General features: G+C 36.9%; 3 protein-coding genes across 6 annotated transcripts in view; 2 read left to right on the plus strand and 1 right to left on the minus strand.

The window, feature by feature from the left end:
• Nucleotides 1-608: 608 nt before the first annotated feature.
• On the plus strand, nucleotides 609-31,722 carry syvn1 (synovial apoptosis inhibitor 1, synoviolin). 2 transcript variants are annotated; one of them, XM_039760691.1, is made up of 16 exons: nucleotides 609-1,195; nucleotides 5,219-5,362; nucleotides 8,644-8,736; nucleotides 8,852-9,004; nucleotides 10,595-10,643; nucleotides 10,906-11,009; nucleotides 12,045-12,171; nucleotides 14,785-14,884; nucleotides 18,377-18,442; nucleotides 18,649-18,765; nucleotides 18,883-19,040; nucleotides 19,235-19,396; nucleotides 22,883-23,026; nucleotides 23,403-23,589; nucleotides 24,053-24,174; nucleotides 31,156-31,722. In XM_039760691.1, the coding sequence occupies exons 2-16, from the start codon at nucleotides 5,231-5,233 to the stop codon at nucleotides 31,308-31,310; spliced, it is 1,869 nt and encodes a 622-aa protein (XP_039616625.1). In that variant the 5' UTR covers nucleotides 609-1,195; nucleotides 5,219-5,230; the 3' UTR covers nucleotides 31,311-31,722. The 2 variants fall into 2 exon arrangements, with proteins under 2 accessions (XP_039616625.1, XP_039616626.1); XM_039760692.1 differs by having other exon boundaries at nucleotides 652-668.
• An 830-nt stretch (nucleotides 31,723-32,552) lies between these two features.
• Nucleotides 32,553-55,775, minus strand: gpr137 (G protein-coupled receptor 137). 2 transcript variants are annotated; one of them, XM_039760694.1, is made up of 9 exons: nucleotides 55,219-55,775; nucleotides 54,954-55,067; nucleotides 51,510-53,082; nucleotides 47,996-48,045; nucleotides 43,655-43,880; nucleotides 37,577-37,726; nucleotides 37,349-37,477; nucleotides 37,144-37,268; nucleotides 32,553-34,204 (listed from the first exon to the last, which is right to left on the minus strand). In XM_039760694.1, the coding sequence occupies exons 3-9, from the start codon at nucleotides 51,924-51,926 to the stop codon at nucleotides 34,042-34,044; spliced, it is 1,260 nt and encodes a 419-aa protein (XP_039616628.1). In that variant the 5' UTR covers nucleotides 51,927-53,082; nucleotides 54,954-55,067; nucleotides 55,219-55,775; the 3' UTR covers nucleotides 32,553-34,041. The 2 variants fall into 2 exon arrangements, with proteins under 2 accessions (XP_039616628.1, XP_039616627.1); XM_039760693.1 differs by lacking the exon at nucleotides 54,954-55,067.
• Nucleotides 55,776-59,535: 3,760 nt separating this feature from the next.
• pld7 (phospholipase D family, member 7) overlaps nucleotides 59,536-68,354 on the plus strand; it is a 20,719-nt gene continuing 11,900 nt past the window's right edge. The window contains exons 1-5 of one of the 2 annotated variants that reach the window (XM_039760696.1): nucleotides 59,536-59,896; nucleotides 61,082-61,237; nucleotides 65,694-66,098; nucleotides 67,809-67,871; nucleotides 68,028-68,200. In XM_039760696.1, the coding sequence (XP_039616630.1) occupies nucleotides 59,816-59,896; nucleotides 61,082-61,237; nucleotides 65,694-66,098; nucleotides 67,809-67,871; nucleotides 68,028-68,200 (878 nt within the window). In that variant the 5' untranslated portion in view covers nucleotides 59,536-59,815. Of the gene's footprint in view, nucleotides 59,897-59,921; nucleotides 60,159-61,081; nucleotides 61,238-65,693; nucleotides 66,099-67,808; nucleotides 67,872-68,027; nucleotides 68,201-68,354 lie in introns of those variants that run through there. The other variant, XM_039760697.1, reaches the window with a different exon arrangement.

Consider the following 68,354-nt stretch of genomic DNA (forward strand, 5'->3'; position numbering starts at 1 on the left):
ATTCAAGGAAGAAATATGGATCTATCTTTGTCAAACCGTTACTTTTTCGGGGAAAAATCTTTTTCGCAGTTCTGCACAACAAGGAATTTTAAAAGTGTTTTTTGCATATTTTTTTGCATATATACTGATTTAAATTACATCTGACAATTTTCGTGTGCTTCAAGAAATAATGAAGCATACCACATATTTTGGCAAGACTCCATCCCGAACATGGTTCTCTCACCTGTGTTCCTAAAATAATAACGAGCTGCCTAGCACCAGTACTTACGCAAAAACATAACTTAAACGCCCTTAAGCAGGCAACACGTACACGTCTATCTTGCGTGGTGTGTGTGTGTGTGTGTGTGTGTGTGTGTGTTTTTTTTTCTTACTCTCCAACTTCACTTTCACTATTCGTTGACTTCGTATCGGTACGCCTTTATTGGACCCAAGTGATGTTCTTGCGCTCTCTGATTGGACAACAGGATAAAACGTTGCCGAATCAATGGTACAGGATTTAAGAAAGAGAACGTGTTATTGGCTTGAAAGTTTCAACCCCTTTGATTGGTGTGTTTTGAGCGACCCCTTCCTGCTACACCAATCACACGTGGACACGGACTTGTGAGTGGCTCTGTTAGAAGACGTGGAGAGAGGGGTGTTGAGCTCTGAAAAGTCAAGTGTTGTTTCAGGTGAATAAAACCTTGTTAGTTCGAGGATGAAGAAGAGTCTGTTTTTAACAATAAATTGCATATCAGGACTTTAATGTTAGGGTGAAATTGCAAATATTTTCTGGATACTAATGATGTGTTAGTTGGTGCCTGCCGACGAGTCTACGTGTCGCACTAAGAGGGGTGCGCTTATTTGGACAAGATCGATATGTACGAGTGTGATGGAGTATTTTCCCCTTTCCATTAACTTATTTTCCACATTTAGTCATTATTTCGAACCAAACTTTTGACTGTCATGATTTAGTAAAGCAAGTACCAGTTTGTCGGCAAAGCCAGTTGGTTGGATCCAAACCGGAAGTGAGGTGTTCCTCTCCAGGATAAACAGCTGGGAAGAAAAAAGCAAGAGTATCTGATCCAGTGAAACCAGTTGGAGCCCGGTTTTTCTTTCTTTCTTCTTTTTTTGTTTATTTTCTTTTTCTTTTTTCACCCGGACGAGTACAGGTCTTATTGACTAGCAAGCAGAGACTGTTTGCTCTGGGCCAACTGTGGTAAGTAACTGACCAGTTTGAATGTCTTTGGGGCGCCAGTGTTGGGTCGAATTGTGGTGCAGTACAGTACACTGACGTCCAGGGGTTGTTTCTTTTGGGTAACCCATGATGGAAAACAAGGACATCACCAGATCCAAGATGCCACGTTTAAGAAAAATGTTGTCAGCTAATGTTCTGTCGTTTGGGCAAATGAATAAAAGTGTGTGAACAGATTCGTGAAAACCGTATGGTGAAAGGGGTGTGTGCTTACGACAGTAATCCCGAGTGAAGATAGACTTCCTTTGGATTATTTGGATTTTTTTCCATATCTGAAAAGTTGCCGTCAATGGCAGTCCTGAAAAATTTATTGTCAGAAAAAGTCTTACCTACACCCCGCTGCATCACACTTGCCCTTGTTTCTACACCAGCTTGTAGCTTCAATCGATCCTGCCTCTTTTTGTCGCTATTAGCGTAAGGGTTATTAATCTAGACGTTTTGACACGTAGATCGTTCCCCAAGATACAAGATGTTAAAAGCCATAAGATGTTAAAAGTCATTAAGTTCTAGAAAGTCTGTTAAGGCAAACTGTTATTTATTCAGGTCGTGTGCATAAAAGTGGTTTGATAAATGTGTCTGGGTTCTGTGCTGTTAATCTGTACTTGATGTAGATTCCTAAATATCTTTTACGAACTTCTCAACTATTAGCTAATCAAATGGACATGACTGAGTGAACAGTCTTTTCTTAGATAGGATCTTTTCTGATCACAATGAATTATGCATTGTTTCCAGAATTGGGAAGATACTGGTTAAAGCTTAATGCGGTGCATATACACTGCTTGACCTATAGGCGATGAACAGTATTTTAAAAGTTTAGAGAGTCTTGAACTGCATTGAAGTGATTTAAAAGAAAAATGTAATGCTAAACAAATTGGATATAATTTATTTTTATTTTGAGTTTATACTTTTAAAATGATGGGCATTTCAAGACTTTTTAATTAACTATGATTGCAGAAGAGACTATTTCAGAATCCTGCAATGTCCTTGGGCAATGAAGACCTTAAATTTCCTCCTCAGTCTGATGGAAAAAAAACATTAGGTGCTGGTTTACTTGCCATTCTTTAACTCTCCTTGTCATTGTTTGGCTGTCTTCTTCTTCTTTTGGTTGCTCCAGTTAGGGTTGTTAAATTGGCTGATATTTTACATGTGTTTATTTTCTGTTAACTTCATAAAATTTACAAGAGATGGTTACATAGTGCTTTTCTAGACACTTGAATTGCTTTACATAGATAACGAAGAGGCACTTCAACCATCATCAATGTGTAGCATTCACCCTAATGAAGAAACAGCAGCCATATTTTATGTCCATACATTCGCTAAATATAAGCTATTAGGTGGCGAAAGGGTGAGGATGATAGTTATCCATTTAGAGGCAGGGGATGATTATGGGGCCAGAATGGACAAGGTCGAGATGGGCAGCCTATTAATTACCACAGAGAGCAGGACCTTGGTTTTACATCTGATCCGAAGGATGGCACCATGCAATTATAAACTGTCTTTCCTTATTGCATAAGTGCTGTACTTATGTTGTCCAAGTTCTCTTTAGTGCCTGAGACCTGAAGATAGATTCTCCTCAGTCTTGTTTGTTAGCTGGATAATTTTGCTGCTTTCAGTATAAGCAGTGCCATAGTAAAGATCACCATTGTTAAGTCCAAGGCTCTGATTTGATTGAGATTGAGTCATTGTGAAACCAGGTCAAGTCCAAGCCCAAATGATTGTGAGACAGTCACAATAAAGTAAGAGAGAGAAAAACAGTCCTGTTAGAGACCAAGCTTTAATTAAAATGTAACTAGTTTCAGTCCCATCTACTACTGGTATACCAGTAATATTATGTATTGAGGCAGATAAAAAAAAATAAGCCAGATAGGTAAAACTTTGTAGAACACCCTACCCGTTTTAACATTTTAGGCATTGTCTTGTTCAAATGAAATGCGGAAGCTGCATAAACTCCACTTTATCAAAGAATTAAGCTTACTTTTCAAAGTTTTCCCATGGATTTAGTGTGTATGTGAATACCACAGCCCTAAAATGGCAGTTTTCTTCAGCGTCCTCTACTGTAATATAGAAGTCATTGAAGATTCATGGGGAAAATTGCAGTCTTGATCCTGTTGTTGGGGTCTCGATGTATTCTCAAATATTACAAAACTCTTTCAAATGGAATTGACAATGCTAGGACAGACGGCACTTTAAGAGCAAGAGCATGCACAGTGGATGTTTGTTTTCTTAAACCAGAAGACAATGGTGCCCAGCTCTGTAGGACAGCTTTGAATATCTTCAAAGTACCGTATTTCATTTCCTGATGACACTTGCCTAAGTGGGACTGCTGTGCTTCTTCTTATGAGCTTCAAGCAGAACATGAAGTCAACTTTCTGTGTTTCTGATGGAAGAAAGAAAATATGCAAATACATATTTAAGACACACATTGATTATTAATAACTTTTTAAGTAGTGGGTAAGTAAACTCAAATGTGAATACAAGTTACTTTTCAATAAAACACAAACTGTCAGTGACTTCTGAACTTCTGCAATTAATCTCTTTATCAGAAGAGCACTTGCAGTTGGTCGTCACATTCACGTTGACTGTTCCAGCTCATTCCAAACTGAGGGTCCAGTTTGCCAGTGTGCCATTACTATGTGGTCCATCAAGTTTGTGGTCCTCTACCATGGGCGGTGCAATTAAGATGACAGAGTTTTTGCTAGAAAAATGACCAGCTATCCCTAAAAGGTCTTCGATGAATCCATTTGAATTAATTGTATTCCAGTCAAACCCTGTTGGAACAACCATGCAGATTGTGACTCTCTTATCTCTACCCGTTAATTTTGTTGCCTGTGCAAAGGCTCAAAGTGCAGAACTGCCAACTTGAACCACTCTCTTAATATGGACAACATTCTTAAAATTTAACAGAGCACATCTCTAACACAGCAGTCTGATTCAGTTCTCTGACCATGTGTATTTGTTAAAATTCTTTAATTCCATTGTTTTATGTTAGGAGTAACAACATTGCCTGAAACTGATCGTTAAAATTGTCCTGCTGTGGAGCAGAGTTGCATGTTTTGACACTTTTTAGAGCCACAGTGCACTTACAGTGAAAAATAGTTTCATTACCTAGGATTTGAATTGCATTAACTGTTATACTTGTGTTATTTCGCAGCAATAGCTTTTGGAAGGCTTTCATGATTTTATACATGTGTTCAGAATTTGTCTGCAGAGTTCCTGCTATGTAGCTATAGTGGCTCGCTCCAAGAATAGTGTGATCTTATATATGAACTTGTTTAAAACCTCTTGTATTCATTAATCTTGAATTTCAAATTAACCAGCATTGCATGTTGTTGTAGGAATACAAATCACCATAGTGACATTTTGTACTAGAGTTCAATTACTCTCAACGTTTTGTTCCTTAATAAATTTTAAAAAGCAATTCTTTTTCAGTAGGATGTAATTTGTGTGATTGGCAATAATTGACCTGCTTCTTGGCAAGTACTGTATGTTTTAATCTTTTTATCTCCCACCCATTTATTATAACAAGAAATTAAAAATGAGGGCAACAGATATTTGAATGTAAATAATCCTAGCTAGGTTTATTAAAAATATTTGGCAGTATTCAACAGTTGTTTAACTCCAGAATCCATTAACATTTGTATGTTTTGTCTTTTACTTTATTAGCCTAATGGGGCTTGTATTTTAAATGTGTTTTAACCTAGACATCCCAATTGCATTCCCTAAGATTTGAACAGACTGGCAATACAGCATGTATCATTTAACATTCTAAAAAAAATAGAGTGGTTTGTTTTAAGTTGATCAATCCCCATGCAAGGTCCTATGTGGTGCCCAAGTGCGGTTAATGTAGTTGAGTTGTTAGAACAATAAACCAACAAGTAGTCAGTTCTTTTAGGAAAAGGTTGTTGTAGTAAGTCGGTGAATCATGATAAGCTGTCTTGCTTCCTTACTCCCTCTCTCTCTCTTTGGGTTTCTTCCTTATCTTTGCAGAGTTGGCGTGCAATGGTTCGAACCATGGTCGTCACAGCCACCAGCCTGGCTCTCACCACTGCTGTGGTGGCACATGCCTACTACCTAAAGCATCAGTTTTACCCTACTGTTGTATACCTTACAAAGTCTAGTCCTAGCATGGCGGTAAGTGTTAAAAATATAAGTAAATATGGTTTAAGCGATTTGATTGTATGGTTAAAGTGTGCAATGTTATAGTAGTTAACACCTCTGGATAATGTTTAAGCCTTGTGCATCTTTTAAAGTTATGACATTGTCCAAATTAACAGATTTAGTGTATTGTGCTTATATTTAAATGTGCTTGTGATTTAAATTAACAATTAATCTTGATGTACTTATCATTTTAGCTGACAATGAAACAAATAAGTCTATTAGCATTTAAAAATATTTTAAAAACTTTGGTTCGATTAAGAAATGTACAGGCCATAACCTACATGAAGCACACACAAAAAAATGGTCTTTTTAGTCAAGCCAGTTTTAGTATTAGCGACTTCATATAGGATTTCATTCTGTGTAGTTTAATTTGTGTGTGTGTGTGTGGCATGGAGTAATGGTAGCAACTGTCCTTCTCTTTAGTTCAGCATAGGGTGTGTAGAACATATTTGTCTGTACTGCTGTCTGTCCCCTACATATAGTAAATGGCTTTAGCTTAGATAGCACAGTACTTAACTACTTAATACTTTTAAGATAACATCAAGTTGAGTTTCGAAAGTCCCTGAAGTCCTACCACACTACTTGTATCTTACTCCAAAGTATCTATGGTTCTCTGTGTAAAGAAATACTTCCTAATGTTTGCACAGAATTTACACTTAAGTTTCCAACTGTGCCCACGTGTTCTTGTTGAACTCATTTTAAAATAACAGTCTCGATCCGCTGTACTAATTCCCTTCATAATTTTAAACAATTCAATCATGTTTCCTCTTAATCTTTTATTGCTTAAACTCAAAAGGCTCCGATCTTTTAATCTTTCCTCATAATTCATCTCCTGTAGCCCTGGAATCTGCCTAGTTGCTCTTCTCTGGACCTTTTCTAGTGCTGCTCTTTCCTTTTTGTAGCCTGGAGACCACAACTGTATGCATTACTCCAGATGAGGCCTCACCAGTGAGTTATAAAGCTTGTAGTCTACACATCATGCTATGTATGCTGTCCATGTCCCTCTGCAATGATTCAATGTATTCTTTATTATCTGCCAATCCACCTAGCTTTGTATCATCTGCAGACCTAACCAGCTTGTTACTTATATTTCTATGCCACATCATTTATTTATATATGTTAAAAATAGCAGTGGCCCTAGCACTGACCCCAGTGGAGAAGCACTCTTAACATCTACCAATTCTGATAATGTTCCTCGCACCATAAATCTCTGCTTCATCTGTCTAAGCCAATTTTGCATCCATGTACAAACAACACTCTGAACCCCCACTTATTTTAGTTTGATGCCCAACTTCTCACGTGGCATCTTATCAAATGCTTTCTGAAAGTCTAGGTAAATAATATCATATGCTCAACTTTGATCATATATTTCTGTTGCTTCCTTATCAAATTACAGCATGTTAGTAAAACATGACCTCCCTCTTCTGAACCCATGCTTGACTGTTCAAGGAAACTCCTGTTCTTACCATGTGTTTTATTCTTAATTCCTTCCATTAATTTACCTGTGATACATATTACGCTAACTGGTGCTTATTTGCTTGGATCTGGCCAGTCACCCCTTTTATATAATGAGGTCATATTTGCCATCTTACAGTCTCATAATTTCCCCTATGTACAGTGACCTTATAAAAATATGCATCAAGGTTTTATATGTGTACTCACTAACCTCCTTAATAACTTTAGGGTAAATATTATCTGGTTCGTGTGATTTCAGCCTATTTATTCTAAGCAATTTCTAATTCACTCACAACCTCCTTAGTAGTCCTTTTTATCGGTGGTAGGTTATTCATTTCCTCACACTTGAAGGAGGAGGAGGTTGAGAGCATGAATATATATTCTTTAATTGCCTTTTAGCCTCCCAAATCTCCTCCTTAATGGTTGCCTTCTTGTTCTCATATGCTGTACTACTCACATTAGAGTTATTAGACTTGTATGCCCTATACAGCTGTTTTTTTCCTTTGCAGCTTCTTTTTCAACTCTTTATTAATGCACTACGTAGCTTTTTTAAATTTCCTACTAATTCTAAATTTAGGTATGTGCCTGTCTTATATGTAAAACATTTTTAAACCTGTTCCACTGCTCCTTGACTTTCTTCATACTTAAAAGCTTATCCCCAGTCTATCTTCGTCTTCACAAAATTTGCCCTACCAAAGTTAAACTCGACAGTTTTAGTCATCTGCACTTTTCCAAATCACTGAGAACTGTATTCTATTATGGTCACTTGACCCTAGTGGTTCAGTCCCCTCTACACCCTCAATTCTATCCTGATTACTATAAAATACTAAATTCAGACAGGCTTCACCACATGTTGATGCTTTAACATGCTGCGTTAAAAAACAATCACTGATTACGTCTAAAAACTCCTGATCTTTTCCTCCATTAAACAGAAGTGTATTGTGTTTCAAAAATTACTTAAAAACATACTCTTTCCAATTAGAAAATATTTCACATTTTTTTTAATTCTGCTACTTTCTAACCCCCCAGAAGAAGTGATACGTTGACAAGTGAGTGAATATAAATGAGTGGTCTGTGGTTTAGTGCATGTGCATTTCCTTCCTATTTTTACTCCGCTGTAATTTCATTTGAAGTATTTGCATTTGTCTTGAACAGGTGCACAGGTTTGAATTCAAAGGCTGTATTTTCCCTAATTCAACATTCTGAAACCCATATAATCCAATTCAGCATCATAGGGTACTGTGGCTTGGTACAAGGTAGGACAGTCCTACCATATAGCCAGTTATGAATTGCCAGTCAACCTTATAATCATGTGTAAGCATATGTTCAAGGATGTGAGAGGAAAGTCCACACAGACATGAGTACATTGTGTAAAGTATACTGCCGACTAAGCAGCATAGGATTCAGATTTGGAAACTAGATCTGTGCAGCAGCAGTGGTAACCACAGCACTACCATGCTCCCTTTTTCAGTAACATTTACCACAGAAATTGATATGATGGATGTATAGCCTAATTTTGTAATACCTGATGAATAACAATTCACTATAAATTTTGAGTACCACCTTTTCAAATAAAGGCAGTTAAACTAATTTTATTTAGATTGCAGATGATAGACCCTTTTTTAATGTATATTGTCTCAACTCTGGGTTTTATGTTTACTACTGAAAATATGCTGTTTCAAGTATTGCACTTTTTTATATACATTTGATACTGAGCTTTAGGAAGGGACACTTGTTCATTTAAAGTTAGCTGCCAAAAGTTTAATACAATTTGCACTTTTTGACTTCTCTTTTTGCAGGTTTTATACATCCAAGCATTTGTACTGGTATTTCTTCTAGGAAAGTTTATGCGAAAAGTATTTTTTGGACAGCTGCGTGCTGCTGAGTTAGAGGTAAGAAGCCAGTGTCTGATCGTCACTGGTCATTTCTGCATTTTTAAATCTACTCTGTGATGTACTGAGCCCTCATGAAATCATTAACTTATTTATTCCATTTTTCTCTCAACAGCATCTTATTGAGCGTTCTTGGTATGCTGTGACTGAGACCTGTCTGGCCTTCACTGTCTTCAGGGATGACTTCTCTCCACGATTTGTTGCACTGTTTACGCTCCTTCTCTTCCTAAAATGTTTTCACTGGCTAGCTGAAGATCGTGTTGATTTTGTGAGTTTTATTCAGTGTACAAAGAGACATTTATTTTGCTCAGCCTGTTAAGTATCCACTAGTTTCTACACAATGGTGGGGTGTCTGGAATATTACATATGAACAATTGTACATTTATTTTGATAAAGTTGTTAGTATTTAGTTATGTTTGTGACAATGCAGCACCAGCTCTTTAAATTTCTCTATAAATTTTAGATGGTGGTAGAGCAGCTCATTATCCCAAAATGACCAATAATAAATCCTTTAGAATCCCCAAATGATAAATCATAAAGTTAAAAATGAAATATACTAAATAAACAAAAATTGATAATGCCTGTTATTTCAGTTCAAAAACTAGTAGTAAACACAAACAACAATTTACAGTGTATTTTAACAGTGCTTTAGATTGCCTGGGTTCCCATAAAGTATGCCTTTGATAGAGTAACATTTTGATAAACTAAAATGGAACTGTGTTAGTTTAGTTTATCCATCAGAGGACATCTGCAGCTTCAAATGGTCTAAATCGGTGGTTTCCAAACTTGGTCCTGGGAAACTCCTCGGACTGCAGGTTTTTGTTCCAACAGTTATCTGCTTCTAATTGGACTCCTAGCCCAATTAAGTGAGCTCTTAATTTCCAGTTTCTGTGTTTTGGGGTCAATAAAGAAATTACAAAAGTAAGTGTGTTAATACATTTTAATACAAATAAAGCAATTATGTGGATGATGTGTATTTTTTATTCTTATTTATATTCACCCTGATTTCCATTCTTCCTCTTCAATATTGACTGACTAGCAGGTCTAACTAACGCTGATGCATTTGCAGTCTCCTCATTTAGTGTTGTTCACCCAGGTGTCTGCTTTGGTTGGTTTTAGTCACTATTAGGACAGAGTAAGGGTAGCAGACTACACATAATAAGGGAAAAATAATAGCAAAAAAGAGTTAAGCATTTAAAGCTATAGCAAAATATAGAAATACTGTTTTTCTAAATGTCTTATAATGTAAAAGTCATACTGCTGTATTTTTCTGAATGCAGAATAAGAGAAGAGAACAACAGACAAGTTAACTAAATGAGATCAGTTATTATCATTTATTGTGAATCTGGTTGGAACAAAAACCGCAGCCATAGTGGGTCCCCAGGACCGAGTTTGGGAACCAGTGGTCTAAATGCACCAAATAATCTGGCAATATTAGACCATTTATTGATTTTTATGTGGCTGAACGCGGGCCTCCTGCTGCAAAAAAGAGTATTTTGATTGTTGAAGGGGTGATGATATGCTTTGAATGCAAGAGTGTGTTAAGAAGCATCTATTCAGACAAAACTACTGTCCCCTTACATTGCAATTATTTAAACTGGGGTAATCACACCTAGTTTAAGCTGTTTGGTGGAGATTAGGCTGTTTATTTATATTAAACCAATCTGAAACCCTCCTGTGTTCTGTTTCATTTTTGGCTTTTCATAAGGAAGTTTACATTTTTACTACATTCTTAATTATCATAGCACTGGAGAGTGGCAACATGTTGATTTAGTAAATCTTCTTCCTCTACATCTTTTCCCCCTTGAATGTGGGATTGATGATCTATTAAATATATTTTCTGTAATTTACCTTTTAGATGGAGAGGAGTCCTAATATTTCCTGGCTGTTTCATTTCCGTGTCCTGTGTAAGTATGAATTTTGCACAGATACTAGAATTTGTTGTTTCTTGATGATCTTGAATCAAGAGTCAGTCAATAGGCGGAAACCTTGTTCTTGAAAAAAATTATCCTTATTGTTTAAAGCAGCTGTTTAGCATAGGTACTGGTAGTTCAGGAAGTAATTTGCTTAAGGTCTATACTTAGCAGTCCCTTCAGATTTAAGAACCATAATAAGTGTTATGGTTGTGTACACCGCCTGTGTTTCATTTTTATTGTTCCTTTCTTGTAGCTTTAATGATATTGCTGGGCACACTTGATTTCCTGTTCGTTAACCATGCCTGCCACAGCATCATCACCCGTGGGGCATCAGTACAGTTGGTGTTTGGTTTTGAGGTAAATATAGCTACTAACCACATTTAAACTCTTTTGTGTAATATTTCAGTTGTGCCTTTTATAGGTTGTATTGGATGCAACAATTAAAAGTGAAATTAGGAATCTGTAAATGAAAGTTGAAAAACAGTAATGCAAATGATAGCCCTATTGTTTTAGCTGTTAAACTGTCAAAGAGGTAAATAAAATTAAGAAGTATTAAGTATATGAAGAAGACAATGACAAATAGTTTTAAATGATATTTTTATTAAGTTTTCTTCTGCAAGATTTCTAAACCGTACTAGTGACTGCCATGAATGATGATAAAGTAAAATAAATATATTTATTTGATAGGCGATCCTTCGTAGTTTTTAGTCGGCAACATGCCTTTGTCCGGAGTGCACCGTGACTTTGCTGTCAAAGCGTTTTTCAAAAACAAGAATCCATCATCACTATGCAACGCACATTCCATACACACTTCAGCATTTTTGTGTGATCTTACTTGGAAGATGTAAAACTATTAATTATAAAGTCAAGAGCTGTTGAGTCCACATCTTTAATGTATTCAGTTTCATTCTTTATATTATGTGGGAATAACAGCACTGGAGATTGCTCATAGAAGAGTTGCTAAATTAATTGCAGTTACTATACTGAGAAAAATTAGCTGTGAGGAGAGATTAAAGTAGTGATGTAAATGCTTAAAATTATGAGGGGAGTAATACAGCTAGTGCCAGCTGTTAAGTTATAATTGTAATTTGTTCTTCAACAAGAAGCAAACTAATGGAAGGAATTTAAGGGTAATAATCACAATGTTAGAGGCTAATTTCTTATAGAATATTGGAGATGTATTAAATTATTTAGCATGTTTAGAGCAATAGCTTGAGAACCTTAAGTTCTTGGATATAAAATAAATGTAAAGTAAATAAAAAGTGACTGGACTGAATGGCCATTTCCTATCTGCATGTTTAATATAATATCTTTAACATGAGCATACTCTGTTATTTGTATATTCCTTATTTTTTTTTTTTTTCCTCTCCAATTCCTTCTTAATTCCAACAGTATGCAATCCTAATGACCATGGTTTTGACAACGTTCATTAAGTACATCCTACACTCCATAGATCTTCAAAATGAAAACCCTTGGGACAATAAAGCTGTTTATATGCTGTACACTGAACTTTTCACAGGTAATATGCAGGCTTTCTTGGTTAGTTTCACCTTTCCAAGATGACAGAGCCTCCAAATTTTTTTTACTCATTTCTTCATGTTTTTCTTTTGAGAGGCCGCTTTAAGTTTTTATATTTGTTTGCTGATCTTTATTTACACTTAATGCAGACTTCTTCTTTGCACAAAGCGCAATGGCACCTTCTGAATATTTCAACGAAACTGCTGTGATTAAATGCCAGGCTGAATGTTTAAAACTGGGTAGCTGTCAGGACAAAATGATTTTTAATATAATGTAATTTACTATTTTCCTCTATTATTGTGCATTTTTCATTCAGGAATGGTCTGAAGAACACACTCCTACCCCTTATTGTGTCTTTCTTTTTCCCAAGTTAATTGATAGGGTGAATGAGCACCATTAAACCACAGAAATACCTGCCAAAATTTATTGCTTATCTTTGTTAGTAGTAGGTAGGTGAAAACTTCCACAAGTAAAAGGCAACACTAAGCACGTGTGTGTGTGTATGTGTGTGTGTAATTTTTTTTGAAGGTTGTATGTACTTGTGCATGCCTTGTTATTGGTGTTATAGCCATGGTTGGGCCAAGCCACATTTTTGCATTGCATTTGATACTGCAAGGATTGTCTCTGGCTTTATGTGTCCCTAAATTTAAATATGTATTTGTATTTATATGTCTATATTTTAAGTAACATAAACCTATGATTATTTGCTTATTTCTTTTAAAAAAATTGAAGAAATGCTATTTAATGAGTGTGAAATGAAAACATAGTATAGGCAGATGCCCCACTCCTATTATATTCCCAATAAAGTTCAAAACTTAAAATGGTGTACAAAATGGCCTTATTCTGTTTAAATTCTTTTGAAAAGGATATATATAATATATAAATATAAAAAAATATAATATATACATACATACACACACACACACACACACACACATACTGTATACATACTGCCCATTCCTCTTTGCAGCACCTCTCAAGCTCCATCAGGTTGGATGGGAAGCGTCGGTGCACAGCCAATTTAAGATCTCTCCAGAGATGCTCAATCGGATTCAAGTCTGGGCTCTGGCTGTGCCACTCAAGGACATTCACAGAGTTGTCCTGAAGCCACTCCTTTGATATCTTGGCTGTGTGCTTAAGGTGGTTGTCCTGCTGAAAGATGAACTGTCGCCCCAGTCTGAGGTCAAGAGTGCTCTGGAGCAGGTTTTCATCCAGGATGTCTCTGTACGTTGCTGCAGTCATCTTTCCCTTTATTCTGACTAGTCTCCCAGTTCCTGCCGCTGAAAAACATCCCCACAGTATGATGCTGCCACCACCATGCTTCACTGTAGGGATGGTATTGGCCTGGTGATGAGCGGTGCCTGGTTTCCTCCAAACGTGACGCCTGGCATTCACACCACAGAGTTCAATCTTGGCCTCATCACACCATGTTTCTCATGGTCCGAGAGTCCTTCAGGTGCCTTTTGGCAAACTCCAGGCGGGCTGCCATGTGCCTTTTACTTAGGAGTGGCTTCCGTCTGGCCACTCTACCATACAGGCCTGATTGGTGGATTTCTGCAGAGATGGTTGTCCTTCTGGAAGGTTCTCCTCTCTCCACAGAGGACCTCTGGAGCTCTGACTGAGTGACCATCGGGTTCTTGGTCACCTCCTTGACTAAGGCCCTTCTCCCCCGATTGCTCAGTTTAAATGGCTGGCCAGCTCTAGGAAGAGTCCTGTTGGTTTCGAACTTCTTCCACTTACGGATGATGGAAGCCACTGTGCTCATTAGGACCTTCAAAGCAGCAGAACTTTTTCTGTAACCTTCCCCAGATTTGTGCCTCTAGACAATTCTGTCTCGGAGGTCTACAGACAATTTCTTTGACTTCATGCTTGGTTTGTACTCTGACATGAACTGTCAACTGTGGGACCTTATATAGACAGGTGTGTGCCTTTCCAAATCATGTCCAATCAACTGAATTACCACAGGTGGACTCCAATTAAGCTGCAGAAACATCTCAAGGATGATCAGGGGAAACCGGATGCACCTGAGCTCAATTTTGAGCCTCATGGCAAAGGCTGTGAATACTTATGTACATGCGCTTTCTCAGTGTTTTTATTTTTAATAAATTTGCAAAAACCTCAAGTAAATTTTTTTCACGTTGTCATTATGGGGTGTTGTGTGTAGAATTCTGAGGAAAAAAATTAATTTAATCCATTTTGGAATAAGGCTATAACATAACAAAATGTATATATAAGAGAGAGATGGGAGAAAATGAGTTGCATATCTTAAAACAGTTTTTTATTTTTAAGCTTTCAACAACTTTCCAGGTGTCATCATCAGAAGAAAATGATTAGATGTACTTGAATCAAAGGCTATATACAGGTATAGCTGGTGAAGGGTGGATTAGTAAGGTGGAGTTCATTTGCATTTGTACCATAAGCCAGTATTCCATTTTAGAAAGCATTTTGTTTGTTTCGTGAAATAATAAATAAGCAATGGATATGAAACCAGTTGAATCTGCCTTAAACCACTGAAGTCTCTTGTGAAATGTGTCTTTGAATTATACAAATGACCTATGAACAGATCTGGTAAGACATGAAGGATGATAATATTTATTTATTTATTATTCTACAGGTTTCATCAAAGTGCTACTCTACATGGCTTTCATGACCATTATGATAAAGGTTCACACGTTCCCATTGTTTGCTATCCGCCCTATGTACCTGGCAATGAGGTAAGCTGTCTGTTAACTGAAAACCCCTTGAACATGGGAATAAATGCCAGTGCTAAAGTATGCATTGGCTTGATTGCTAGTTTAGACCTATGAGATTGTAGTTAAAGGTTTAGCAAAAGAGGACAAAAAATGAAGTGCACCAGTGTGCCATTTAGCCTCTAGATATCTGTATAAGACAAGACAATATGTATAGTTACTGTCAACATAGCTGGTTACTTTTTACTCTGGTAAATGTTCTGCTGTCTTAATGGCAGTAGCTTTATTAATGTGTAGCATCACTTTTGACAGCTATTTAGTGTTGAGATTTTTTTTTTTATTTATCATCAGTATCAGTAAGTAGTCCATCATCCATTAAAGGATAACTTTTTTTTTTCTTTCCCCCTCAAAGTCATGTTATGCTGGTATTTTCCCTAGATACTTGCTTTGTTAAGTGAAGCTGTATTTTATAACATTAATCTTTTATTAAGTAATTTAATTTTGAAAATGTAATTTTAAAAGCACCTCTCTGAACTATTCCAAACATGAAACAAAAGTCTTTAAAACTTAGTGAGAATGTTCCTGTGTGTTAGTTCTTCAGATTGTCGACTGATTTCACAGGTGCTTTTTCAAATTGTTTGACTGGCTACCATTACAGCAAAGAAGTTCAGTTGTCCTTATTGCTGTCCTTATTCATGATTCCCATTTCATTCACAGTGGTGTGGTGTGATTGCATGAAAGTTACAAACCATATTAATGTTTTTTGTACTTTTGCTATATTTTCTTTAAGAGCTGAAGAATTAATTTTGTTATTGATCTTGTTTAGTTAAAGCCATGGTGAAATCACATTGTTTTCAAAAGGTATACTCTTACTGTGTTGCTGTCTAGTATCTCGGGATAGAACATCCATTTAAAGCTGTACCAACAATTGCTTCAGAATATCAGTATTAATAAAGGGTGTGGGGAAGAAAAACTATCATTAACCCTGGTTTATTTTCCTTATTCTTCTGGGGTTTTTTTTCTGTTATACTTTTGTTTTTTGAAACTTTTATGTGACATTGGGATTAGATTGCCCTCGGTTCCATGAATATTGTGTATTGTGCAGAAATTGTAAAATGATCTTGAAGAGTATCAGCATTTGGTTTGGGGTGTCCGGAGGAAGCACTGAATTGCCGAAGAGTGGCAAGCTGAAGAGGCCCCCACAGGTGCTTCTTAGCACACCATGGAGGGACGACACTGTGGCTAAAAGTGTTCCAAGAGAGCACCTCCAGAAGGGGATGGAGGAGATTTTTAATGATGCCATCCAATTTTGGCTCCATCCTCTTTTCCAAAATAGCTTCCAATGTGTTGCGCTGATCATTAATGACTTTAGAAAATGCAGACAGTTGTGACTTAGACCTTTTCGAAATGTCGCATGGTCTTTTGTCTGTGAGGCACTGTAGCAGTTCACCTACTTTATTAATCTTGAGAGAAAATTCAGCTGAATACAGCACCAGAAACGTATACAATAAGGATACATGCAGCACAAATAATGTAGCCAATCAATCAACTGATAAATAAATGGATATTGTGCAGATATTTCAACATTAACTTAACAAGTACATCAGGATGAAGCATTTAATTTCCTGATAGCGGGTGGTTGGGAAAGACCCCATCCAACGAGAACATAGTAAACTATTGTGGAATGTGCCTGTGACTAAAAGTGCTCCAAGAGAGTGCTTCTTGCAGGGGATTTTTCATGATGGCATCCAATATTTGCCACCATCCTCTTTTCTACAACAGCTTCGAGTGTATCCAGGGTTCACCCAGTGATGAAGAAGGCTTTCCTGATGTTTGTTCAAGCATTGTGTGTATTTTGAGCTCAGGTTGCTTCTCCAGGAGACTGCAGTGTAGAACAACACACTGGTTACTGTGGACTAATAGAACATTTCCATCAGCTTGCTGCACACATAAAAAGACCTCCTTAAGAAGTGCGATCTGTTCTGGCCTTTCTTGTACACTGCCTTTGTGTTGTCAGACCAGACCAGTTTGTTGTTTATGTGAATCCCCAAGTACTTGTGACTCTGCACCACTTCCACGTCCTCCTCCTCAATGATGACTGGCCTCAGGCACTCTTTGGCACACCGGTCGTTCACTTCTAGCTCTTTTGCCTTGATGATGTTGAGTTGCAGGTTGTTGTCCCGGCTCCTCTATCCTCTTTCACAGTGGGTACAGATCAGAATTAAACCAAATAGACTCTGTCATTGTACAGCTAAAGAACTCCAAAATAAATGGAGCAGATATCTAGTGTTAAAAATGACAATAGTTTAAAAAATCCATCTGTCTATTAAATTTTTAAATGTGCTCAGTGTAGTCCAGGCAGCCAGTAAGTCAGAGTCTAAAGTAGTCCATTCCACTACAGGACACCACATTCAAATAGGAGTGCGATTAACAAACATATCTATGTGTTGTAAAATGAAACTTTGTAGAATATATTATTTGTATGGAAGATTTATGTAATTAAAAAAATATATATATATATCCTCCAATGGCGGCACGCCGGTAGCGCTGCTGCCTCACAGTAAGGAGTCCTGGGTTCGCTTCCCAGGTCCTCCCTGCGTGGAGTTTCTCCGGGTGCTCCCGTTTTACTCCCACAGTCCAAAGACCTGCAGGTTAGGTGGATTGGTGATCCTAAATTGTCCCTAGTGTGTGCTTTGGGTGTGGGTGTGTGTGTGCCCTGTGGTGGGGCTTGCGCCTTGCCCAGGATTTGTTCCTGCCTTGTGCCCTGTGTTCGCTGGGATTGGCTCCAGCAGACCCCGTAACCCTGTGTTAGGATATAGTGGGTTGGAAAATGACTGACTGACTATCCTCCAATGGAAAAACGTCTTAATTTATAAATGTGTCTTTTTAGCCTGGACCCTGTAAAAGTGTTGCAGACGTGTACAAAAAAGTCTATCTTTAGTATTTTTTACATTGTATGAATTAGCATTGTTCTTCCTAGACAACAGATTTAAGGCATATTACCAAAGCCTTGTTTGTTTTAATAGCCATTTGTTTTGTGCAGAATTTTTTTCTTGCAAGTCTAAGAAGTTAAAATGGCTTTTGATTTGTTCACACATATTTGATTTTTCATATTGATGTTTTACACTAAAAAAACTACACATGGTAACTCCTTTAGAAATAAACAAACCAATTATTAATTACAACAGTTGTTTTTTTTTTCACCTCATACATGTAATACAGAGACAGCATGTGCTTATGCAAGTCAGAAATGCATGTTTCTCTCAATTCTCTTAGAAAAGCCCTTATTTTTTCTAATCAATTTATCTTTGAGTATTGTTGTGCTTTTAGTGTTGCATATGGCACATGCTGACCCTGATTTATGCTGTTTACCTTTACATTCCACCAGCAGTTTAATATCCACTCATGCAGAAGCCCATGGATGTTGAGAGTTTGCCTTTTGAATAAGCTGACTAACTAGAATTTCACAGCTTTGGTTTATTTGCGTTGTCAGGAATTTTGTTTGCTCTTTTCTAGGCAGTTTAAGAAAGCTGTAACTGATGCTATCATGTCAAGACGGGCAATCCGTAATATGAATACCCTGTGAGTAATATTTTTGTGGAAAGATTTACTGGGCTTTAGATTTTTTTTAAATTGCATTATTAGCACATTTTCCAGTGCTGTAGAGGATTGGGGGATAGAATTAAACACCACAAAGCATTTAAAGTATTTTTCTGTTGCATAGTAAGCGGAAAAATCAAGCGAGAGTATAATTTGCCTATTTTTTTGGGGGTGTGTATTGCCTTCAGGTACCCTGATGCCACTCCAGAAGAACTGCAGGCAACTGATAATGTTTGCATTATTTGCCGTGAAGAGATGGTGACTGGTGCCAAAAGGCTACCCTGCAATCACATTTTTCATGCTAGGTAAGGAGCATTCCACTGGTCTCTGTTGTGCTAACACTTGAGTTTGTCATGTTCTTACTTAATCTGGGTTTGTTTTTTGCTTTAAATACTGATAGCGCTTCTTTCCTACCCCCTTAGTTGTCTACGTTCGTGGTTCCAGCGGCAACAGACTTGTCCCACCTGTCGTATGGATGTATTGCGGGCTTCTCTTCCCAATCAGACACCTGCTCCTGCTCCTGCACAGCAACCTGCTCCACCTGCAGCACCAAACCCCCAGATGCCACCACCTCCAAACAGTGAGTGCATTTTTTTACTTTACCATGATTCAGTGTCTTCATCTGTAGCTAGTTTTCATTAAGACTGAATGGATCTGTTTCTCTAAAAAGTCTACTCATTTTCAGTTAGTCTAATTTAGATTTAATTTATTATAGCAATGTGAGTACATATATGCATTTGTCTGTTAGCTAATGGTCTCGTCTCTTCCCTGCAGTTCCTCCTGGAATTTTACCTCCTTTTCCTCCAGGGATGTTCCCTTTTTGGGGTCCCTTCCCTGCTGCTGGACCTGCTGCAGGTGGTGCAAATGTAATGCAGACTCCACCAACAACTCCACAACCCACACCCACAGCCACAACCGCCGAGAATTTAGGAGAAGGTAAGTTGCATACAGGTTTGGCATTTTCATGACCATAATGCTCAGTTTTACTGTCATGCTGTCGATTGTAGTTAAAGTAAGGTTGGAGGTCAAATTTTTGGCAAGCATAGTCTAAATCGTAGTTTCCTACGGGTCAAAGTGACATCATTATCCATGCTGTGATGGTTGGAACAAAGGCTTTTATTTGCATTTAGCTCCAGTATTATACCCCTTTTTTGATACCTGTACTTGGAACTGATGTAAAATTTGAATCAAATTTTAGAAGAGAACAAGGACAGCAGTTTGACACATGATAAAGCTTAAAGGAGCTTCACTCCCCCAGCCATTGTTGACTGGTAGCTCTGAGTCGGCCATTGTGCTTCAGTGTAGCACTGTGATATTAATTGCTACTCTGAAAAACTGGTTTCCTGTCAAGAGTTGGTTCCTGCTTTGCATCCAGGACAGGTTTCAGTTCCCCTGTGTTTTGTAAAATATTCCTTAGATAGATAGATAGATGGAATGCTAATCAAGTGTATTACTAATTTATTAAACACTAGCCATGGTTCCTGTCAAAGATGGGTAATATCTGCTTCTCAGATGCACCTTTCTTACCTCCTGTCCAGTTTCGAAGGTGACTCTCAGTGTGACTCTTATGCCTTTACTCGTCCTTTTGAGTCTCATACTCGCATTGCCTCTTTTTTGCATCACCAAAGCCAAAAATAACCAATCAAACCAAAGCCAAACTGACCAATCAGATTGCTCAGAGAGACTGGACAGAGACTTTAGTGTTTTATTATATAGCAGGTTTAGACCTCCTTAAGATGTACTGAAAACTATAAAGTACTGCCACCTTTGTCTCCAACAATAAGATGCCATGATTCAGGATAAGACCATGCTTTGCTCAAAAGTGATTACAAACTGATTTTGATCTGCAAAAGCAAAATGATGCCCTTTTTTTGATGCAACAAAAAACAGTTAACCCTTTTAAGTTTTATATTAAGTTTATAATTTGTTTTATAGTTTATACATTTTTCAAATTTATGAATTAACTCATGATTGGCAAAAAAAATTAACGATTTAATTGATCATTTTTAAAAAGGGTTTTCTGGCACTTTTGAAAAAAGTTTTTCAGACAATTGCTGCTTTTTAGTGGTGGACAGTTGTATGGGCTTCACGTGTCAATTATAATAAAGACCAAAACGAAATAAAAGCAACATAATTATTTTAAATCATTTGGCACTTAGAACTGATAGGCAACATAGCAAAGTGTCCCATTAGTACAGTAGTTACCGAAAAGCCAGGGATCCTTTTAAACAAATAGAGCTCCACAGCCATGACCAATATAAACCAGCACAAATATACAGGACTTTGTGCTGCTGTTAAATGAAATGCAGTGTGTCCCACAAATTGTCTGCTATAGCACCATTACAAATTTAACTTTGGACACAAACACAATAATGGAAACTGATAACAGTACACCTTGAAGGCATTGCATCCTGTAACTGAAATTCAGGTAGGAGAATTATCAGTGTATACATAATCTCATGCACACACATACTGTACACACACAATAAGATGCAATTTATGAGATACGTGGAGTTTTGGTTATTACAGCATGTCAGAAATTTCTATGTGCTGCAGTACAGGCCTGCACTCACCTCCTGTGTGAAATGTCAGTCCATTTCCTTTCGAACTGGCCTGTCTAATAGCACCATTCTGGCAGCTGTTTCCCGCCAAGAATCAATGTCAACAGAAAATTCCTGTCAAATGCATTCCATATTTTGATGGTGGGTCCATCCGGCAGTGCAGAGGACCACTAAACTAGCTTTTTGAGTAGAGATGTTACTCTGTTGGCTACTTATTTTTTTGTGGACAAAGTTGAAGTTGCACACTTGTAGCTTCTTTGGTGACTTTTTTAAATTTACTGTTTTCAGCCAGCCTCCTTGCATAACGTGATGTGTGAAGATCAGAGATTAAACTTAGCCGCAGTCTAATTAGTGCAATGTCTTGGGTTTGAAGCATTTGTTTCGGATTATTGAGACCGACTTTAATAGAGCACATAAAACTGCACTTTTCATAGCTCATCTCTCACTTGCACAGTCTAGCTAAACTGAGAAAAAGTTAAACTCGTCCTGAACACAATTTAAAAAAGCCAAAGGTTGTGGCACACATTTTTCTGACAACAGTGAAGTTGCTAATCTTATCAGCTTTGTCTGCTTCCAATATGCAGTACAATGCCTGCCAAACTAGTGCTGCTTCAATGGTCTGTCGTTACTCTACATTACCTTTTTCCTTGCTCGTGGACTCGACAACTGAAACGCTCAAACTGCTCCCACTCATTGACTCAGAGCATTTGTTTTCTGGAGGAGAACCAGCACCTCTGGATTGAATGCATTGATTCCTGACAACAACAACAAGGTACTGAAACATTCTGGATCATTAGTTGTAAATTTATCAGAAAAAAAAAACTTTAGTTGTGTGCTATGATATTCTTGCTATTGGTATTATTATAGCTTAAAACCCTGTGGATAAAAAAAGAGTTACAATTGTTAAGTGTCTTAACATTTGACTGGAATCTTGAAGTTTTCATTTCACATTTTGAAGAGTTACTTACCTTGTAAGAAGTTGCTAGAAGTAACAACACCACTACAGTGGAACAGGAAAAGGTAAAAACCAACAAAAAACCTATATGTGTGTGAATTTCAAGGTGGTGGTTGTCGCACACAGTGCCCCAGAACTGAAATATATCCAAGACCATCAGAGCCGGGAGTAAGAGAGGTGTCCAGGGGGGAACTGAAAAGGTTCCTCAACCTCCACAGGTGCCATGGAAGATGAGCCCTTTACTTCAGTGGAGGAGAGGGACACCTCATAGACTTGGGGTGTAGGGTTGATGATGGACAGAAGTGCAGGATCATGAGTGTGGTGGAAGTGTTCTTCCCACAGTACTTCATAGGAGGGATAGTAGCAGGTCATTCAACTGGTTGACACTTGTTCAAGGTGGGCCAGGGTGCAGTCATGCCTTTCTATTTTACTTTTGTCTTTTCATTCTTACCCAAGGTTCGTTCTTTTAAATCGTTTCCTACCTTTGTGCATTATATTGTGTGCACTGTTTTTGAGTGCATTTTTGTTTGTTTTTGGTTCAGAAAGAAGCCAGAGGATTCCCCCTTTTCAGATTTATGTGTGTTTTTGTGTGTGACAGCTTCTACTCTTGTAAGGTGACCTGTCAATGTTAAGTTATACGTCCTCATCCCACAAGTTTCATGATCTTCATTCATAAGTGATAATTCACACTCTTGAAAAGTTCAAGAAAAAGATTAATGGGTTATTAACTTGGGCCTTATTCACCGTTTCTTCCAGGTTTAGGCCAGGGGCCATGTTTCTAGGTATAATTTATATTAAAGGGAATTTATGTACAAAAATTATGAGGACTTCCTTCCTCACTATGCTTGAGTAAAGTGACCAAAGGCTTGTCTTTAACCATTCCATTCACGTTTGTCTTCCTAACAGCTACCAATCCTAGTAGTCCTCGTGCTACTGGGACTGGGCCTGGACCTGAAGCTGCGCCTGCTGGCAGCATCCCAGCGTTTCCATTTTCTTTCCCTCCTCCATGGATGGGCATGCCGCCTCCACCTCCTCCTCCTCCTCCTTTTGGTGAGTGTTTCAAGTTCTTCTGCAAATGTGCCTAGATCCGATGAGATGGATGAAATAAATGTTTATGTTGATGAATAATGCATTTAGAGTTATTTGAAAACAATAGCCCAAATTAACCTCCCATAATAAAAAGCATGCTAAAAGTCTTATTTATTTACAGTACTATGCAAAAGTAAAATGATTTTTAAAGGTAGTTTATGATTCATTTGCTCATGAAGTCTCCTATCTGTCTATCTCTATGATATAGCACTTTTTTATCTGTCAGCGATATGCGGCATTTTTATCTGTCTCCACCAATGATTCAGCTTCACTTTCCACTACTTTTAATATCTGGTAAAGGCAGATTGTCTTGTGTTCACTGCTGTCTTCTCTGCAGGAATGCCTCCAATGCCAGTACCGCCTCCAGGCTTCTCTGGCCTCAGTGATGATGAACTACGTGCCATGGAAGGTCATGAAAGAAGAAACCTGGAGGCCCGACTGCAGTGTCTGCAGAATATTCACACACTCCTGGATGCTGCAATGCTGCAGATCAATCAGTACTTGACTGTACTGGCCACAATCGGGTATGCTTAAATAATAAGTGTATGTGAATTTGGATGAACAGTAAAGTATGGAGAGCAACATGATGACAGATCTTAGCACTGCTGCCTTATGGATCCAGCATTCTGAGTTTCAATCCCACACACACTTGCTGATTGTGTGAAGTTTTGCATGTTCTCCCTGTGTTTGTGTAGGGTTTTCTTTATGTTGGCTAGTCATTTCAAAGATCTGCATGTCTGCTACATGGAGTCCTGGCCCAGACAGTCCATTTGAGTGGGTCCAGTGGCAGACTGGCACCTTGTCCAGGTTTGATTCCTGTTAGCAGCTGGAATGCCCACTTCCCAGAATTGACAATGCCCGGTCATTTAGTGTCAATAGTCAAGCTAGGTGTAGATGATCAACAAAAATATGGTTGGAGATTTGGAGACTGCAATCACAGTATAATTTATTGATCAAGAGTTTTGTGTTATTATCTTCCCCTTTAAGGCCTGCTCCTACTTCTGCTGGTTCAACTGAAGGGGCTTCTACCAGCACAGCCCAACTAAATGGGTCTGCTGAAAACAACTTGCAGAGTGAGGAATCCCAGCAATCTGTGCCAATGGAAAATGGTGAGTGGAGCAATAGTTAACCATGCGTGGCTGGTTCAACAGGTCTTTACAACAACATACTGTTTGTTGACTACAGTTCAAGGAAAATTTTTCATGATAAAGTTCTCCAATAATTTGCAATTCAGAAACTATCTGCAGAACATGTGCATGCATGGTGCTTTCCTCATATCAAAATAGCAAGATGCATTTAACATGCCAACTTTTTTTTGTTTTCTACTGATGTTCTATAATGTTTCGCTTATATGATGTGCCAAACATCTTTTCTTTATTTTTGCTGATATATTCCACGTTTTATTAATTAATTCATTCATCTTTTATCAGAGATTTGTCCATATATTTAGCTGTTTTTTGGTTTATTTGTGAATATCCATATTTCATATAACATACTGTTTTCTACATCATGTTTAATTGATTCTTTTTTTCAATATTGGATCACTTTATTTCATTCTTCAGAAGCTATCCATAATTGAGGAAGAAGACATTGTATTTATATAGTGCTTTTCAAGACACTCAAATACACTTTACATACAGAGCCACTTCAACCACCACCTGGATAGTGTGTTGGCAGCCATTTTGTATCATACTTTAGCTAGTAGGTGGTGAAGGGTTGTAAAAGACAGCTGTTTAGGGGTCCAGTATGACCAGGCCAGGATAAGCAATTTAGCCAGATCGTCGAGAATCGCTCTACAGTCTTTATGAAAGATGCCCAGGGACCTGTTATTGACCACAGAGATTCAGTACCTCGGTTTTACATCTCTTCCACCTTATTTACAGCACAGTGCCCCTGTCATTGCACTGGGGCATTGGGATTCACATTCAGACCACAGGGTAAGCACCCCCTGCTGGCCTCACCAACACCTCTTCCAGCAGCAACTTCTAGTTTTTCCTAGGTGGCCTCCCATCCAAGTACTAGCCGGGCCCGAACATGCACCGATTCAGGTGGATGACCTGTTCTAAAGTATGGCGGCTGACAGGGGTTTCCACTACACTCCAATTTTAATGAAATAAGAAATATTTACACCTGCACTTTAGACAAGCGTTTCCTCAAGTATGGATTGCTGGAAAAATTGGGGTTGTTGACAGGATTGTGGAATAAAATGAACAAAATTTGTCCAAATGTGAATCCTGTGTCAAGTGATGTCCTGCCCTCTGCTTGGAGAACTATTCACTGCGGCATCATGAGATGTGAGGTCTGGCCTATGAACAACACTGCTGACATATCGGGGAGCTTTTAGTTTTGATGGTACAAAATGTAATGAATATTCCCTACAACCGCACCGCCATTCACACAGCCCATGTAACAATCAAACTGAGATGACTGATGAGAGCAAAGACCCGAATAAGAAAGAGGAAGAAGGATGTGCTTGTCAGGTGAAGGCATCATGGCACTAGTTTGAAATGTCAAAATGATATTGACAGAGGCAGCATAAGCATGTGGTGATTTTCGGATGTTGTGGGGGTGAGTCAGTAAGATAGGGAGATAGATGTATCTCATAGTGCCTTGCCAGTCGTCTTCTTCTTTCGGCTGCTCCCTTTAGGGGTTGCCACAGCGGATCATCTTCTTCCATGTCTTTCTGTCCTCTGTATCTTGTTCCGTTACACCTATCGCCTGCATGTCCTCTCTCACCACATCCATAAACCTTCGCCTAGGCTTTCCTCTTTTCCTTTTCCCTGGCAGCTCTATCCTTAGCATCCTTCTCCCAATATACTCAGCATCTCTCCTCTGCACATGTCCAAATCAACGCTATCTCGCTTCTGTGACTTTGTCTCCCAACCATCCAACATGAGCTGATCCTCTAATGTACTCATTTCTAATCCTATGCATCCTTGTCAAACCCTGTGCAAATCTTAGCATCCTTAACTCTGCTACCTCCAGCTTTCTGGTCAGCGCCACCATCTCCAACCCATATAACATAGCTGGTCTCACTATCGTCCTGTAGACCATCCCTTTCACTCTTGCTGATATCCGTCTGTCACAAATTACTCCTGACACTCTTCTCCAACCATTCCACCCTGCCTGCACTCTCTTTTTCACCTCTTTTCCACATTCCCCATTACTCTGTACTGTTGATCTCAAGTATTTAAACTCCTCCACCTTCGCCAACTCTACTTCTTGCATCCTCACCATTCCACTGACCTTCCTCTCATTCACACACATGTATTCTGTCTTGTTCCTACTGACCTTCATTCCTTTCCTCTCTACAGCATATCTCCACCTCTCCAGGGTGGACCTGCTCCCTACTATCGCTACAGATCACAATGTCATCAGCAAACATTATAGTCCACGGGGACTTCTGTCTAATCTTGTCTGTCAACCTGTCCATCGCCATTGCAAATAAAGGGCTCAGAGCCGATCCTTGATGTAATCCCACCTCCACCTTGAATGCAACCAGCACTCCTACCACAGACCTCACCACAGTCACGCTTCCCTCGTACATATCCTGTACAACTCTTACATACTTCTCTGCCACTCCCGACTTCCTCATACAATACCGCAGCTCCTCTCAAGGCACCCTGTCAAATGCGCTCTCCAGGTCCACAAAGACGCAATGCAACTCCTTTTGGCCTTCTCTGTACTTCTCCATCAACATCCTCGGAGCAAACATTGCATCTGTGGTGCATGAAACCATACTGCTGCTCACTAATCATCACCTCACTTCTTAACTTCACTTCCACTACTCTTTCCAATAACTTCATGCTGTGCCTCATTAATTTTATCCCCCTGTAGTTACTATAGTCCTGCACATCCCCTTTATTCTTAAATATCAGCACCAGTATACTTCTCCATTCCTCAGGCATCCTCTCACTTTCCAAGATTTCATTAAACAATCTGGTTAAAAACTCCACTGCCATTTCTCCACAGGTATGTCATCTGGACCAAGGGCTTTTCCATTCTTCATCCTCTTCATAGCTGTCCTTACTTCCTCCTTGCTAATCCATTGCACTTCCTGACTCACTATCTCCACATCATCCAACCTCCTCTCTCTCATTCTTTTCATTCATAAGCCTCTCAAAGTACTCTTCCCATCTGCTCCACACACTCTCCTTGCTTGTGAGTACATTTCCATCTTTATTCTTTATCACCCTAACCTGCTGCACATCTTTCCCAGCTTGGTCCCTCTGTCTAGCCAATCAGTACAGGTCCTTTTCTTGCTCCTTAGTGTCCAACCTCTCATACAACTCATCATACGCCTTTTCTTTAGCCTTCACCACCTCTCTCTTCACCTTGCGCCTTATCTCCTTGTACTCTTGTCTACTTTCTGCATCTGACTGTCCCACTTCTTCCTCTGTATACTCTCCTGTATTTCCTCATTCCACCACTTGGTTTCCTTTTCCTCCTTCCTCTTTCCAGATGTCACACCAAGCACCCTTCTTGCTATCACCCTTACTACATCTGCTGTAGTTATCCAACTGCCTGGTAACTCTTAATTGCCACCCAGTGCCTGTCTCGCCTTCTCCCTAAACTCAATCATGCAGTCTTTCTTTTTCAACTTCCACCATTTGATCCTTGGCTCTGCCCTCACTCTCTTCCTCTTCTTGATCTCCACGTCATCCTACAGACCACCATCCTTTGCTGCTTAACTACACTTTCCCCTGCCACCATTTTGCAGTCTTCAATCTCCTTCAGATCAACTCTTCTGAATCGGATGTAATCTACCTGTGTGCATCTTCCTCCACTCTTGTACGTCATCCTATGTTCCTCCCTCTTCTTAAAATACGTATTCACCACAGCCATATCCATCCTTTTGGCAAAATCCACTATCCTCTGATCTTTTTCATTCCTCTCCTTGACACCATACCTACCCATCACCTCCTTGTCTCCTCTGTTCCCTTCACCAACATGCCCATTGAAATCCGCTCCAATCACCACTTTCTGTCCCTTGGGTACACTGTTCATCACTTCATCCAACTCATTCCAAAAATGTTCTTTCTCATCCATTGCACACCCAACTTGCGGGACATATGCACTAACAACATTCATCATCACACCTCCAATTTCCAGCTTCATAATCATTACTCTGTCTGACATTCTTTTTCACCTCCAGAACACTCTCTTGACATACTGTTCTTTCAGAATCAATCAATCAAAATATTTATTGTCATTTTAGCAATGAGACATTGTACAACAAAATTTAGGTGCAATTTTCCAATGCAAAAATAAAATAAAAACAAAACACGATTACTCAAGTTAAAACTAAACTCCATTCAGACATATGTCATATTGCACTTGTCCCATAGCCAATGTTAACTTAGAGCTGTATTGTAAACATGAGAGTGTATTGGGTCAGATTGACTACTAAGCAGCATTCAGCATGGTGATGGCTGAAGGACAGAAACTGTTTCTCAGTCTATTTGACTTAGTCTTTATGGATCTGAAACATTTGCCTGAAAGCAGGCGTTCAAACAATGCATGTCCTGGGTGTGGTGGGCCCTGAAGAATTTTCTTTATGTTCCTGAGACAATAGGAACTATGTAATTGTTCTAGTGAGTGGAGAGGACAGCCGACTATCTGCTTGGCAACCTTAATGACCCTGTGGAGCTCTTTCCTCTGTGCTGCTGGAGAACCACACACAAGAGTCAGTAGACCAGTATGTTCTCTACTGTGCAGCCGTAAAAGGACACCAGCAGTTTCTCAGGGATGTTGTTCTTCCTGAGAACCCTCCGGAAGTAGTGTCTTTTGGGACGCCTTCACTACCTCAGCAGTGTGAGTTCCACAGGTCAAGTCCTTCCTAATGGTGACTCCCAAGAAGTGGAAATCTGAGACCCTCTCCACACAGTCCCCATTGATGATGAGTGGCTGGATGTTGTCTTCCTTCTTCCTGAAGTCCACGAGGAGCTCCTTGGTCTTGGCTATATTTAGGAGCAAGTTGTTATTCCTACACCATGTTTTCAACCACTCCACCTCATCCCTGTAGGCGGACTCATCCCCACCAGAAATGAGCCCTACTACCATGGTATCGTCAGAGAACTTAACAATGGTGTTACTGTGGTAGGCAGGAATGCAATCGTGGGTGTAGAGGGTATAGAGCAGGGGGCTCAGCACACAGCCTTGTGGGGAACCAGTGCTGAGGCTGATGAGCATGGAGAAGTAGGGGTCTACTCTAACCCTCTTGAGTGTGATCACTCGGGAAGTTCTTGATCCAAAGGCAGGTGGAGTGTGGAAGTCCTATGTCTGACAGTTAGGTCACCAGTCTGTGGGGTAAGATGGTATTAAAATTAGAGCTGAAGTCTATGAAGAGTAGCTATGCGTAGCTACCCTGCTGCTTCAGATGGGACAGAACAGCATGGAGAACCGTGGCCACAGCATCCTCCGTAGACCTGTTTGCTCTGTAGGCAAACTGGTGTGGATTAAGCATGGGAGGAATGAATGACATGATGTGGTTCCTGATGAGCTTCTCGAAGCACTTCCTAACCACAGGGGTCAGTGCAACTGGCCCGTAGTCATAACCCCTACTCCATTTCTCCTCCTATCCACACCATGATAGAACAATTTGAATCCACCACTGATCCTCCTGGCCTTACTCCCCTTACATTTAGTCTCTTGAACACACAATATATCAAACTTTCTTCTCTCCATCATATCGGCTAACTCTCTCCCTTTACCAGTCATACTGCCAACATTCAAAGTTCCTACCCTCAGTTCCACTCTTTACCTTCCTCCTCTCCTCCTGCCTCCGGTAACGTCTACCTCCGTTTTCTTCTCCTTCATCTTCTTCAGCCAACAGTAGCCCAATTTCTGCCAGCAGCCTTTTGACTAACAGTACTGGTGGCGGTCGTTGTTAACCTGGGACTCGACCAATCCGGTATGAAAATTTGTATTGTTGTCCGCATATTGATTTGGCAAAATTTTACACCGGATGCCCTTCCTGATGTAACCCTCCCCATTTATCTGGGCTTGGGACCTGCACAAAGAAAAACACTGGTTTGTGCATCCCCTGTGGCTGGGTTTTCATAGTGCCTTGCCAGTGTTGTATACTAAATGTGGTTTCAGTAGCCATGGACAACCAGTCCGTGTCTCCTTGCTTGTTCACCGTCCTGGCATACATGGAATCCAAATCAGTAACGGAAGTATTTATTTCAATGTACCTCGGTGAGGATGCATTCCTTCTTGTAACACTATTTCAAAGTGGTGTGATAAATTTCAATCTACAGATAGTGTTAAGGACGTGTTTGTTGGACCATTGAGAACTGCTGAGAATGTCAAAGGGGTGAGACAGGCTGTACATTGGACTTCAGCGTTGAGCACGATGAGTAGTATTAACATTTCAAACTGCACTGTTCACTGAATACTTCATCAAGATTGATCTTATCCACTGTACAAATTACAAATAGCGCATATTTTTTTTTCTTTTGTCATTTGTACTCGGTTTAATAATTACAAGGGTATGAAGAACAATTTGCAAACTAATTTATAAGACTGTGGAGCTCATTTAAAAACCTTATTTTAAAAAGTTATTTAAGACAAAATAAATAAATGGCATTGATTTAATAAATTTGAATGCTTTATTACTTAGCTGGCATCATAAATAAAGTGACGAACCTAAGTGACCTTACATATTGTACTCTTAAAAATATCATTCTCGGACCACACCTTTTCTAAAGCTCACTCTAATCCTGTCCACTGACAGACATATACCCCAGGTATCTATTCCCTGTTTTGAATGCTAATTGTTGCTTTATTAACAATACATTTACTTTCCACTTCTCTTTTAGTAATACTTCTGTGAGGAATATGCATGAGTGGTAACAAATGTTTTCTCTTTATTATATGACCATTCCAACTTGTCTGTGTTTGGATTTGCTGTCATTATGGTAATAATTTTATCCTTGGGTCTCGGCCTGGTACTGACATGCTTATCTGGGTCCTTAGATTAAAAAGTTCAGCAACCATAGGAGCTTTATTTTTCAGTGCTCGGCCAAATTCTTTAAAGCCTCTTTTTTTTTAATGTAGGAATTGTCTCATTTTTACTTTTAAAATAGGCTCTGAGCTCGAGGGAGCAGTTGGTTTTACTACATCAGCACCAGACTCGACCACAGGAGACCTGGACGACGTGGAAGGAGAGCCAGACACGGCAGAGTTGAGGAGACGAAGGCTTCGTAAACTGGAAACCTCCGTACCATCGTCGGGACTTTGAAACTCGTGACTGCCTCAGTGGTGCAATCAAAGGTCTCGCTTCACTCTCTTCTCTATGACGGAGTGGTTCCCTGGACCAGCAGCGTTGGGGGATTTGATAGCTTTCACGTTTAAAGAACTGCAGTTGAAACTTTAAATGTGGGTTTTTTCTATTGTTATCTGATTCAAGTCAGATGGTTTGTGGTTCTCTGTTTCTAAACCTGAGCAGCCTTATAGAACTGTCTGATTTTTGGGAAGACACCAGCCTGCATATGACAAGTGCTAATATAATAAGTCCTTTAATTGTTTATGGATTGAACTTTCATGATGGCCAATTGTTGTAATAGCAACTTCATGGTACTCTGAAAAACTCGAGGTTTAATTTAAGGCGGTCTGTAGTCTTCTGTTTTGCACTTGAGAACCAAAAAAAAAAATGAAACTGAATATGTACCAGCGTGTGCAAAAAACAAAAAAGAAAAAATACAAGCGTTGGCTCCCTCTTCTGCATAGATGGAGTGTAAATATGGCCTTGATTGTTTCTGGTTTATGATGGGTTTGGGGGGGCAACAAATGTTCAAATCTTCAAGGTCACACACATGTTTGTGTTCTGCACAAATACAGAATTATGCTGAAACACTTGGGAGATTTCCCCTTTTCAATTTTGTCCATTTTAACATGTAGACGTGCTTCGGATTATGTGATTGACCAAGTCTTGGATTAGTTTATCTCCCCTGGGAGCTGACCATTTGTGGTCTCAGTCAAGCAGAGAAAGGGAGAAGAGCAAAGTTAGAAGGTTTAAGATGGGACACAAGAAGAACCTATCAAGAGGAGCATGTTTAACTTTGGAAGAAAGAAAATTCTGTTTCCCGCTAAATATTTTTCCAGAGTCAGGGAGTATTCTCAAAGCAGATTCATTTTTTATTTGCATTTTGAATCTTTATGCTTTTTTGAATTAAAGATATAAATTCCAGAAATGAGACTATTTAATTTGTAAATACTGTTTAAAAAATTTTAATAGATAAATGTACATACTAACAATAAACCTAATGTTAACACAGCAGTTGAGCCTTTTTGTCTAATGCCGAATCCCATTTAGATAGCTTTTAAAATGTGAACCTTAGATGATAAATCCTTTGCAATAACAACCAAAGGACTCAAAGTTGTGTGTCCCACCGTATCCTTCAATGTAATTGGGCTATAATAAATACAACATGTTGCTTCAAATAGACTGTATAAAGAATACACCAATCACATTATGCTTTTGCAAAGGTTAGTATATTTAGTGCTTAAGTTAGTATTACATTGGAATAACGCACTGGCCTTAAAGATCAATCTTGGTCTTGTAACGATGTAAATGACGGTTTGAACTCTCACAATGACTGCAACAAAGAATTTCTTTACCATCAGTTTCAGGTTCTTGCTGTTCACTGCCTGTACAAGTAACTATTGAATCTTGCATTTACTTGATCAGTTTGGCACTCCTGACTTACCTCCTTCTCTGAGGGCACCGTATGACACACATAACTCTTTGGAAGTGCAAGTCAGTTATAGGGGGATGCAGGGATTTGTCACGGGCTTGAGTGGACACTAGGGAGATATGGGAATGTGCACAACTCTCATCCATAAATTAGCAATATTTATTAGTACCCGATACAGAGAAATATGGCAGTGCGCTAATATTTTCCTATGATATGGTCACACAAAAGACACTTCATATCTGTTTTTATTGACAAAAGGAAATTAAAACAGACTGCAATAGGAAACTATTTTAGAATAAAATATGCAAGTATCTTTTAGGTTATTTCAGTACAAGTACAAGCCATAAAGTGCATTTCAGGTTACTGAAACAAAGCAAATTAACTTTGATTCTTTAAAGCAAAGTCAAAAATATTTATCAAACCTCTGCTCCCAAAATATCATAGTCCATGAAACATACAGCTCTGTTCCTTTTCAGTTTTTATAAATTTTAGTGGAGTGAGTATGAGACCCATAGTGAGATTCCTATGGCTGATTAGAAGCTCCTCTTTAATGCTTAGGATACAATGCATTCTAAACTGCTGATGAGTGCACATGATGTTATGCATTCAAATTGTCCAGATCTACTCTTGCAAAGCAATATTTTGCACAAAAGTGACAACAGCCCCTCGGTTTCGTAGGAATGTGTGCGCTGGAATGGTGACACCACCAAGCTAAAAGGTTAATAGGTAAATTGTCACAGTGCACATTTGCAAGAAAATGAAAATCTTCATTAAACTGAATGAAACTTTTTGGTTTCGATGTTTTAGTAAACAGTTTCAACAGTGTTTGATGTCCCCAAACTAAAATGCGGTCTTCACATTAAAACAAGGGGATGCTCAGAGTGTTTGTTTAAACAAAGTCTGCTGTGGTATAAGGTTCTCCTTTGGTTTTTCTATTGATGTCCTAATGAATGTAAGGAAGTAGCTGGATCAGAGCACATTTATGGTCCCTCTAAAATTGGCTTCCCCTCTTATAATCTGAATTTATGTTTTGCAAAAGTATAGAAGTAGGGAGGAAACTTTCCAAGCTGTAACAATGAAATTCTACAGTTCCATGCATTTGTAAGCATTGCAATCCAGACCACCTAAACCAGAGAGCGCTCATGTGAACGTCTCTGTTTCGGACAGTCTTTATGGAGAAGCCAAGTAAATGTTAGCTAAATGAGTCCTCACTAGTGTAAGCACCATCTGTTCAGGATTATTTGGTGATGGTAAATGGAAGGAGAAGGTGCCACTTTAGTTCTGTGGTGTGGAGTACAGACTATGGTGCTGATTGGTTTGTACAGTATCCCTGGCAAACAAAAGAGGTGCAGTTTCATTGTGTCCAAACCAGCCAGCTTCTGTGCCATTTCTTGTCATCGCACCATACCAGCTGTTCTCTTGCAGGCTTCCTGTTAAACTGGAGAAAGAAGGAACATCACATTTAGACAAAGGCTTTGTTATGCATAACGGCATATATCAGAAATAAAAATTAAAACCCAGATTATGCTTTCAAAAGTCTTTTAAAACGTGGGTGATTAACTTCAAAAAAATATAAAATGTCTTCTACAGTTATGGGGCTCTGCCCCCTGCTCACTTCGCTTGACCACTCGGGTCTGGTTAACTGGATATACAATTTTAAGAGGTTGTTATTTTCATTGGAATTGTTACATGTTTCACTTTTACTTTAAATCTTTAGTAAAAACAATATTTGGAATTAACTTTTTTCAAGATTACATTGAATTTTGATTCCATGTTTGGACTTCCATCGTGACAACGCAACGTATAACTGCCTGTGAGTGAATATCGTTTCTTTCTCTCTAATAAATAAAATTACTTTTTTGAATGTTTGTCCATGCTCTTTCTTCTTTGCTTAGTCACTGATGTGTCATCTAGAACGTATAAAATTATTGTCCTGATAAAATTTATAACAGCTGAGAGAGCAGGAAATGTGTCTGCCAAAAGCATTCACACAACTAAGAGCTGAGAGCACTGGAACTGTGTCCGACAAAAACATTCACACGACTGAGGTTAGATGACTGCAGTCTTGTTTGAAAATAGTTGTAAGTAGGGCGTGACTTGAAAGAATCTCATGTTAAAAGTCTCCATCTCACAGAACTTCATACCGCGCCGTTTTTTGAATCTTTTAATTCTCGCTGGCAACACAAATTAGGACGATCTACAAGTCTCCGACTTAAAGTTTAAATCTGAACAATATATTTATTCTCTTTTCACTGTTCTGTTATTTCACCGAGTTAATAATTTCCATTTGTTTGTGCTAATACGATCTTTCCTATCCTTTTTTTGAGACTTTCACATTTTCATACTTCCATTATCTCTAACCTGCTCTGCGTTTAAAATTTAAATAGTATAAATGGAAAAGGACCTTACCAGAATAAAATAAACACAGACATTTCTGACTTTTTACTGGTGACATGAGACTGAAACAGTGAGTGCTGCTTCACATGCACTCTTGAGAGCTTGCCTTGACCTCAGTTAACCACCAGATGTCGCTGTCCACACTGGGGCTGTGGGTTCAAAGCTTCAAATCTTTTTTGGCACAAATAGAAAGAAAGCATCACGAGGCAACAGTTTTTATACATAGTCTCCCATTTCAGGGCACCATAATGTTTGGGACAACTGGCATCACAAGTGTGTGTGATTCCTCAGGCATGTTTCATTGCTTCATTAGATACCTACTTTTGCTTCTACCCTTTGGAGTCTATAGTTGCCATTGTTAAATATGAGGCCAAACATTGAACCAATGAAAGTCAAAGAACCAATTAAGAGGCTGTAAAACAAGGACAAAACCATTGGAGACATCAACTGTCTAGACCAGGGGTGGGCAGATTCAGGCCTGGAGGGTTGCAGCAGTATTAGGAACAGGATCATCATTGGAGTGAAGCAGAATGAAGGTATGATAAAGTATTTTCCCCATCAATAAGAATTTGGAGTCACATTGAGGCAAATATTTGTGTCAAAAGTAATGCCAAAAATTTGAACATGACCAAAATACAGCTTTAAATTTTTATAGTGTCTAAAAGTTAACTTCTAAGCATGTGACAGAATGAATTAATTTTATCAAAATTTAAGGTGGCTTTCAATCATAGTCTATTTGGAATATCAGTGGGTGCTATGCTTGTAATGCTTGGTGAGGAGCACAACATCAAAGTGTTAATGTTTGCACATTCCCAGGAGGCTGACATTTTAACTTTACGCTGTCTTAATCACTTTATAAAAGTAAGCTATAAGAGACAGACTGACAATCTAGTGTTGCCCCACTAAAACCTCCCAAGTGTATGTGTTTTTTTTTTGTTTTGTTTTTTTTACTGAAAAAGTGTTTTGGATGCAGGGTCTGACAGTATATTTCCAATCAGAGACTTTAGCCTATGTCTGGATTTTGGAGGGGATTGTGTACTTCATTTGGTACCTCTGTATAGTTTTCCTTGGGACATTATTCTATGTCAAACGAGAAGACCAAGCTTATGAAAAGGTCAATGAAGAGATGTATTTAATGTTATATTTCGATGTACAAGACCACCAGAGTCAAATCTGATTTTGGGCAGAATGCTAGTGAAATTATCACACTTGCAAGTTAAAATATTCTAAATCAAATTCACATAATACTGTATAATTGCTTAAGGTCATAATATCTTTTTTAAACATTTTTTTTAATGGCTTTGGGGTCAGTAGCACAAAAAATCATTTTGTCTGAATGTAGAGGTGTTATTGAATGTGGTTTGTTCCTTATTGTGAATTTTTCTGTTTATTTTCATGCTTTTGCACTTAAAGAATCATCACTTGAGGACATCTTTCATACAGCCCTTGAGCCACACATTACTACTACACTGATATCATTATTATACACAAGCACCCCTGAAATTTGGATGTCATGAGAGTCATGCACATAGAAACAGAGTGCAGTCAAATGTTTGCTTAGTGCAAGTCTGCAGCATATTTAGAGTCAAGCAAGGAAATACATAAAAATGTAGAAAAACTTCAATAATTTTTTTTCGTGTTAATATCTTCTGAGTACTGCGAGTTTAAGGAAACATATATTTAAACCCTAGTTTCTAAGTATTATTACATAATTCATAACCTCAAAGCTTTTGCATTGAGAATCATAGTTCACTTTAACCAACATGTATTTTACTCCTACCCACCACATGAAAGACATGAGTCTACCTCAATCTACATCCAAAACAGGGATATTAATCATTTCAGGTTCAAAAGAACTTTATAACCATTCTACAAGGAGAAAAAAATTCTGCAGATGCCTTCCATTCTGCAACCATCACACCAGACTCAAACATCACAGCATGGAACAACATACCAAGGAGGGAAAAAAAAAGACTTTACCTGGATCTTTCAGCTTGTCCTGCAGAAAGCCAAGGTGCAGGAAAATTGACTTCATACTGGTGAGGACTATCAAAAAAATAAGAGCGTGGCCCAGTGCTTTGCCCATTGATAAGCCCAGTGTTAGCCTGAATAAAATGTTATTTATAGGTTAAAAACTATTATTTCATGTGCAATTGAAATTTTTCTTTGTCAATTATACACTTACCCTATCTTGGCATGGCCGGCGTACCCTGAAGAACCCAACCAGCAAGGCAGTGGGCAGAAGTTCCCACACAAATAAGATAACACCAAATACTAAGTAGCCATTCTCCCCAAGGTCCATTTGCAGATCTGCCTGTGTGAATGGCGTAACAATTATTATTATAGTTGACAACAATAGTATTGTCCACCCTAAAAATTAAACTACACTGGTAGTATCTGCACAATTTCTTACCTGATCAGAAATATTATACCAATCAAAGTCAAAGGAATCCATTTGCTTCTTTCTGGAGAGAACTAATGCTGCTAGATTATAACATGCCCTGCTGGTGAAGAGCAGTATTACACACGTTCCTAAGGCAGCAGTCCGGCATACTGTAGTTCCCTAAGTAACAGAAAGAAGCAAAAAAAAATTTAACAGAGTGCCTTTCAAATCAGTGACAGATGGTTCAAGAAAAAAAGAAACCCTTCTCACAACCAGTTAAAGTAAACAGGGCGCCTTACATTTTTCATGACCCAATAATAAATAGCACAGAATATGCAACTTAAATAATATGTGTGTAATTAAAATGATAATATGGATTTACCAGGGCATGTCCATTATTTACACAAAATCATACACTTTTATAATTCTGCTCCCCCCAGGAACTTACTAAAAAATCTCCCTCATATGGTTGCAATAGTCCTATTAAATTGAGTGGTTGTGAATTTTTTCCCCAGATTATTTCACCATTTCAAACTTTAGTTCCATTACATCTTCAATTGTATGAAGTAATTAATCGATATGCAGCTTTCAATAAGAGTATGCTATCTACATGCAAAGAATTTGTTGGATTGGTCTATAGTAATCTTCTCTTGTCTATCTATTATAAAAAAAAAAAAATCCTGTAGAGAAACACTAGGGATACAAGAAGTGATCTTCAAGTGAAGATCACAGAAGACACTTAAAAGACCCATGAGACGAAAGAGTTTGACCCAGGACCGTCTCGCGGGGACGTAGAACATGAGATTCTTGCAAGACACGCCCTACTTACAACCAAATATCAAATAAGACCATGGGCAGCAAAACACTCAGTCGAGCAAAGGCTTTGAGCACACGCAGATCCAGGGCTCTCAGCACATATAAAGTGTATAAGGACAATACGTTATAAATGAAACAGTGCAGAGAAAACAGACTCAAAAGCGTTGGAGAGAAAAAAGAAAAAAGAAAAAGAATATTCTAGGTGCAAATTTAGAAAATAAGAAAGTAATTATCAGCCTGGAACAAGTGGAATTAAAAAAAAAGCAAGTCATATCAGGCTCAGAATTAAAAAACAAAGAGTAAAAGACAGAAGTAGAACTTCAAAGACATTCACAAACGTTGGTGCTATACATGCAGAGCAGGTTAGAGATTATGAAAGCAGTGGAATTCGAAAGGCTCAAAACAAAAAAAAAAAAAGTTGGCGCTATACACATGTGGAGAAAGTTAAAGAATATGAAAGTAGGAAAATTAGAAAGTATAAAAAAAGAAAGTAAAAGGTCACAGTATCAAAAACAAATGGAAATTATTACTCGCAAAGGGAAAATAATCACCACGGACCAGGTATCATTAAAAAAAAAAGAAGGACAAAGCAAGGTCAGAAATAAAAGAGAGTAGAAAACAAAGTAAAATGTCATAAAGAGGTTAAAAAACAAGGAGGCCAAACACATGCAGAGCAGGTTAGAGATAATGAAAACTGGAATTCAAAAGACTCAAAAAAAAAAAAACGTAGGCACGATACACATGCAGAGCAAGATATAGAATATGAAAGCAGAAAAAAACGACAGTGTCAAAACAAAGAAAGTAAACACTGCATTAGTGCAAACAAAGAAATCATTACTTGGAGAAATAACAAAAAGGCGAATAGAGATCAAATATATGGACATAGGTGATATGTCAGAAGTATGTAAATATTGTAATGCTTTGCAGTTTAAGTCCGAGAATTTCAAAAACAGAGTTTACCTCACATGCATTTATTGGTTACTTTACAAAAAAAAATTATTAACTGCTGATGATACAGATCGTTTTGTCTGTGCTGAAATTCCAAACAGAGAAACCTATCCTGAATTATGGTACAAAGTCATTAAACACAAGTCTCACAGACCTCATTTAAAAGATTCAGCATATTGGGACTTGAAAGATTCCAAATAAAAGTGAAACTAATGAAATAGCAACAATTCAAAGAAAAAAAAATCTTAAAAGTGTGTATCCGGAAAACCAGAAACAGGGGTTGGCGAGCAAAGTGAGCAGGGGGCAAAGCCCCCTAGTTTTAAAAAAAGTACAGGACAATGCATTGTCATATCTCCTGTGAGTTTGAAAGAAAATAACAGAATTTTTTTTTGGTGCATTATAGGTCACTTCTGTAGGTAAGCCTTTTGAAGTAAAAATATAAATTCTTAAAAACAAAAGAAATTAAAGCTGTTAGGGGTATCAACACAAACCCTGATTAGGGAAAAATGATAATAAATGTCATTGTAAACTTTTTCAGACCATGGCCTCCACTTAAAAGAACAACAAACTAAACCTAAATAGCCTAATATTCTTATACTAAATAAACTGTATGTTGTTATTTATGGAATCACGTGATACAATACCAAATTGGTTAATGAAGAAATGAATAAAATAAAACCTACATAAACACCCTGAAAGTCAACACCAAGAGACAGACTATGTGATAAGCTATTTTTGCTTGTTATAATAACTTTTAAGGAAGAGAAAGCTACGTAATCAAACATATTGTTGGAACATTTGCTTTTTAGCCTTAGAATCCTAAACTTTGACCTGATGCCAAAAAAGCAGTAATTTCAAATATTTGTGGATGGGTGCTATCTGAAAAATCCCCTGTATTTTATAATATTTAAGTAGATCAGAGAGATTTGCCTATTAGGTGTGCATAATTTTGTTAGCACGTTTAGCAATTGGATTTCCTTATAACTGTGTTTAACAAATGTATTTCAGAACCAAGCCTATAAAATACATACAAGTGTACAAAAAGACTTCTATAAAAGAAAAAAATCATAATGTTGGAATTAACATTAAAAACATGCAGGATCTTGAGATAGAAATGGTGCTTCATTCCTTGTTGAACAGTACTTTTGTGCTCTATCAGTGTATGATAATCATGACATATTTATAACTTTTCCTAAGCTCTTTAACAATTTTACTTTGTTGATTAATGCCAAATATTCATAACCTGAATAAGGACTTATACATACAGAATTAAAAAAAAAATAATCAAACACTGGGTCATGACACATTTTGTTAGCAATAAGTAGGCTTGTTATTTAGGAGTCAGTTGCTGATTTTAAAATTATTTTATTTCATTTTATATACCATTCTTGTGTATATAAAATATAGACATACAGTAAATTGTGAGAACAGCTAGTCCGAATAACCACTTAATTTCACTTTGACAACTTCCTGTCAAAAGGCCTACGCTCAAATTTAAAAATCACTCGTAAGCAATTCTACAAGAAAGCAGAACTGAATCGCATTAAACACAGATGAAAGCTTTACAAACAGCACAGTAGAATTTAACATAATAAACTACGTGTGATCATATAAAAATAAAGCAATGTTGTGTTAGTATGGTCTGTATCATTGTTGTAGTTGGTAAATTAGACCCTATCCCTGTCAGATCTGCTTTACTTTTATCAGTTTCTAAATAAGACTTTCCTAAGTACTTCAGTATTAATGATATAACACTTGCTGGTTTAAAGTCATTTAAAGTTTTTGGCTGGTGGAATGCTACTGCCAATTGCTCTAACCTTAGAACTTCATGTTTCTAAGGCAACGACTTTTAAAACATTAAAAAAAAAATCAATATTGTATTCTTTGCTCAAGAAATCATAAGATTTGCACTAATTTAGTTTAGCCTATGACCTTTATTTGCTTTACTTTATTGAAGGTTTACTCCTCCTAAAAAATGTTTGTACTGATTGTCAACAAACATTTTAAAGCTCATGTTTTCATGAAGAACAGAATGAAAAAGGTTTATGATATTAGAACCTAAATTGTGAACAATTCTGTACAATGGCAAATGATGTGAAAAATGTCCATGGGGAAAAAGAAAAAAAAAATCTTGCTTTACTCTTGCCACATAATCCACATGTCCATTAACCTGTCATAAGCTCAAAACATGCAAGTATGAATGCATTTTTTGCTACAATATTATTATTTACTTTTGGAAAAATCAGTATATCGTAAAAACATCTATAATACTGTTCTTCTGAACCAAAGAGAATACACTTGAGTAATGAATGTTTGAAAGCGTCAGATCAGTGTCTCTCTCCTTGACCATCTTGTATTGCCTTTCACAGTGGGATCCCATACACATTTGTTTACAGTACAGCCCACAATTGTCTTCTTGCTAAAAGGCCAGTTCACCATGGAAAGTAATGTGAAAATATTAACAGCAGGTACTGTATATTGCTCTGTTGACTGAGAAAAGCTCAATAAGTCACTTCGCCACAGTCACAGACAGTCTTCCCTAAAATTCAAGTGGGAAATTCCTCCAAATATGGAATAGCATTTAGTATATATTCATTATTTACATCAGCAGCGATGAAAAATTTGAAGCAAGACTTTTTTCGTGTTTGCTAGAGTTGTACAGAGTGAAATGGCACCAACAGTTATCTTCTGCCCCAGCTTATAACACATAACGAAGTGTCTGATATTGCAGCAAAGGTCTAAGAATAGTATTTGGCACTGTTTAGAAAAGAAACATGGATTGAACGCATATCTGCCATCAAATCATGTGTGTGTGTGTGTGTGTGTGTGTGTGTGATTCTGTACATACACCAACATTTCAATAAAGCTAGACTCAAATCATATGATTTTTTTCTCCTAAATGACCCATATTCCATTTGTCCTTCCACCTTCAGTCACAGCCTTCTTGTATGTGTATGAATCTTCATGTAGCACAAGCAAAGAAAGCCAACTGCTTATTCTTCCATTTACATACATTTTCTGCTCTGCTGTGTCTGAAATCTTTGCAGCAAGACATATTCCAGCATCATGATATTCATTCGTGACATACTCTATCCACAGTATTATCATCGTGTCTGCTCTCCTTTCCCCATGTCAGAAAGATGCTGTCTGTATACAACTTGGATTCTAAGTTGTATGAAAATAGTGTAATGCCATTCAAGAGATTATACATTAGAATTTTACCTAAATGAAATAACTGGAGCACTGACAGTGTTTCTGATTTGTTTTGTTATTGAAAAAAAGAAGAATGATTATGTTACTTTTTCCAATGAAGCAACAATTCACATTTGGGTAGGAATGCTCAATAATGTCAATAACGGCAGCAGCAGAGGACTTGTTAAGGTAAAAAGGATATGCAAATGTAGTCAAGTGCGAGACAGAGACAGAGTTATACCTGGGCACCAACATTCAGTGGTGTTGTTAGCAGTGGTGCTTCCATGATAAAAAATAAATAAATAAGTAAAACTGCATACATTTTCTGAATAGAGTTTTAGAGTTACAACAACATAGGCATTTGCAGTGCAGCTATTTAGGAAAAGTTAAGTAAGGACAAAAAAATATAACATGCACTTTTATAAAAATTACAAATTTGAAAACACAATGCCCATAGTATTACCAACATACATACTAATAGCAGCTACATTTACCTTATTATTTACTGATTGATTTTGAATAATCATAGCCCACATTACTACCCAAGCATAGGTCAAACTATTCTAGGGCTGCAACAGCTAATCAATGTCAAAAGCACACAGGGTCAATTTAGAATCACTATTTAAAGTAATAAGCATATCTTTATGGGGATACATGTTGGTGAAAATAGTGAACCTATGAGGCAGTATTTCACCCAATGCATTATAATGTCCCCATGTGTAGTGTGGTCCTTCTGTAATTAGAGTTCATCTTTGCCCCCCTTATTCAAATAATCAGTGGCCACCACCAAGCATAACTTTCTTCTACCTTCCAACCAGAACTGGATGGACACATTTATTAACCAAGATAACCCACCAAAATTAAGTATCTGCAGCATTTTCACCTATATCTCACCCACTCTTATAAGCATACCACTGCACAGATTATCCAAAAATGCAGTGACCTCATGAACTAAGTACATTCTGGACAAAGTCTCCTGTCCTACTGGAGTACTAAACAGGTTAGACTCACACTCCATGTATTTGTCCTCCCAAAATTGTAAAATAAACTCTTATTCTGAACAAAGGTATGCTGTAAGTATTTTTAGGACACCCTTACTAATTATTTAAGTCTTTTAAGTCTGTAGAATTCTTTTAATGATCAGACTGGTACCTTTGCTTGCAGGTAGATGCTGGTTGATGGAGACAGCTTTGCCAGGGTCACCAGACTTGCAGCTAGAGAGACAGCTTCCAAAATGAAGAGGGTGTCATTGATCAGGACTCGTACAAGAACCACTGTCCAGCTCTCCCTTTGCTGCATCCGGACTAGTAAGGCACAAGTCAGATTCACCATAAGAAACACCAGGCTAGCTGTGAGAAGCAAGGCTCTGGTAAATGTGCTGAAACACAACAAGAAACATATAACTATTTAACAGTGGCTAGAAGAAAATCCACACTCGTCATGTGAAGCGTTTCTGCTCAATAATGGTAATCTTTTAAGCATTTTAATGAACATTAGGAAGATAAATTGAAGGACTACTCTGATAACATTTGTAAAATACTAAACCAAAATTTCAATCATCTGTCCAAACTAACTTAGTCTTTTACAGGGTTACAAAGAGTTGGGATATATTCTGCTAACACCAAGCACAAAGTAGTAATTAGCCCTAGGGAAAGCACACCTTCTCCTACCAGGCCAGTTTATAGAGTCTTTAATAAAATTAAACTCTCTGGTATCTAAGAGGAGATTAGAGTACCAATACAATGCACAGACAAAATGACCATCAGGAGCATCACCCACCACCAACAAAAGACTTATACATAATTCTTTTTAATAAATGTAGTCCTGATCCATAGACTCCACCAGTCTATAGTGTTATTCATGTCAGTGGCATGAAAAGGATTCCCAGAACTCAACCATACCTCTCCATCTCACAAAAAGATGGATTATGACACATCTTCCTTCCAAGGACAGAATTATTGTAGCTTTTGATTGTGCTTTCATTCCTGAGTGCAGTCAAGAACAAGTGTAATAATCCCCTGCCAGCGTATTAAAGTCCAAACCATACAATATTACTCCTCATACAGAAAGACTGCCAAAACTTCTTGTACATTTGTACATCTAGGGAATTTATATTCATTGCCCATATACCTTGAAATTTTAAAACTTTAAAGTAACTGTCTATACTTTTTACTTTGCATAAACATGCACAGTACCCAGGATCTTGTATTATAACCCTTCTACCTATCCCAAAGCCCTGTATCTTAAAGCTCAGCAAAAATTCAGTATAATATTACTTGCCTTAAACTTACTGCTACAATTTTTCAAGACCCTAGTGTTCAATCAGAAGCACAAGACTTCATTTCTAAAATTCCTTACTGTATTTATTATTGTACAATTTTAAACAGTTCCGTTTACCTCATTTCATATACACTTTAACCTTGCTAAATTTTAGCATTGTTTAGCATTGTTGTTTTCCACATTCACTAATCTGCTGTTACAATAAAGTATTCTTGCTTTACATACATAATTTCAATGAATCTTGCCTAATATCTAAGAGAATACAAAGGGATTATGCTGTATAACTGTGCAGGGAATATTTATAAACAATGTAACAATGTGGGAGGGGCTTAAAATATATCAAAATAACCATACAAACATATGGTTTCAACTTCGCGGATTTTCACCTATCGAGGAGGGATTACTGTATGTGTGTGTGTGTGTGTATATGTATATATATATATATATATATATATATATATATATACACTCAGCAAAAAAGAAACGTCCCTTTTTCAGGACTGTGTATTTCAACAATAATGTTTTAAAAATCCAAATAACTTTACAGATCTTCATTGTAAAGGGTTTAAACAATGTTTTCCATGCATGTTGAATTAACCATAATGAATTAATTAACATGCACCTGTGGAATGGTTGTTAAGACCTTAACAGCTTACAGAAAGTAGGCATTTAAGGTCACAGTTCTTAAAACGCAGGACACTAAAGAGACTTGTCTACCGACTGTGAAAAACACCCAAAGAAAGATGCCCAGGGTCCCTGCTCATCTGCGTGAACGAGCATTAGGCATGCTGCAGGGAGGCATGAGGACTGCTGATGTGGCTAGGGCAATAAATTGCCATGTCCGCACTGTGAGACGCCGAAGACAGCGCTATAGGGAGACAGGAAGGACAGCTGATCATCCTCGCACCTGCACAGGATCGGTACATCCGAATATCACACCTGCGTGACAGGTACAGGATGGCCACAACAACTGCCCGAGTCACACCAGGAACACACAATCCCTCCATCAGTGCTCAGACTGTCCGCAATAGGCTAAGAGAGGCTGGACTGAGGGCTTGTAGGCCTGTTGTAAGGCAGGTCCTTACCAGACATCACCAGCAACAACGCCGCCTATGGGCACAAACCCACCTTTGCTGGACCAGACAGGAATGGCAAAAAGTGCTCTTCACTGATGAGTCACAGTTTTGTCTCACCAGGGGTGATGGACGGATTTGTGTTTATCGTCGAAGGAATTGAGCACGTCTGGGACCTGTTGGATCGCAGGGTGAGGGCTAGGGCCATTCCCCCCAGAAATGTCCAGGAACTTGCAGGTGCCTTGGTGGAAGAGTGGGGTAACATCTCACAGCAAGAACTGACAAATCTGGTCCAGTCCATGAGGAGGAGATGCACTGCAGTACTTCAAGCAGCTGGTGGCCACACCAGATACTGACTGGTACTTTTGATTTTGAGCCTCCCTTCATTCAGGGACACATTGTGAAACATTTTTAGTTTATGTCTTATGGTGTTGACTCTTTTAGTGTTCATACAAATATTTACACATTAAGTTTACTGAAAGTAAAAACAGTTGAAAGTCAGAGGACGTTTCTTTTGTTGCTGAGTATATATATACACGCATACTAGATGTGGGTTTATTTATAGATCTTAATACAATTAAAATATATGCCAGACTGAAAACAAAACTAAAAACTGTGGCCACTGTGTCACCAGCTTTGCAAACAATTTGAAGAAATATCACCTGTACATTTTAACACATGAAGCACATGCAGAGTATACCATCTTTGATGTATTCTACTAAAGGTGGAATATAAAATTGTCAATGTAAGACTCCAAAGTACAGCTACATCACCTGACTACTTGGCAAAATAGCTGAAACAAAGTCCTTCTGTTGACATCTTATAATGCTAAAGATACTAACTCAAACAATAAAAAGTCACCATGCACAACACAATCCTGCACTCTAAAAATGTTTCTGTAGTTTGTATTTACAGAACAAAGACAAAGAGTTTTAACATCAAGCATTTAATACATAATGCCTGGACATTTTGGGTACATTCCTATTCATATTAAAGCACAGGAAAAAAACACAGTTGATGTCATCAAATCGTTCAATGATTTAATTCAATCAGACCTTTCTAACTAATGTTCCCTACTTACTGAGCAGAATGATACAGTTAAGATGGAATTTTCCAATATACGGTATATTCATAATATGAGGTAGTTTTCATTGTGAACTCAATATTAAGGGTATTCAATACAACACTGCATTATACCTATAATAGATATTTATCTTTGATGTATACGCATTAAATACTTTTCTCTGTGAATTAAATTTGTATTTAAATCTACTGGCAGATGTAACTTTGTAACATGTCATGTTGGAAAGTCTAGCCTCCAGTAGGAGATTATTTTGTTTAGACTCTGTTTTATAAAGAGTATCTAAATTTGAGCAGTTCTCCAGTCTGGCGCCACTGCACTTTCAGTTTGTAGGCTGCTCTTACAATTCATGTATGACTGTTTCCTAAGGATGCATTTATTCGTTTTGAATTCATGGTTAAACTGTACTGATCTATCTCTGATATGTCTCTTCTCTTCTAGCTTTCATACCATTTTCTTGGCAATTACTGTAAACAAGATAATACAGCATTTTGAAAACTGGTTCCTTAAAAGCTGCCCTAGCAACATTCCATTGTCTGATGGCTCATACACTCTCAAGCCATGACCTAAGAAGATACTTATCTTATTAAAAAAAAAAAAAAAAGATGAAGAAATGTACCAGTGAGAGGTGAATTTAACTGGGTTCAAAGTTAAGTCCAGGATCTCTAACTAAAGATTTGTGTTCCATTTTGTGGGAATTTCAGAGTAAATAAGAGGATCACCTGCTTCTCCAGCACAATAAGAAATTTAGCGTTCTTTTTAATTTCCTCTGAACTACATTTTGTTAAAACTGTGCCAAATGCAACCAACCTATGCCCTGATTACAAAGCACATTAGAAAAACCACTCATTGAGTCATAGTATCTCATTTTAACTTTGCAAAGTTGCAACTGCACAGTTAATCCTCAATAAAGATTTACAGAAAGGATAAAACTGATATTACAGAATGTATTTTTTTTAACACAAACACACATGAAGTTAACTATACTCTGCTCATTTGAGTGCTTTTCACAGAAAAGGTCAAAATATATTATGGAAGTAATGATGATGTGAAACTTACAAGCCTTTGCTTATCTCTGGATTGAACTTAGTCTTAGCTTTAAATACCACCTGTGAAAAAACATAAATAAACAAAAATTATTACACATTCTGCTGATGGTTTGTTTTGAAAGCCCCATGTTTTTTTTTACTATTATTATGGTGTGGAATACCTTAGGAACTACTCTTGTTTATCAATATTTTGATTTAGTTATACTGTATCCTAAAACTGAGTTACATAAAATGTCTGTAACATAGATTAATTGGGCACATGTGCACTGTAAAAACATTAGCAGGAATCTATGAACAGATATACTAAATGATTTGTCAAAGTTATCACTATACAATTGAAATAAAAAAGATTAATTCTGAAAGCTTATATATGAAGAGATAATTAAGACCCAATAAGAACAATCCATTAAGCCAATACAAATTTGTATTTAGTTTGTGTTTCAAAAGCAGTATTGCATCAATATTTAAAGGACTCAAAGTGTACTGTTAGACCACACTGCTAAGCAGCATCTACAGGAAATTTACTTTAGCCAGCATCCATCTCCGCTTATTCTCCTTGCTGACGGAATTAAGTTTACTCATTTATTTATTCTTTCAAAATTTTAAACTCCCCATCACGTTTCTTCATTTTCACATATTTTGGTTAAAATCAATTAACACTTACAAAATAAAATTCACATAATACACAATCTTAAGTATATCATATAATGTACAATCTTAAAACAAAGATAATGTTTCTTATCTAAATCTTTTCTAATGCCGTTAGTTCATCTCAATATGTGACACAGAAATCCAGCTGTGCAATTCAAATGAATACCTAAATAAGTTTAAGCAAAACATTTCTCAATACATCCTGCATAGTGAGATATGGTTCATTAATACATTTCTTAAATTGTCAGTAACAGCTTTGTAGGTCCGTAGGAACAAGCGAGAATACATGTGTGTGAATGAGAGGGTGAAGGTGGATGAGTGTAAATACTTGGGATCAACAATTCAGAGCAACGGGGATTGTGGAAAAGAGAGTGCAGGCAGGGTGGAGAAGAGTGTCAGGAGTGATTTGTGACAGACGGGTATCAGCAAGAGTGAAAGGGAAGATCTACAGGACGGCAGTGAGACCAGCTATGTTACACGGGTTGGAGACAGTGGCACTGACCAGATAGCAGGAGACAGAGCTGGAGGTAGCAAAGTTAAAGATGCTAAGATTTGCATTGGGTGTGACGAGGATGGACAGGATTAGAAATTAGAGGGTCAGCTCAAGTTGGACGATTGGGAGACAAAGTCAGAGAGGCGAGATTGTGCTGGTTTGAACATGTGCAGAGGAGAGATGCGGAGTAAATTGAGAAAAGGATGTTAACGATAGAGCTGCCAGGAAAGAGGAAGGCCTAAGCGAAGGTTTATGGATGTGGTGAGAGGACACTCAGGTGGTGGGTGTAACAGAGTAAGATGCAGAAAGACAGGACGATATGGAAGAAGATGATCCAATGTGGCAACCCCTAACGGAAGCAGCCAAAAGAAGAAGAAGAATAACACTTCTGTATCTATGAACATTTAAATATTTAATTTTCATACTTTCATAGCCTTTTTCCAGGAGCAAATGTTTAAATTCAACTGCTATGATTTGTAGCAAAACTGAATCATTAAAGAGTTGTATACCATCACAGAATTAAAATTTCCAGTAATGTATGTTTACTATATTTACATACATGGCAGTCTCTGGCCATGCACCTGATGCTGCCAGATGGGCTATGGTTGCCAGTGACCCTAAACTGAATTAAGTGTGTCTGAGAAGATTTTGTTATTTTTTATTTATCTTTTATTTAACAGTCTTGATTTTTTTTTTCAAATTTGGGGTTATAAATATCAAACCAGGGTAATCATTGTGGCTTCTGCATTTTAATCACTTCCTTAATTACAAGGTGTTTTTCATTACTAAACTTTTTTTTATTCCACCAAAGCAACTGCTTCAGTTTTTTTTTTTTTTAATCCTGCTGAATAAAGAATTCCACTCTATTGTTGATTACTTCTCTGTGCAGTTTATCATATCTGTATCTGTGCTGCTATAGTTTTCAACACCCAGCTCTGTGATCTATGATTTACTATCTTGTTTTTCCATTAAAAGTTACACTGCAGACAGAAGTAATAAATTTACTATCTTTTGTATGTATGTTCTTTCCACAAGGTGGCTGCTTTGAATAAATACTAGCATATACTATGTGATGTTGATCATGAAAACTAAACCATTCAGAATAAATACTGATGCTCTGTGTAAGAAAGGTCAGAGCCGACTATACTTCCTTAGAAGGTTGGCGTCCTTCAACATCTGCAATAAGATGATGCAGATGTTCTACCAGACGGTTGTGGCGAGTGCCCTCTTCTAAACGGTGGTGTGCTGGGGAGGCAGCATAAAGATGAAGGACACCTCACACCTGGACAAACTTGTTAGGAAGGCAGGCTCTATTGTAGGAATGAAGATGGACAGTTTAACATCTGTGGCAGAGCGACGGGCGCTAAGCAAGCTCCTGTCAATCATGGAGGATTCACTGAACAGTGTCATCTCCAGTTAGAGGAGTAGCTTCAGTGACAGAGTGCTATCACTGTCCTGCTCCACTGACAGACTGAGGAGTTTGTTCCTCCCCCACACTATGCAACTCTTCAATTCCACCCGGGGGGGTAAACGCTAACATTATTCAAAGTTATTGTCTGTTTTTACATGCATTTTTATTACTCTTTTTTTTTTTTTGAATCAATATGCTGCTGCTGGATTATGTAAATTTCCCCTTGGGATTAATAAAGTATCTATCTATCTATCTATCTAACACAATAATAACTCATCCATATTAAACTTGAAAACCAAATAAATTGCGCTGGATGCTTCAGGATTTATATAATAAATTCCAAGCCAGAGAAACAGCTAGGCCAATTTAGACAGAAGTCCACATTAACGTAAGGGGAACTGGCCTCTGCTTAGAAAACTGTTCTTGATATATAAAAAGACAGCTACAGTCTATAAAACACCTTATCTTATAAAAGAATCTTTACATGGTCTACTAAAGGACACATTCACTTACAGGGTGTAAAGAACATGAAGCCATTTTTGGGATTCCAGCTAAAAGTAGTAGCTGAAGAGCATAACACATTATGTCAAGGTTAAATAGCTCTTTCTGGCAAATGTTTTTGTGCTTCTCTGACAAAAATGTACTTCTTACATTATTATTTTGTATATAAATTCTATAATATAATTACTTCAAACATATTAAAAACTACTGCTTTATATGCATATAAAGTTGCTACAATAAAATTTTGGTCTCCGCTAATCTTAAATAATTTGCTTCTTTAAATTGTTGACAAAAAAACAATACAACTTTGAAATGAAGGCATTTTATACAATTCAGTGAAAATTACAAGTAACTGTGAATTATATTTTTTACTTTCAAAAATATATGTACTGTCTCATTGGAAAATATCTTTTTACACAACAGATAATTAGCATTTATAGTGCCCCTACACATTGAGACAATCCTTACCTGTGCAAAATAAAGATTCATGAGATTGAGTGTGAAGAACTGGAGGCAAACAGGACAACAGTACAGTAGCCAAAAGGAGAATGGGTCAAGATGATTTGCAGTCATAGTGTTCCGAAAGTAGAAAGAGAACAAAGTGGTCCTCAGGCCAGCCCAAAGTAAACATAGGAAGAGAAAGACAGTCTGGTAACTCAGCCTCTTGTGTCTATACAGTAAGACCAGCCATAGCTGCAAGTACACAAAGAGGAAGAGAAGCCCATACAAGGTGGCATAGATAGCAGTCACTCCCTGCTTCACTGAAGGAGGCACTGCAGGCTTCAGTGGTTGAGGAGTTGCAGAAAGGGAAAAATAAAATGTAGTGTTTTCAACAATCAAGGGAGACAAACTGCCAACTGGTCTCTCCATTACTGGAACAAACATAAAAAATGAAAAGAATGCCTTGTCCTTTTTGTTAGTAGTCACTCCATTTAAATTTCTGTTGGCAGCACTCAAATGGTGTAATTAAAATCTCAAAAGGCTTATTGACTTAAGAGAATGGATTTACTACAGCCTTTGCACATCTATAAGATCTTCTTTGTACTCCAGTAACATAGTGCCAGTGAGTCCATTTATGTTTATGTCTGTGTGTAATTTACCAGATAAAGTGATACAGGAAGATTTCCCATCTACCCAGAATAAAGACTGTCCATTTTGAATTATGTGCAGATTTTTTTTTCTGTATAAATATGGCTGGCTGAGAATACTGTTCATTTCAAGCTTACGACATGAATACCCACAGCTAATCTGAGTTAACATTTGGCTATATGAAAGTACATGTAACCTACAGTGCATGTAAATTCAGCTTTTATAACTAAAACTAAATATTTTAAAGGGCCGAGAAAGACTGTGCCATATACCAGAAATGCTTTAAACTATTATAATAATGTTATAGCCTGTAAGAAAGTATATCTATTTATGACTTGTCCTTTGTTATTATTAGCACTTGCATAACATGTGTGAGATTATACATATGGCCGGGTTTAAGAAGAATGCAAAGAAACTAAAACCCCCTACTAATCTTATGTTACCAAAACTATTATGACTGACTTTATTATTTATTCTTTCATTAAATAATGGATAACAGCCCCAATATAAATCTAACTCTTACTCCTTAGTACGACAGAGATTACTTCATGGTTGTAAAAGAATGACAATGCCATGTCAATCAGTTATCAAAAATTGTAGGGCTTGTACAGCTACCTTCTTTTTCGTGTATGAATTTTATATAAAGATATGACACCTTTATCAATGATTCATTAAACTATTCTTTGTGACAGTAATAACAAGTCTTCAACATTTTTAGCTGATGCCTTAGTGTCATTCATTTTATATTCTCATTGCTTTGCATGTCACTTATTTCTCAAGAATTTGGTTAATATTGGCCTTTCTGAAAATGTAGCTTAGAACCAATTCATAGAATATTCCAATCTATCCTTGTCCTTATGATCCTGGTTCAAAGAATTTTGGCTTCAAGTGTCTTGCTTCATATGTAATGCTTCACCATAGGTATCATGGCCCATCCAAAATAAATCTTAATCTGAAATTATAAACAAAAAAAATATGTATTACCTGACTACAGCTTTTAACCCTTAAAAATAATATTAATTAGACCACAGTTATAAAATTGCATATAAAACAAAGTCACAGCAAATATTAGTAAATACCTACTTTGTACAGTATGGGATGCCCAAAAATAAAATCAGCAACAGACCTTTGCAAATGCAGTCTTAAAACAGAAAGTTTTAAGGAGGTTAATTTACATTGATATTGAGCTGGGTAGGAAGAAGCTGTGGTTTGTATCTCCTTCCTGTTGCTGCAAACAAAATACAGTATACTCATTCAAGACAGTGCGAGGAAGAGATTTTATTAGGATAACAACAACTGTAACCTTCTCAATTTTCCCCTTCAAGCCCACAAAAGATGAAAATGGTTTAATACTCAAAAGTTAAACTCAAAGTGGCCTCACATCATCTTACACCTTAATGCCCTTTATTATAGGCAAACTGTAATGACATAGAAAATAGATGATATAAACCTAAAACACATTCTGTGATTAAGAAAGTTGTAACTACTATAATTCTGAATTTCTTCAAATTAAATTTATACTTGTCCTTACCATAAATTTCTGGCACAATTTAAAATCTACTCCTCAAAAACTATACATTTTGTAAAAAGCGGAGGATTAAATGAACCACAGAAATACTATGTATTAATTATTCTATTCTGCATAACAAACAGATGATTAAGGAGCTTCACGGCAGACTATTGTAGTTGTACCTTTTTTGCATTTGGACTCACACTTAAATATAGCTTGGCGTTTACTAAAAATATCAAGAACAATGAATTTAAAATATGGGACAAACATTTTATCTGAAAATTGATTCACTGTTATGTTGGCAGGTTCCCTGCACTTTCAAGCAAGTTTCTTCTCAGCAACTAACATGTTGTTAGATTGAATGGATGAGTGTGTTTGCATGATGTTGCCCTGACATGTTACAGCATCCTGTCCAAAAAAGTTGGTTTCTGCCCTGACACCACTTCTGCTTGACTTGGCTCAAGCTTCCTATGGCCCTTGCACTAGATAAAGCATGTTCATAAATAGGTGGAATTATGCGCTAGTGCCATCATGCCATAAAGTGAAAGTAAACATGGCCTTCAAGCATATTGTTTGTGTGACTAATAAGCTGGATTGTAAACCACGAGGTCACAGGTTCAATCCTCTCCACTAAATTACTTCAGTTGGTTCAGCTAACATTGCACAGCTACAGCATTGCAGAGCTATACAAAGTTGCAAGTATATTAGAAAGTGGTTTATGATGGTTATATGTTGAGAATGGTACTGTAAGAGAGCTTTTTTCACTTCGTGATTGATGATGTCTGTGAAAAACATCAGCATGATCATTTGACAATCATCTTAAAACCTTATAGACATACTTTCTGCACTGAGTTTTAACAGTAAAGGCCACATAACACTTTAAAATGTGCAATCATATCTTAAATGTAAACATGACGTGTATACTGCTGGTCTTAAAATATCTGAAGTAGATTTATACTGAAAGTTTAACATTCCAGTTGGTAATATTAAAATCAAAAGAAAATCAAGCGATTTAAAACCTAATAAAAAGGTACGACAGATTAAAAAATACAACTGACAATTAACTTAGGATAAGTGCTATTGCCTTATTATTGCAAACATTAGTAGTATGTATTAACCGGTCTCTGTAACGTATAAAATACAGAAATGTACTGTATTGTCATATGGGTATCCGCCAAAAATATCCTCCACATAAACACAGTTTGATACATGCAAGTAATTTTGACTGTGCGTAATCTAAAAAGCATCAAACACTACAGACATGGATTAATTCTAATAGATAATCGTGAACCAACTTATAAATTTCTATTTACGGTTTAACTGCAACAATCATCGCAGGAGTGTCTGAGCAATCGTCTTAGAACACCGCACTGCCGAAAGGTCACTTCACTGGTTCGCCCGATGTCTGTCGGCACTTTGTTAGAATTCTTGAAAAAACAACAAAAAAAACACCAACAAAAGAGACTAAAAAAACATAAGCGCGTAAAGCTCAGCCAAAAAACGCTTTATTTTAAGGCTCGTTCTTTATGTCCCAATACCAAAACAGTAAAGATTTCTGGCGTTATTGTAATTTCTTACCGATCTGCATTTCTATTATTCGACCGCCGCCACCTCCGACTTTGCTTCTTCTCTTCTCCAGTCCAGTGTAGCCTCCTCGGGGATGCGCTTGAATTACGTACCTCCACCTTCCGAGTTTCGACTGCCTGTACACTCAGCTTTGCGCCAATAGCGTAGTGAACAGTCAGGAATCTGACGGGTTTGACAGGTCGCGAGTTTGTGGGTGAGTGCGTAGGGGAAAGAAGTTGTCGAGCACGTTCACGTGATAGGCAAAGCGCGAGCCTGTGATAGGCTGATTTTGTTTGCAAGCAGCGACACTCGACGTATTCCAGATAGGCTGAAGGAGGCTCTCACTACCCGATCTGTAACACTGTGTTTTGCGAACCACGTAAAATAGTGTTCGAAATAATTGCCAAATATACATTTTTATACTTTGGTGTGTAAATTATATGCTTTTAAATGTACATAATATGTGCAAATAATGTAAGTTGAAATGACACGGTATATAGAGATGTAATGTAGTGACCTAAACGAAGGCGAAGCATGAACATACATTGTACATAACGTTTAAAACCAATGTTAAGCAGGCAATCGCCTAATCTAATAATGGCGTATCGCATATATCGGCAGTTAAATAGACAGTATCACGTGTGTGCCCCCCGCCAATTATAGCAAAGTAAGTTTTTTTTGGTTTTTTTTTTGACAGTCGAACTCGCCTTCGGGCTCTCAAAATCGAAACGAAATGAAACGAAGCGCCACCATCTGCTAGGAGGAAAACTAAAACAAAAGTAACAGTAATAGGCTAGATACGATAGCTAGAAGATGTTGATACGCTTATCGGGCGAAAGTATTAGTCACTTCAGGTCGGTTCATTCTTATTAAGATCTTTTCTTCTTGCGAGCGCATCATTCAACCTAGCAAAAAAATAAATAAATGCAGCATCAATACAAAACAAAATGTTGCAGTATACACAAAGAAACAACATACAACGTACACAGAAAATAAATAAATAAATAATCCAGTTTCCTTCCACCATCCAAAAACATGCAGATTAGGTGAATTTTCAATGCTAAATTTGCCGTAATGTGTCCAGGGGTTGTTTCTGCCTTGTGCCTTCTGCTTGCTGGAATAGGCCCTAGCTCTCTTGTGACTTTGCCTTGGATAAGTGGGTTTGAAAATGGGTGGTTGGCCACACTGATCTCTCCATATGCGTTCCTTCACAGGACTTTAAAGACACTTATTTAAAGGAAAACAATACAGAAGAAGCAAAACTCATTCTCACCCTAGGATCACATATTTCTCCAGGTCTTAATGATCACCAGACTTTTTAATCTCTCCCTTCATCCTGATGGGGACTTTTTCTCACCTAATCTCACATTTTCCTTTCATCTGTCTAGGGATTTGTTCCCTCCTTCCTCTCATATATATGCTACCTGTTGTTTTCTTTTCAGTTGCACCTTGACGAAGGCTATGCAGCTGAAACATTGTCTTTAATATTCTTTCTTTTTCAGTATGGAAACTTTTTTTTTTTTTTTGCAGATGTGCATTGACACAGTCCTGCACCACTGATTCCTGTGCACACTTGTATATAAATTTATATGTATTTGTGTATATATACATATATATATATAGAGAGAGAGAGAGAGAGAGTCAGAGAGAGAGAAAGACAGAGACAGAGACAGAATTAGTAGCAACAACACCAAGTGCCAGAATTAATTCTTTGCTCTTTAAATGATTTTTTAGAATGTTACATGAGCCCAAATAAGGGCAAAACATGTGTCGCGTACTCTTTGCATTATTTGACAGTAAACTGAAGAGGGCCCTGTGGTGGATGTTTGCCGACTGGTAGACCAACCACATGCGTTACCTGGATGGTAACTACTCATACAATCAGATGAGGACTCAGAACATGGATGCTATGAATATATATGTTATAGAGAATATATATGTTATAGAGAATATATATATATATATATATATATATATATATATATATATATATATATATATATATATATATATATATATATATAGTATATATACATATATATATCTGTATAAAGAAATAGAGTAATATACTTTATTAATAGAGAATAAATATGGTGTGTATGCTATATTTGTAGTACAGTTCCAGTGGTTTGCATGGCACTGGGTTGGTGTATTTCTGGAGCCATATGTTTAAACAAATGGGAATGACAGGGTTCTCCTTTATTTGATGTGTTTTGTCTGTGTATGATTAGTTTAGATTTGGTGTGCAGTTTTGACATACGGATACAAGACAGAGGTAGGAGATCAAAGTTTAGTTCAGGTAGTTGCAGCTGATTATTCGAAAATGGTACTGTAGTCCAGCTTGGGCTGTAAATAAAACTCAATATGCCTATATTTTCATGGTCTCCATTCACATTTTTTCCTGTTTAGTTACAATCTCAACAGGGAGGGTTTATCTTCAATTTCCAGCCGTCCCTAATCAGCTCCAGAGTGAAAAGAATCATTCCATAGGCAAAAAAATTATAATTTCGAAAAAGAAGATCTGAAAACAGGTCTATTATTTGTGACATATCCATTTCAAATAAAATCAAAACACAAAACAGCCTGCAGTATGGACAAGAAATAGACATAGCAGTTTAAATCCCAGCAGGCCTTTTTAGACCTCAGATGAATCCAGAGACAAGGCCTCTGTACTGTTTTAAAACACAGTAAATAATAATTTAATGCAAAGAATTACATTTTTAAAATGTATTTATAGAATTCAAGGCAGTGTAAATTTATTTAGCTTTAGCATTAAGGCCCTCCTGTGCAACTAGTTTGTATATAATAATGTATATAAATAATACCACACACAATTTAAAATTCAAAAAATGTATTATAAAAACAAAAAAGTACTGATTACATAACTATATGTATAGGTTATTTTTTATTTAAACTTTTATTTCAGAAATATTTTTTCTCTACAAAGCTCTCAATTAAGGCAGAGAAGTCTAGCTGTTATGGCATTGTAGTATGAGCATTAGTTTTGATCATAACTAGGCCATTTGGATGCTGTTGGAGGATCATTTAAACATGAACAATGATCTGTCAAAAAACAGTTAAAAGCATTGTCCAATGTACTGTTTAAAACAGTAAAATTGTAAATAAATATCTATATATATATATATATATAAATAAACAATTCTACCACCATTAACATTAGATGGAACTACTATAATTTCCAGACAAGGAACTTCAGAATGACTTTTTAATAAATTTCTTTTTTGTAAGTTTAATAACAAATCCGTTTACCAGTTATATGTAGTATTACTAATGTATTTTGGTGCTTTTTGCCACAAGCTTACATCTTTTAAACATTTTTTTTGTCTGTGGTATAAACCTTCCAGTATAGTTGAATTTCTCAACCTGGACAAGTCAGATTAAGAAGCTGCAATACTGGCCACAGCCAAACCAAAATATAAACTTCCACACTTTGACAACAACTATGCTATCTAGGTTATTCTAAGTTATTCCCACCAGGCTGTCTCAAAGAGAGAGAGAAAGTGATTTTGTAATGTGGAATAGTGACATGTTTGCCAGTTTATTAAAAACAACCTACTATATAATCATCTTTCACAGGCTCACAAAACCCTTAGATTACACTCGGAAAGAATATGTTATATATTATACATTTTATCTTTCTTTCCCACTCTACAAAGGTGTTGGGATTCACAGGAAAACTCTGCAGTATTTTACCTATTCCCATATGTAAATGTAATTGTCCTATGCAAATTTAGACTTCTCTGCTGAGAAAAATACCACAGCAAGTGCAGAAATAGTTCTGAAAAACTGATACTTATACAGTAACCCACCCAAACTAGTTTTCCTGAAGTGGACAGCACCCAAAAATAATCAGCTTGGAGGCAGAATTTATTTTTATGTTAGGTCACAACAATTTAAGAAATCTGTGAACTGGAAAATTAGCCATACTAATTTTGAACATGAAAAGGTGACCATTTGGGCTAAAATGAACTTAAAGTGGGTTGGCTCAGTGGTAGTGCTGCTGCCTCACTGTAATATGGTTTATGTCCAAAGAGCTCCCTGCACGGAGTTTGAACGTTCTGTATCCAATTGCCTTTCTTTTGGGAGCTCCGGTTTCCTTCCACAGTCCAAAGACACGAATGTTACATATTATATTTAAATGAATATTTTGAAGATTGTATATTTTTGTTACAGAATAAATGGCTGCATTGTTGCTTCGAAGTATATATGGATTATTTTTATACAGTATACACATACAGGTGTTGTGGCTATGGTGCATAGCACTACTCTACCACTAGGGGCAGTGTGTTATGAACTGTTCATATAGGAAAATGACAATAGTGGAACGAGTGAATGTAGTGCTTGCAAACCGCCAATTTGTTGTCGAACAGCAGTTTTATTTGAATATACGGCACATCAATATCCAAGACCTGCTTGCGCAGTTTTTTTTGTTTTTTTTTGTTGCATTTTATAGAATATTCTTTATTTTTCTTTCGCGCATTTCAAATATCTGGAATTAAATGTCATTTTGCATTTTTACATTATCTTTACAGAAGAAGAAAATAACTCGCTTTTATGCGTCTGTTCCTGTGCTGTAAAGTAGATTTGAATGAAAATGGGCAGAAGGAAAGTTGAACAGGAAACTCCGGTGAGAAGGTCCTCCCGCCTTAGGGATATCCCGCCCGATAAGGTGTGTAATAATATTTAAAGAAAAATGGTATTGGGTTACGTAGGATCAGACAGACTATGCGTAGGGCCAATTTTTTTTTATGATAAGGCGAGGTGATGCAAAGTGTAGCATGAACAGGAACATCGCTTAACCGTGCAGGACTGCTATCGGAAGCAAGATAATCTGCCTTGATACACTGTCTCGGAAGTTGCCATTTTATACGTTAATTAGCAAGACGACGTTTGATTGAAACAGAAGCAAGTGAACCGACATATCAGCCTCAGTAAGTACCAAATAACCACTGCATTCAAAAAGAAGACGATCAGTTATAGCGGTGTTAAGTGTTTTATATTGGCTGTTATCTACATTTTCGTAAAGGGGAGCATTTAGTAAAGAGTTAACTTTTATATCGTAGCCGTTTTGAAACTTGCCGCCTTAGAGTTCTTTGCATGCTTTTTTTCTATGAATTTCACTGAAATGAAATCGTATGATGTCTGTTGATTTTCTTCTGCTAATTATTAATATTTTTCATTGGTATTACCAAAGTGTTTTCCATTCAGGCATTCACACATCTTTACATTTTTCATGTTGACAATTTTATAAATAAATACCGATAACCAGATAAACAGTTGTACGTATTTTTCAATTTAAAGGAACGAAATAACACTAAACAGTTTCAATTAATTTACCGAGAACAATGCCAGTTTTGAGATGTGTCCCAGGGGACTGCCTAAAAAATAACTATTGGAATGCGATTTTTAGAAGTTTTCTAAAAAAAAGTTACAGATTTCGGACGTTTTTCTTTGTAAACTGTGATTATTAAGCAGGTTGGATCATTTTGCTTGGTAATGTATTAGCGCTTTGAGTAGTGAGTAAAGCGCAATATAAATGTAATGAATTATTATTGTTACTATTTGGTAAACCTCAGCGAGCAAAGAATAAAAATATTTAATTTTATTGACAAACCCATGAAGGTAGTACTGCATTTTAAGTTATTTAAACAGCTGTAGAAAGACTCATGTAACAAATATGGATTCATACTGTACATTTTTCCGGGATCTTCCACATAGATACCATTAGACATTTCTCAGTGCATATTAATGCATAACAGTTAATTCTGACACAAGGTAAAGATATATATATATATTTCTGAATTAAAGATTATATGCGTATAACAGGATATTGAAAAAAACTTATCTTATACAGACAGGTATTATGGAACCCAGTCAACAATCAGAATCCAGGACAGATGACTGGATCGGACCTCACCTACGGAAAAGTATAAAAGCTTATAGAAATCCCACATCAGCACCAGAACCTACATCAGAACCAGAACCCAACAGCAAACCTACTAAGGAAAAGGTAGGTGCTAAATAAAATATTATACTTGTTTTGTACATCAAAAAAGACCTTGGATTTTTTTGTGACTTGGAAGCACATCTTAAATTCTAAATCCATCTTTAATTTTCTGACTGTGTTTTGTAAACTGGGACAGGGAGCCAATCCAAGCATCACAGTTTGTACCAAATGTTGCTGGCGTACTTGTCCTTTGCAAAACACACTTATTTATACCAGGCCAATTCAGAGTTGCTAGTTTACTCAATATATTTGTTTTAGAAACAGGGCAAGAATTTACAGTATTCATAGAAAACTATATACTGTGCGAATATAAAAATGTGCCTATAAACAGGACCCTGTTTTTCAGAAGTAGTCTAATTGTATTTTGTTTATCGGATTAGATCAATTCTCGAAAATGGGTTGTTCAAAGGATAAAAGAATTCTGAAATTTGCTTTGATCACACAATCCAGTCTTGGTTTTAATCTGGATCAAACCTTCATTAAGTGTTGTTGTTCAAAACTTTTTTGAAACTCTTTTGTTCAAAAGATAAAAGAATTCTGAATTTTGCTTTGATCACACAATCCAGTCTTGGTTTTAATTTGGATCGAACATTCATGAGTGGTGGTTGTTCAAAACATTTTAGTAGGACTGATCCCAGCAAAAGTGTGGATTCACTGAGGATTTCAGGGAAAAATGTAATAAAATTTCAAAATTGGTCAAATAATACAACATACACTATCTATCGTGAAGTACATATAAATTTAAGTTAGAGTTTGCTCTTGATTTGTTTAACTATCACAGTGATAAAGTAGACATTAGGCTACCTATCAAGGCTTTCAGAATTGTAACGTTAAAAAGAAGGTTTTGTCCCAATAATATAGACCCACAAATTGCTGTCAATATCAAACAAAAGTAATAATTGTATATTTAATTTTAACTATCCTACTTCAAGGGAAGCACAGTGACACAGTGGTAGCGCTGCTGTCTCACAGTAAGGATACCAGGGTTTGCATCTCAGTTCCTCCCTATGCGAAGAACCCGGGACGCATGTCATAGCAGATAGGGATGTTGCACCTGGTAGTGATGTTATGCAGGACAATACAGGCAAGTATTATGTTAAAGTATGCAAAGTACCTCTTCAGAACACCATTCAAGCACCCAGTTGCACATCTTGTTTTGCAGTGAACAGTGTTGAAGTGTGTCTGCTCAGGTGTGTTTGCTGCAAGAAAAGGGGTCATCAGCCGTGGTAGGGGTGGGTAGGCACTATGTCCTAATATTATGGCATCTGGTCGGTGTTTTTTGAAGATGTCTATATAGAGCGCTCTCCCTCAGAATATGCACAACATGGATAAACTCGAGGTCATTTTATCAATCGGTTTGTGATGATGAGGTCAGCATTGCCCACAAGCCGGAAGCTGATGCTGTGCCTCCCCTTTTGGTCAACATATTCCCACTGTTTCTCATGAGGTGCTTGTATATGTACTTGAGTGGAGTCAATAACCCCAATAGTACTGGGCATGTTCTCAAAAAGAAAAAAAACTTATGCTTGGACTGGGCAATTTGTTCATCCTTTGAAATGTATCAAATCGATTGACCAAACTGGCCAATATAATTGATACATTTTCCACCACATCACTCACAATTGATTGGTCTACTCCTATATTCTCAGCGATAACCTGGAAGAAAGTCCCAGATGAAAAGAAGCACAGGTCAGTGAGGCCCTGTTCTTGATGTTTTGGCCTGACAAGGTCTGCTGTATACTTAATACCAGCATTCCCTAAGCGAAACCAAGCATTCAGTTCCTCAGTGGTGTTTTGTTCCAGTGGTTTTGTATGCTCACCGTATATTATACCCTTTGACAGTGTCCACTCCTATGTATGATTTATTTCAGAAATTAAATCAAATCCTGTTTATTCTTCTATAATTTCAAAGAAGAATCAAAAGATCAAAGATGGATAATTCAACTAGCTGTAAATATATTAAGATAATGCCAGCTGAGAAGAATTAGAATAGCAATGTAAGCAGTTTACATAGATTCCAGAAAAAAAATCGTATTGGGTCATTATTATTAGGAAAGTCCTCCTGGGCACTATATAATGTTTAGGTTAACATCTACTAATGGCTCACATCCATTCAAAAATTAAAATGGCATTACAGAGTAGAAGGCTATCTCTCCACAACATTCATTTTAAAATACCGTAAGCTCTCAACCTAAGAGAAAAATAAAGAAAGAGCCTGGATTGGAGTTACACCTGATAATACTTTCTTCATGTAGTTATGATTCTTCTTAAAATATTTAGATTTGACTGTATAGTAGTAATACAATTATATGTCTAAGTAGGAGATTTCATGAATTTAAGGTGGTACTAATTACCATTACATTGTGCTGAAATGTATTTTTTAGCTGATGACCCAACTGTATAGTTTTTGTTATGTTATTTCCTGTTTCAGAGTTTTGGGTTCATAATTGTACATACTGTCATATTAAACCTGAATGAATAAGTGAACATTTCACTACATGAAATGAGAGTAAATCTGTCACATTATCTGGTCACAAAATAAGGTTCAAGATAGTGGAGACTTTTTATTAGAATTTGAGGTAGGGGAAAGATACATCATTCAAAACATACTTTCCAATTTGAGAGTAAAATTACTTCTTTTAATGCAGGGTTAGCAAAATGAGTTCTTGAGACAGTGACAATAGGTTTTCATTCTATTGATTTGTTTATGTTAATGGAATTTGACATTTATTTAGAATTCAGCTTTTCTGTCAGTAGTTTCAGAAAAACTGGTAATAGTATGGAATTTATAAGGGTGCAACTTAAAAAGATAGCATTTAGTCTATTCTGATTTAATGTATCCTTTTTAGTTTTTTTATTTGACTTGCTCATTGAAATTATTTGCTTTTGTATTCTTTCTTATGCAAATGGTAAATGACAACTAGGTTAAATAACAAGGCAGCTGAAAATATTGCATTACTACTAGCATTTTCACTTATGTGTTTTTATTTTAAAGTAAATGGCTGAAGGAAATTTTTACAAACAATTTAGAGAAAAATATGGTCATAGATGCAAACCTGCGCAGTGTTCTAATGACATTTTATTGATTTTCTTAAAGAAGTAAAATTTATGTAGTTAGGGGTTTCAGACAGAAAAGAATGCGAACAGGGAAAACCCTCTGTAAATTAATTTGTAGCCCATCTTTTAAAGTCATGCTTCAGTTGGAAAGCAGCAGTAATCTCTATGTTTAACTAGAGGTAATTATAATGAAAATATCATTCCTTTCATTTATTGGGCTCCAGGTTTAATTGTTTCTTTTCTACTATCTCTGTCTTAAGGGTTTATTTCCTGCGCAGATGTACATTCAACCTTGACACTTTAAAATAATTCTAATTATTTTTTAATAAATGAGCTTCTTAGACCATAGATAATATACAGTAACAAAGAATATGTGTGGTAGTCAATCAATAATCATGTTCACAATAATTTGTAATTTATGGAAGAATAAAGAAAGTGGGACTGGAATGAAACATGTTTTATTAACAAAATATATTGAGCACCACCGTTATTGCATACATTTCTGGAAAAGGAATAAACATATGTTTTAGAGACCATTTAATCTTGTTTACAGGGATCACAAAGTAAACTGGGAAATATACAACACAAAAGACAAGAATCAACTTTTATTCAAAAGAGACAGAATCCTGTGAAAACCTGTGGTCCTTGCAGCCCAGCCCTGTAGGATAACCTGATCTATAATCTACTCATTAGAACAGTAGTGTATTCACTCCATGACTTAATGTACAATTTGTAGCCAAAGTAACCCTGCTGTAATATTTTAAAGGCAGTCATTTCTAATTAACAACATCTCAAAATACATCCACAGTGCAAACAATTTCTTACCTTGCCATTCCGGTATTTCACACTCAAGCTGACATGCTATTCCACTGATTACAATTATTCGCACCCTCGTTCTAGTTGAGAAAAATGGCCTGTTAATAGTGAAATTCCTTACTGTGGCCATTGGCAAACTAAGGTGTACAATGATTCACTTTATTACAAAAAAATCGTAAGGCCCCAAATGGAGTCAATATTATGGCACATTAAGTATTTAATTCTTGTGTGTGTTGTTATTGGTGTTTTGGCATCACACCTATACCCACATTTCAGATAAATAGAAGTGCACTTCCACAGCAAATAATCAGAATAATGTTTCGCAAAACCTTATTCTATAATGGTGATGTTACCTAAATTTTATACTTTAGTAATTTTATTTTCTTTTACAATTTTGGTACCCCTTATGGTAGTGCATGTGTTCTTTAGATATAAGAACTACCCTGAACATTCTGTGTCCAATACCTGGTTATGCAACCAAGCAGACTTCTTTTTATGTTTGCTGAACCAAATATTTTGATAGTTTGTTGACAAGTTTGAAGGTCTAAATCTTTTTTCTTTTTTTTTTTTTACATTATTCTTAAAGGAAATACCTGATGAAGATCCAAAGGAGATTGCTCCAGCCAAGGTGCATTCAACAAAAATTCCTACTTACCATGGGTCAACAGTGAAAATTCCCCTTCCAATGCAGATAACAGCAGCAGAACCAAGAGTTATGCTAGGATTTAGGGTTCCTATGAAATTAGACAGAAGGGAAATCACACCAGAGACAACCAGATCAGACAGCCCCATCTCAGATCAAGGGGCCACACTGAAAGGAACTGACGATGTACAGGAAAAACTTGTTTCTCCACCTGCAGAAACTGTAAAACATATTCCAATCCAATCAGTCTTGGAAGAAAAAGTCAAAGCTGAAATTACTAAGCCTGACACAGAAATCTTACAACCACGTACTAAACAGGACAGATTGCCTAGAGGAAAATTTGCTAAGGTAAGTGCAGAAATTCAACAACACAAACTTAGATTTGTGATGATCAGCATTGATTCATTGTGTGCTTGTGTCAACATGTTGTTTGCAACATTTTTCCTTTGTATAAAAATAACATTGGTTTAGTATTAATAATTTTTAGCCTAACAAAATAAAGAAAAGCACTGTAGAAAATCATTTTAAAATGCTTCTGCCAACTAAAACATTAAGCTAAGATAGGAGGTATCTGCACATTTTGTGAATTTTATTAGCTGTTAAAATATTAGTTTAACTCAAATTTTAATAAAATTTCACAGTCAAGGAATTCCATTTTTTATTGTTTATTAGTTTTTCATTATTTTGTACATGAGAACATAGCATTTATAATGAAACTTGGCAGTCTATGATTTAATAATTCAGATAAAATTGCAAAATGTACACTTAGTATATTCAAAGCCAATTCCATTTTGCAATGAAAACCTATGTGAAGTTTTACAGGTTAACACATTAACTTTAAAGTGATATATTTGAGGTTAAAAAGATTGTAATGGAGCTTGTTTTTTCACACACATTGTTTTGATATAGGAAAATGAGTATGCTTTATTTTGCTCAAATAAGCTCTGAATTTTTAATATAATGGTATCTACGAATCTGACATTTGCAAAAAGATATTACTGGGCTGATACTTATCAGTTTGTGTAGTTTTGCCATGCTTACAATTATTGACCCTAATTTAATTGTGGTGTCTATTATGTGCAATTTACACATTCTCTTATTTGCATGGGTTTTTTCCATGGACTCCAATAGCATGAGATGGAATTGGCAAAGTTTCACAAGGGAGTTAGTGTGTTCTGTAGTGGTCTAGGATGCTGTCCAGTACAACTTCTTACCTAGACATAAGAGCTGCCATTGTTACATCAGAATTCAACTCTCTGCAAACCATACTTGAGAAAAGCAGGTTCATAATATGAATTAATTTAAAATATTGTATGCTAGGCTGTCCTAAATTAGGTGTTTTCTATTTTTTTTTTCTTTGAACTCTGTTAACTGTCTTAAGGAACAAAATTGGTTTGGCATAAATTGTGGCTTCAGGGCAGATATATATTTAGTTAATACTAATGCCATTGTTGCATTTGTTTGCATCTTGCTCTCCAGTATCTGGACAAAGATCCATGCAGATATGGGAGGAACATCTAAACTGTGTAAAGAGAGCTATATTTATACAATTGTTGATCCAAAATGTAATAGGAGAATTACATCTAGAACTCCTGTATGATTCAGGGGTGTTATGTAAGATTATTTAACTATAGATTTCCTTTGAGAAAATTAAATATTCCTTGTCTCTTTTATATAAGGAAAAAACCCAATATACAGTATTCCTGTTTTTAAAAGACTTTTACAATATATATTGAAAAAGACCTCCATTTTAAATAAATGTTTAGTATTACTTTGTTTTATTGTTTCCGATGGTATTGTTAGAATAGAAAAACAGAATGAAGCTTAACATTGCTACAGGAAGAATAGAAGAAATAGCAATAAGGCCAAGAATGACATGTCTATTGTACTGTATATTGTACTAATGCTTGCTATATATATCCTAAGTTTCTTCAGTTGAAGGTTTAAGTTATAACTGTTAGAGTTCTCATTTAGCTTTTACATGATAATTATGTGATGCTTCCTGAAGATTGTTTTTTATTTGCTTGTTTTTCTTTTTTTTTGTTTATATAATTACAGCCAAACACTATAATGACTCTGAAAAACTTAAAACCCGTGACTACAGGACACACAAAAAAGAGGGTAAAACATAATGTCTTTCTGGAAGTATAAATGTTGTGTAACTCTTTTAAATAGCATTAAAATAGTAATCCAATTGTCCTTTCTTCAACACAATAGTACATTCAATAATTTCCAATGAGTAAAAGTGGAAATCAATGTGTATTAATTTCTTTTCAGTACTTGTCATTTTTGTGGCTATTCCTTCTACCAATACTTGCAGTGATTTTGTGGTATTACGAAATTCCAAGATCTGGCAAAGCCCTCCTTCAAGAGATGTCATTTGTCTCGGACCCATCCATTTTTGTAGGCATGTTTATGGGTCCAGAAGAGCTTTGTGAATCTGACTGCAGGTAAGTGTCTTAGATGTGAATTGCTGTATTAGCGGGGATGCAAATACTTGAATTAAGGAGTTGAAAAAAAGACCAATATGTACACTACATTGTTTTGGGGTGAATTTATGGATCCTGGACAGTTTTCTCTTTTGTTAGCCTTTCAGTCTATTTA

This window comes from Polypterus senegalus, chromosome 8 (assembly GCF_016835505.1).
Source record: "Polypterus senegalus isolate Bchr_013 chromosome 8, ASM1683550v1, whole genome shotgun sequence".
In the NCBI taxonomy this organism is placed as follows: Eukaryota; Metazoa; Chordata; class Cladistia; order Polypteriformes; family Polypteridae; genus Polypterus; species Polypterus senegalus.

Excerpts from the sequence above, each read along its gene's own strand:
- syvn1 (XM_039760691.1), top strand. The coding sequence starts at position 5,231 with ATGGTTCGAACCATGGTCGTCACAGCCACCAGCCTGGCTCTCACCACT. Across the intron at positions 9,005-10,594 it reads CTGAAGATCGTGTTGATTTT|ATGGAGAGGAGTCCTAATAT; the intron begins GTGAGTTTTATT and ends TTTACCTTTTAG. Across the intron at positions 23,027-23,402 it reads TCCTCCTCCTCCTCCTTTTG|GAATGCCTCCAATGCCAGTA; the intron begins GTGAGTGTTTCA and ends TCTTCTCTGCAG.
- gpr137 (XM_039760693.1), bottom strand. The coding sequence starts at position 51,926 with ATGTTTGTTCCAGTAATGGAGAGACCAGTTGGCAGTTTGTCTCCCTTG. Across the intron at positions 43,881-47,995 it reads CCAGAGATAAGCAAAGGCTT|CACATTTACCAGAGCCTTGC; the intron begins GTAAGTTTCACA and ends GTTGTGTTTCAG. Across the intron at positions 37,727-43,654 it reads GCATCTACCTGCAAGCAAAG|GGAACTACAGTATGCCGGAC; the intron begins GTACCAGTCTGA and ends TCTGTTACTTAG.